We start from the raw sequence: 72,089 nt of genomic DNA, 5'->3' as shown, positions 1-72,089 counted from the left end.
ATTTAAATTTAGAATATAAACAAATCAAAAATATAAATATTCTTGCACGTAATAAAAGTCTCATATGCCTTTAGTCTTTTCTTTTTCTTTTTAGGAAGTTAAGTCCTCTTTTGTAATAAAACAAAATTCTTATATCTAATGATACATATTCAAATATATGTTTAGAAGTGGAGACAATTGTTAGAAGTCAATTGTAAATATTTAAGTTAACTTCAATTACAATTTGAATATGGTATTAAAGTAAATTGTTTTGAAGGTGTATAAAATGGACTACATCACATAATTAAGATTCATATTTATTTCATCACGAGTGAATCGAAGCTAATATATATAAAGTTTTCAAAAATTTAAGACGACTATTAGATCACATGCTATCAGGTTTTTGTTATCGAAATACTAATCATTTATATCCACCAACAAATTCAATAGCATCGAGCGTGAGAGTGTATATTAAAAATCTCACATCGAATAATTTGTAACATAAATATATGAAGACATGTCTATTGTATAGAGTTGAGTTAGACTCAACTACAATTCTAAAATGCACCAATCAAATTGGAAAAGACAATTTTTCTTTTTAATTAACATTTCTTTCCTTGTTCGCGAATGTTATACTATAATTTTTGGATAGATCAGGTGAAACTCTTGCACCTTTTTAAATTGGATTAAAAATCTTATTATTTGTATTAACTAATAATAGATCGAGATTTCTGACAGATCATGAATGTTTGAGTTTCTTTATTTTTTTTAGAAAATTTCTTTAGCCACATCCCTATGGGGTCACCCCCAGCGAAAATCCCAAAATACCCCTGCTTCGGAAGTTCATTTCCGAAAGCGTCTTTTTTTTTTTGAAAAAATTGACTTATTTCGGAAGTTCATTTCCGAAAACATTATTTCGGAAGTTCACTTCTGAAATACTGCGATTTCTGCAGATTTATCAAAACACTCCCCCTCCCCCAATCATTTACCCTAAATCAAAACAAAAAGTGGCAAAGGCGAAAATTTGTGCAAACAGAATTCCAAAGCTGCATCAAGGCTCCAATCACACTGCTAAACAACATTCAAAAGCCCTCAATCCTAACACTTTGTAAGTTTTGAAATTTTTAGATTTATTAATCAAATGCATGTTATTTAGGTTTTCAATTGCATAAATGATATATGGGTAGGTTGATAGTAGTATTTAGGTTGTTTAGAAGCATTTTGAATTGGTTTTATGTCTGGTTTTGGGGTCTGCCATGGAAGTTGCAGAAAACTCCATCGCAGGGATGTTTCGGAAGTTCATTTCCGAAAACACCTCCATCCCAGTTTTCGGAAATGAACTTCCGAAATGTATCAGAAGTTCAAATTTTTTTGTTTTTTATTTTGTCTCGCATATTAATCGATTTCAATTGTTTACAGGAACATGTCAGACAATCAACCAGCACGCAGGACTGCGTCTTCTAGAGAGGGTAGGGAGTGTCCGTTTTAATTTGCAAGTACTTTATTTTTAACGCCTTTGTTTATTGTGCCTGTTTCTTTGAAGTTTGTGTCCCTTTCTTCTTTTATAAAAGGAGGTCTCATGGACCTTTCTTTCTTCATTTTTACGCAGGAATGGGTGGCGCTAAGGGAAGAAAGGGTTCTTCAAAGAAGGAGGTGAAGGAGGTGAAGGAGGTGAAGGAGAAGAAGAAGGTTTTGACTGGTTCTGCTTCTCGTCCCCTGGGGGTCCATGGCTCGGACGTGCAGACTCAGTCTTCAGGCGTGATCAACGCTGATGGTTCTGATACTGAGTGGGATGAGGATTGGTATAATTATCTTCATTCGGAGGAGTTCGCTCGTCGGGAAGAATAACGTGTTTTTATTTTGTTTGATGTGTATTTTGTAACGCTCGTCGGGCAGAATAACGTGTTTTTGTTTTGTTTGACGTGTTTTGTTTTGTTTTGTTCTGATTTCGGATTGTATCGCACAGTGTTTTTGTATTGGATTTATCATCTTAGTTTTTGGATTGTTCTGATTTCAATATGTAGATTCTTGGATTTCATCGCCGCGAACACTATCCATCTTCTGGATTATAAACATAGAACTTTGACTTTCCCAGCGCACCCCTTTGTTTGATTTTTTTGTAATGACGTCCCCTGATCAGGTAAGAAATGTGGACACATGTGCCTACGTAAGCCTTCTAAGACGGTTACCTTCTAAGAAATGTGGTAACACTTTCCTACTTAAAAGCCTACGTAACAAAAATTGGGAAGCTCCACAGCCACGCCCTATTTAAAAGAATAAAAAACCTTTTGAAATTTCGAAGTTCCCTTTTCCTTCTCCCCACCACTCTCAGACGGTTAACTTCTAAAACACTTTCCTATTTAAAAGCTTCTCACCCATTTTTCTTTCAAAATATCCCAAATCATTTTCGATCCTAAGTCTTCTTCTTTGCTTTAACGTTTTCTATCTCTTGTTACTGCTTTCATCACAATGTCTCGCCGCGGTGGAGGAAATCATCCCGAAAATCGCCGGAGTCAACCATCTCCTGCACATTCTCAACAATCATCCATCAATGCTGCAGGATCAGGCCGTGGTGGTGGTGGTCGTGGCTCTCGCGGTGGACGTACCTTCAATCCTTCTTCCTCCGGACATCCACCTCCTCCGTCATATGCTCCGGCCCCGGTTACCTCTCCTCCGTCTGTTGTTGCAGCTCCGGTTGTTCGTCCATCTGTTTCAGCGCCGTTTGTTCCATCTGTCGCAGCGCCGGTTGCTTCCTTGAGTTCGGCTCTGATCTCCATCGAGAGCCTGACTGCCGAAGTTAAACAGAAGGCTACTCTAGAGTCGGCTCCGTCGTCTCAGAAGGAAAATTGGGAAGGAAAATTCAAGTTCGTGCTAATCATTTTCAGTTGCGAGTGGCTGATAAGGATCTACACCACTATGATGTAAGTATAGTTTGCTCATAAGTTTTTTGTTGTTGTTTATTATGTTGGTAAGTTACAATGTGGTATGGATTTCTAGAGGATCAGGACTTTCTAACCTGTTGCAGCGTCTCCTCCATCGTCTTCATCCGATTAAATAAAGCGAATCGTTCTTGTTTGTTATTTTTCTTCTGTCCAGACCTTTTTTCGGAAGTGCATTTCCGAATTCCTCCAAGGGGGGTGAGTTCGGAGATGAACTTCCGAAACACCACATTTTCTGAAAATGTAACTTTATTTCGGAGATGCATCTCCGAAATCAATATTTTATATTAAAAAAAACACGTTTTCGGAAGTTCATTTCCGAAAACACCTTTTTTTCAAAAAAAAATACTTTTTCGGAAATGAACTTCCGAAACAAGGGGTAGTGTTGTAAATTCATCAGGGGTGAGCAAGAAGGTTAGGAGGTGGGTGAAGAAATAATCTTTTTTTATGGTTTTTGATCCGGTGTTGGTAGAATAGGTGTTGGTAGAATAGCGGACTTGAGCTATAATTTGTTCCATTTTTTATGGGCAGAATTCTATAGAGCATCTCTCTTGAAGTTTCTTTGTGTAGTTTGTTTGTTTTGTAGCTTTCCCATTTTATTTTTATTTGTTGTTTTCTCTATTATAGCTCAATACTTTATGTACCAATTGATTCTATTTATATTTTTTTAGTCTCTTTTCCCTTTATTATTAATGTTATTTTGCCACTAAAAAATGCTATACTATGTGCTAAAAGTTACATTTATATAATTATATAGTCAAAAACTTAGATCAAGGACGAGGCAAGCAAACCAAGTACTTGTCTTGTTTTCCACCAAACCATAGGTAGAATATTTTCATGTTTTTCTAGTGGGACAACGTAGGAGAGAAAAAGGATTTGTGCTTCACCAACTTCAATCTTCAGAGCTTATCCAAATCCACATTTTAATTCCATAGGGTGCATCCTCATCACATATTGAAGAGGAATCATTGTCCAAAAAAAGAAAGAGAATCATTGATTTACTTTACTTCAATTATTTTCTTTGCAATGTGTCCCCACTCATGTAAATAAAAGATAACTATATAACTTAAACTTAATCTCCAAAACTCTTTCTGACCAACTTAAGCTTTATTCCATCATCAACTTGTGTTGTGTTGTAGAGATATGAAAGTTCATTTATATAATAATCAAATTATTAAAAAAAATAGATTAATTAGCTTGGAATAATGGTTGTTCCTCTCATATATATCTTCGTTGTCATAGCTCACCTACCATTGTTAAATCTATAAATTTTGTCTTTTGTTTACTAAGCCGTGAAAGTTGGATCATATGTGTTTTGCTTTAGTTAATTTTGCCAACTTGTCCACTATTTTACTTGGTTTGTTAAGTGTTGTAAATAATATACTCCAATTATATATTTTTATATTGTAGTATGTGATCAGTTATACAGTTTATTAGATTTAAAATTTATCATATTGATATAAATTAGATATTTTAGTGTATTATAATATTAAAATATATTAACAATATTTTCCTAAATTGTATATTTGATTTAGGGATGATAATGGGTAGGGTTTGAGCAGGATAACATAGTACCTGTACTCAAATCTGCAGTTAAAAAAAAAATCGTACCCGAACTCATACTCGCGTGGACACCAATGTTCATACTGGTATTCATTCCCTACACGTATCTCAATACATGTTCACGTGTCCGTTTACCCGCGTTTGTGGTAAAATTAAATCGATTAATTATAAAATATCATATAATTTTAATTTTTTAACAATATTAAAAAAATTATGCATATTATTGAGTTCAGAAATAAATAAATATTTTAATCAAAATATGTAATAGTTTAATAACAATATTTTTTAAAATTGATAAACATATATTTTTATATAATAATATAAATGATATTATATAAATATGTAGTGCGGGTATGGGACAGGGTGGGTAGTAAGTTACCCGTGCTCATATTCATACCCGCTTATTTTAATGGGTAATTATTCGTGTCTGTATTCATTTATTTTGCGGATTTTTACCTATAAAATATAGGCCAAATTATCATCCCTAATTCGGTTTTTGGGGTTTCACTTTGGCATAAACTTATTTAATAATTTTTCTTTTCTTCTTTATTAGTTTTTTTCCTTTAGTTTATGCAATTTTTTGTTGATTTTTTTTGTTTATAGGGAATCTTTGTGTTGTTACCGTTATAGGTGGTAACATACTAGGCTGAGCTAGATTTTATCAAGTTTTAAATTTGTTTTGCTAAAGAATTTAAAGTTTAAGTTTGACTTGTAGTCTGACATTTTCAAAGATCTGATTTGTCTACTAGCCTACTTAGCTTACTTCATTTTAACATTTGTAAATAAGAAATTCAATTAATGTTAAATAGACTAACGAATTAAAATATCAATGAGATTAAATGTTTTATTTTTATTGACTCATTCGAACTTAACTATTAACGTAAGTTTTGTAATAATATTTGTTTGAAATAACTTATGAAAATAACTCAAACATTGTTCCTAATTTCTTTTTCAACTTATAAAGTTCTTCAAGATAACTAAACTTTAATTTTATATTTTAATTTAAAGTATAAAATACAATATAATAATAATAAATTTATTTGTTTTTATTTAAATAGTACCGTCCTGATAGGCTTAAAAGACTTTTTCATAGCTTGTGGCCTAACCTTTTTAGCTAAATAGGCTTATAAAAAAACTTAGGTCTTTTCTATTTAAAAAAAAGTCTGGTCTGACATGAGCTTGTGTATGCTAGGTCGTAGGCTCTTGTTAATTGGTTTGACCTATTTTCACCCTTAATTATCGTACACATGACCCCACTTGCTATTGTTTTTGCATATTATTAAACAACGTGTGAGGGTGAGAAAAATACACAAGAAGGGGGATTGAATTGTGTATCTGATAATTATTGCCTCTTCAAAACGATAGCTTCTATATCTGACCAAGTTCAGATTTTAAGCTACACTATGCAGCAGCAGAATAATTTAGAGTGCAGAAGCAATAAGTAAATCACACACAACAATTATCATGGTTCCTCTATAACAAGAGTAATACAGTCATTTTACCATGTGTAGCGGTGAAAATTTGAGATCAAAGCCATTAAATTGACTTGACTTATTATTTTAGTAAAAAAGTTGCCACCGTGCTTTATTGTTTCCAAAGGAAATGAGAAAAGAGCAAAATAAAAATCAAACAAGTCTTTAAATCAAAACTAATAAAACAAAGCAGAGGTCTTAGGTAGGGGTTACAAAACGGGCCCGGACCGTTAGGTGTAACACCCTTCTAAATCCCCGCGGCAATTATAATAATAATCAGAGTAAATATGAAACAAGGGCGCCACAATTAAGAAAATAATGAAAAAACATAAGTCGTTTGTCATGCTTTATTAGGAACGATCTACAAAATACCAAAATACATGATCAACACAGCGGAATATCATTCAACGGTATCGTAAGACATCACCAAAACATAAACCAAACGATACATAATCCAAAACAGCAAAAATAGAGTATCATAAGTAACTCTAAGTCTATCGTTCCCCAGTGTTACAAATTAGAGCATGACTCGACACGAACTACGGACTAGCCTATCAGCTATCCTCACCAATTCAAGATGCCGCTATTCCTTAATATGAAAAATATCAACATGTAAGGGTGAGTCTCATTCACATTTAACAAGTGTTATTAGATCATAAACAATAATATATCATCAGTTTATCATTCACCCAATTGCATGTATTCAGATTTTCAAGAAAACATTCATCAACAATAACGCAATTACATCACTGAATACAACACTGGAAACCATCCAATCATGTCATAATAATAATGCATATGTAATGTACTAATACTATGCATGTGGTACCAAACGTGAGATTAACCCACCCGACCGATCCACACGTCACCAAGATACGGCCCTACCGGCACAAATTCCACATAATGGGAATTATGCCCTCAGTGATCCAACACATCTTTCGGATTCAGCCACCATATGATTTATGAATGAATGCACACACATCACATACTTACAACATCACCGATTCGATGTGCCACATCGTCTCATTTTAACTCACCATTATCATCAATAACAAGTATGTACATGTCTCAGCATCATTGAATAATTAATCATATATCAAACTCAACAATCATCACAATTACAATATAGTCACGTCACAATCACATTGATCACATTGTTACATAAGGCCACGTATGACGACAATGCATAACATCAACAAATAATTTAATCGAGGTTTTAAAATAAGTTCGGCTACGATCCCGAAATATTATTTAATTAGATAGAATTTTTAATTATGGATACAATGCTCGAAACGACACTTAAAACCGACGTACGGTTCAAAAGATATGAGTTTTACAAAATTAGATTTTTTTGAAAAGTGTCAGGTGTAACCAGTTACAGCAGGGCTGTTACCCGGTTATACATCACCGTCATTGTATTCCCTATTTGTTATGTTCAGCTGTAACCGGTTACAGCTAGGCTGCTACCCGGTTACAGTACCCTAGAATGTCCAATTTGCCTATTTTACAACGCTGTAACCGGTTACAGCAGGACTGCTACCCGATTACGGCGTAACCAGAACCAAAAATCATAGTTTTGACAACATATGAGTTCCTCCATCATCCCCATTCACATAGATACGAATTTCACACCAATTCTCACCAAATTCAGTCATTTAGCATAGTCCTAACATCACACAAATTCAGTTGACATCCATAATCATTCATACACATTCTATTGCACCAAAACATACAATTGAACCTAAAATCTCAAAATTCTAAAACCTAACATACATCACAATTAACACAAACAACATCCCCAATTCAATATTACCATCTACAACCCAATAATAAATGATAATTGGAAGAGTCTCCCCTTACCTGAATTCAAAACTTGCTTGAGTCTTGTCTTCCTCTTCTTCTCCCTCTTTCACGTACTTTGTCTTCTCTCTACCTGGATTCTTCTCTTCTTTTTGGCTTTCTCTTTCTTTTCCACAAAAATCTTCTATTTTATGAAAAATAAGGAAATTCACTTAGTAAGGGTCTATCACTTAGCACCCCTCTTTTACTAAACACAACACCAAGCCCAATAACCTTCTCTTTATAATTCTCCAATGCTTCAATTAAAATACCACACAATTCCAATTATTTAATTTAAATCGCAATTAAATTAAAATGGGAAAATATGGAGTGTTACATTGGGCATGCCCGTTTTTCCCGCACCCTTTACTGTGAGCACCCCGCCCCGTTTTTTATACGGGTTTTTACGGGCATGAAGATTAACATAAAATTTTGCATTTTTAGGCTTAATAGGTGTAGTGTTTGCGGGCTTAGCCCGCCCGCCCTCACTTTTTTACTGGACGGACCAAGGTTTTAGGCCCGCATCCTTAACTATGCCCGCCCACCCCATTTTTTTCGGGCATTTGTGGAGCATGCCTAAACGGGGCGGGCATGCCCGTTTTCCAACCCTAGGTACGAGGTTGATTATGCAAGGGGAAAGTGTTAACACCCCTCACATCTGTGGTACTATACATGAACCTTTTTGAAAAATCTGTGTAAAAAGAATTGTGTGCAAAAGATGAAAAGAGTTTTTGGTTTTTTTTTAACTATGCTCGGTGAGACATCGCATCTGTGCCAACATACCTCCTTTGTGCAATGGAGAAGTCGAGCATTTGTAGTTCTACTAAAAAACAAAGGTTTGTTTTTAAAAAGAAGAGACACTTTGTCATCTCAGAGAAGAAAACTCAGCAAACGATAATTGAACATGAGAACAAGTGGATTCTTTGCATCACAAGTGAAAGAAGGGCTCCAACTTGGATAGAAATCAACAAGTATGTAACTCTTTTAAAGTGGAAAAAGAATCAACTATATCAATCAATATCAAGGGGATAGGGGATTACTTCTCTACCATGTGATTACTCATGCCTAATCCTTATAAATCCACTATTAGTAGTATCAATTTGAAGCTAAACAACCTCCAGTTTACAACTTCTCACTTAATTCCTACCCAATGAAACTTCTACCTAGAAACCTCCTAGATATAAGAAATATCTCTCACTTCCAATCACCGCAGTGATGTCTTACAATAACAATCTCAGTTATTGATGTTGGTGATCCTTTACCTCAATCTTCAATTACAAGCGATACTAGATTAAGAATTTCTTTATCAAGAATAATACTTAATCTTACTTAAAAGCTTTGATCAATAACAATAGCTTGATATTCAGGCAACACACACTTAGTACCATGTATCAATGATACCTAAGTGACATACAAACATTCAATACTTAAAAGCTTGTGAATGAATGACAAAACTTACAACTAAAAAAACAGTCATACTCTTTTATCAAGAATGATATTAAAGAGGCTCACAATTAACCCACAAATCCTAACATATTACTCCGTAAGTTCTACTCTTCAATTAAGTTTATTGTCTTCTATTTAAAGCACACATCTAGTCTGGATTTAGGCTTCAAACACAACAAGGAGACTGCTAAAAATCTGCTAAAGCTTTTCCACAAAAATAGGTCTTCAATTATTAGTTTCCTAAATAATCTCCTTATTTAGAAACTATGAATACATCTTGAAAAACAGTTAAAATATTTTATCCTTAAATTAAGCGTCATATTAGATTTCATAATATTCCAAAATATTCTGCACCTGTCACTAAATACCAGTCTAAAACGATCCAACTGTCCATATCAATCACGATGTCAAATGATTTTGCATAGGACATCTTACTCAACATGTCACTTCAGTTGAAGTGGACAGAACATCTTGTTCAACATATATTTTCTGCAAGTTAAAACATCTTATTTAACATGTTGCTGCCTAATTTGTTTTACTAAAATTAATGCCAATCACAAAATTAGATAATTAACCTTTTCAATCTCATACTTTGTTGACTGCATCTTCTTCACGCTCACCGCACTAATTTGTTGTGAAAACGATGTCAAAATGACAGTATAATCGATTTCTTTATCGGCAAGAAACCCACAAGGATAGAAAAGAGGGAAGCAAAAAAAATTAATGAATTGGTTATAAATTGTTATTCTTTACTGTCTCTTTGAAACAAGATTACAAGTGTTACAGAATAACAAATAACTTCTCTCACCCTAATTAGGATTTGCATTATGCAATGATGAGAGACTAGTATGTTATTTATAAGAAAACTAACACGTTAAACTAATAGAATTTTTCACATAGGCTCATTACACAAGCTAACCTACAGAACAAGCTAACTTAAACAAATATGCATAATAAACAGGCGCAGTTCGACATGCTAACAATCTTAGCATACGTCGACTTCAACTACAACATGTGAACAGACTTCGACGACATGCTAAGATCCCATCGAATTGTTGAACCAAGAAGTTACCCTCGACCATACTAAAGTTTGATACAATATCTCACAAATTTTAATAGGACAATAATTAGTTGCTTATTTATATGACTTGTTTGAGTTCAACAAACTTGTTATTTTCTTTTAACAAGCTAAAATTGATTGAATTTTTAAAGTTTTATCCACAAGAAATTTATCAAACTAGTTTGGTGATGTTTGATAATCATCTTGATACTTATATCATTAATATGTGTAAGAATATTGAATTTTCATATTAGAAAGGTATTGGAGATATTTCCAAAAAATTGGGTGAAAGTAGAGAGTGTGTTAACATTGCTTATCCATTAGTCTATTAACTTTTGAAAAGTTAGCGATATTTTTTTCTTTTTAGTTTTCGCAAAAACCTCTAAACAATTTTTGTTGTTGTTAAGATTGTGAAAACTAAACTACACAATCGAATAAAAAACAAAGGTTTTTTCTTTACCCACCTCCATATGGGGGTTACCCACAGTGAAAACTCCACTTTACCCCTTCTTTAGAAATGCATTTTCGAATTTTTTTTTTTAATTTTTCCAGACTTCGGAAGTGCATTTCCAAAAAAATCCCAAAAATTAGGATTTTGATTAATTCGGAGAAGCATCTCCGAAAAAACAAAAAAAAAAATCTAAAAATCCCAAAAATTAATTTTAAGATATTAATTAATTCATATATCATAAATTTGATATAATTTATGAGTAATGAATAATAATAATTATATATTTTGATATAATTTATGAGTTATGAATAATAATTATTATATATTTCTATTCTGATTCATATTTTAAAATTTAAAATAATCTTAACTAAAATAATTAAAATAATTTCACTTACAAAATGAGTTATAATTTTATATTGGCTTAATTGCAATTTTGGTCCCCCTATTATTTATTTTTTTGGATTTTGGTCCCCCTATTTTAAAATCCGGAATTTTGGTCCCTTTGTTTTAGTTTTTTGAAGATTTTGGTCCCTCCTCAAATTCGAAGGCAATTTTTAATAAAATGGAACTCATATTAATGACATGTTCAACATAAATCTTAAATAAAAATAACTTTTTGGAAAAAATCACTGCTAAACTAGCACTGACACATCATTAATAAGAGCGTCATTTCATTTAAAATTGCCTTTAAATTTGTATGGGGACCAAAATCCTCAAAAAACTAAAATATAGGGACTAAAATTCTAGATTTTAAAATAGAGGGACCAAAACTCAAAAAAATGAATAATAGAGGGATCAAAATTGCCATTAAGCCTTGTATATATATATATATATATATATATATATATATATATATATATATATATATATATATATATATATATATATATATATATATATATATATATATATATATATATATATAATTTTTAAAAAAATGAGTGTTTTAATTTATATATTTATATAGTAAATATAATTATTATTATATATTTATAAAAATTATTATATATTTATATATTTATATAATAATTATTATATATTAATTATAAATATATTTATATATTTATATAATAATTATAAAAATGAGTGTTTTAATTTATAATAATTATTATATATTTATATAATAATTATTATATACTTATATATTATATATTTATATATTTCACTTACAAAATTAATAATTATTATTATATATTTATATATTTCTATTCTATTCTGATTCATAATTAAAACTGAGTTATAATTTTTTATTTAGTTTAAAAAAATTAAAAAAGATTTTGTCTTAATTTTATTTAATGAATAAATTTTATATTTAATTCTATATAATTCAGAATTTACTTATGAAATTAAAATGTTTTTGATTTATATAAGTTAGTAAAATAATTTTTAACTTTAAAATTGTTTAGAAATTTTGATTCACCTTTATTTTATTGATTCACCTTGATTTTATACCTATTAATTGTATTGATTCACCTTGATTTTAATTTTTTAATAATTATTGAATTTTTTCGGAAGTGTATATCCAAAACATTCCAAGACCAATTTGGTCTTCGAGTATTTCGGATATGCATCTCCGAAGACACCCCTCTCCCAAAAAGGGTGTTTTCGGAAATGCATCTCCAAAAACCCAAAAAAGGGGTGTTTTCGGAAATGCATCTCCGAAAACACATTTTTTCCGTGTTTTTGGAAGTGCATTTTCGAAATAAGACAAATTTTGAAAAGAAAAAAAAAGTTTCGAAAATGTATTTTCGAAGTAAGGGTATTTTGGATTTTTCACCAGAGATGACCAAAAAAATAGGGAGGTGGATAAAGAAATTCTCAAAACAAATGAATGAAGGTTTGTCTTAAAATCCCGTGTTAAAGGACATTCATAATAAACATATTATTCAACATTTTAAAACATTAATATTTGTAAATAAAAATTATAAAAACATGCAGTTTTTTACTAAGTTATAAATTGAAAAAAATTATTATTTAAGTAGTTTTTTTTATAAATATAATTATATAAATATAAATATTTATCAATATTCAATATTTTCCACAACTAAATTAGAATCTACATCCATCGAAGCGCAAGTGGTTGGTGCATAGTGCGTAAGTATTGTAAATTCTTGAAGTTCAATTTTTACTCATAAAAAGTTGTACATAATTATTATTTTTTATTGATTTTTCTCTTATCATGAATTTGATAATGTTAAATTTGATATTTTAGACATTTCTTTAGAATTTTAAATATTTTTATCGATAAATTTTACCCCTATTTGATAAAAAATAATTTTATTAATTTCAAATATATTTATTGTATATTCTTTAATAAGAATTTAATTAAAATACACTCATCGTGTAAAAAAATTTTACACATCAGTTAATGATAATTGTCATATCATAAATTTTGTTTGACTTTTATTTTATATATATTTGAAATAATGATTATAAATGGTTGTAATAAATTGATTGTGTAAAACTTTTTACACTAAAAGTGCATAAGAATTCATCTCCTTCCATAATAGTACTCTCTCCGTTTTTTATTATAAGTCGTTTTAGACTTTTCACACAGATTAAGAAAAATAATAATTGTTGTATGAAAATGAGAAATTATGAAGGTTTTTACAAAATTAACCTTCATTAATGACACGTGGAAGATAATTTTATATAATTGAAAGGAGAGAGAATAATAAATATTTAAGGATATAATAGGAAAATAACATTAATTATTCATTGGAATTGTAAAACGACATATATTTAAATACAATTTTTTTTTCCAAAACGACTTATAATAAAAAACAGAGGGAGTAGTTGGTTATCGAATGTATTAATATTTTTTTTAATTGAAATAATTAAAATTTTCTTAAATTTTTTTTCATATATATCTAAAAATATTTTTTTATTAATAAATATTTTAATCTAAAAAGATTTTAATTTGTTTGTAATAATAAATTAATATATTTTTAAGTAAACCTCTAATAAGAAATTTTTTGAATGAAGACGAATTATAGTTATTGATAAAAATTGTAAGTATTTAAAAATTTTAAGTTTTATTTATTATAGATAAACTTTATAAATAATTTATATGGAGTAATATATAATTCTCACATTATAAGTTAAGTAAAATTTTAATTATATCTCAGAATCACCAATCTATTGATAAGTTTCTGTTCACTTTTGATATTTGCGAACAACAAATCGAGATACTTTATTTTTTTTTTATTCTTACACTTTGTTTTATTGTGAAAAGAAAGAAAAAAAATATAAGAAAAACAAACTAAAAAAAGAATTTCATTATAAAGTGATTCTTAGTGAAAAGATAAACTAAAAATGGTAAGTGATATGAGTAATCAATAAATTATAAATATAAACTGAAAAAAAGTATAAACTCAAAACCTTATCTTTGATATCTGCTCAAAGGAAGACAAAAGACTAGTAGGGAAATTTGCGGTTATGTTAGATGTTATTTGGAAAAACAGAAATGACTTTGTTTGGAATAATGAACAAGAAGAAGGAGCTAAATTAGGCTTACGTGCGGCTCACCATTGGAATGATTGGTTTCAAGTGCAAGAAGGTTCAGAAAGTATTATTCGACCCCAGTATGCGTTGGAGTGGAGTCCACCTTCCGTGGGCCGGTTGAAATGTAATGTGGACGCGGCATTTAATAAAAACAACGGCACTACTAACAGGGGGTGGTGTGTGCGCAACCATCTTGGCCACTTTATTTATGCAGGTGCTGCTTGGGATCCGGGAACTCTTCCCGTCTTTGAAGCTGAAGCCATGGCGCTTAAAGAGGCTATTCTTGGAGCTGTATCTTTGCACTTGGAGCTTGTGACTTTTGAAAGTGATTCCCAAATAGTGACACAAGCTATCCAATCCAATAGAAAGGGAGATTCCGAGTTTAGTCTTATTATTGAGTCCATTAGTAGTTTATTGCATTCCTTCCCAAACTTTGAGGTGAAGTTTGTTAGGCGTCAAGCGAATATGGTTGCTCACTCTCTTGCGAGGGCGGCCAATTCTTGGGCTCGACGTAGTGTGTTATTGTCGCCTCCTCATTGTATTGAACATCTTTTGATAAATGAATTACATTGATTTTGTTGTGATCAAAAAAAAAAAAAAAAACAAAGTTCTTTTGTTATATTTTTTGTAAATTTTAATCGATTTATAATTTTTTTTGTGTTGGTAATTTTTTTTCTGGTGTTTGTGTAATTAGACTTTGAGAACCCTTAATTCTCTTATTAATATATCTTACTTAAAAAAAAGTTAGGATATTAGTGATATGAAAATTGTAAATATTATATATTATTTTTTATTTAGTTATTGACATAGTGATCAATAAATGCTCAAAAAAATATTTGTATAGAGGAAGATATACAGTGATAGGAGTTTGAACGTAATGTACCAATTAAGGCTTTATTATTTTATCATTTATAAATTTTATAATGGTTTAGTGGCGAATATATATTCAATTTATGATTTAATGAAAATACATTGATAATGTAAAATAATTTTATACTGTCAGTAAAATTATAATCGTTAATTTTTATAGAAATTTGATTTTTTTAAATCACATATAAAGTATTTCTTTTAAAACATTGTAATTCACTGATTGTTTAAAATATTTTATACTAAGACTGCATTATCTTTAAACTCTTCGATTTAACTTTTATAAATGGAGAATGTAATGAACCAACTGAACGAAATATTCTATATAAATATTTTCACAACAAACCCACTTCAATGTAATAACAAGGACAATATTATTTTATAATTTTAAAAAATAAATTTAAAAATATTTTATGAATATATAGTATGCTATGAGTAGTAATTGTATTATAACATGTAATATATAAAAAACCACTTAATCTATTATTAATTAACTTTTATTTAATGGATCCTATGCTTTCTATGTCTTTCATCTATTTTTTTTTTGTTTTCTTCTCAAATTGAGAGGGTTAATTTTTATAAGGAGGACATATTTTAGTCTTTCAAAAAAATGTAAGAAGAATAAAAATAATTTTACTTGGTTCGTCATATTCTTTTACTTGGTTCGTCATAGTGGATTTTATAACAACACTATTTTTTGTCAACAAGATGCTATTGGAGTTGTACAATATGGCGGACCGTGAAAAAAAAAAATTTAATTAATCATGTTTAATAAAAAAATTATCAAAAAAACTATATTTTTGGGGTATTTACCAAACTGTCTAGGCCAGAGAAGTGGATGCGCCAAACCAAATGGCGTATAAGTGTTAAAAGTGGGTGTATGCGCCAAACCATTTGGCTAACCCTAAAAAAGGGATTGTTTGCGCCAAATGGAATGGCGCATTAGGCTTCTTTTTGCCCTAATAGCCATTTCATTTGGCGCCAAAGGCTTATTTTTTTTTTTTTTTTTTTTTTTTTAGTTAAGATTTTGTTAATATATATATTTTCAAAATTCCATTTTTATTTAATTAGTTAAGATATATATATAAATAAATTTTCAAAATAATTTTTTAGTCTTAAAAATGAAGTACACAAAACGTAAATTGACATTTGTTAACCGAAAATATAACATTGGTGCATTATATTAAAGGAACGAAACATCGATCAGTGTGTCTGTCTTTTATAATCAATTCGGAATCTTGTGCCAGACCTAGATCAGTGTGTCTGTCTTTTATAATCAATTCGGAATCTTGTGCCAGACCTAGATCAGTGTGTCTGTCTTTTATAATCAATTTGGAATCCTTTGGCAGACCTAGATCAGTGTGTCTGTCTCTTGTGTTGTCAACGCCGGATCATTGAATTAAATTAAATGTGGTTGTTGTGTTAGTTGTTGTCGTCTGAACATCAATTACCCCAACGGATATGTGGATTAATTAAAATACATAATTATTAATTACATACATAACTGAATTTATATATACAGTAAAATATAATTATTAATTCAAATATATATAATTATTATTTAATATATATATATATATATATATATATATATATATATATATATATAATTATTAAAATATGTTTATATATATATATATATATATATATATACAGACCTAGATCAGTGTGTCTGTCTTTTTTAATCAATTCAGAATCTTGTGCCAGACCTAGATCAGTGTGTCTGTCTTTTATAATCAATTTGGAATCCTTTGGCAGACCTAGATCAGTGTGTTTGTCTCTTGTGTTGTCAACGCCGGATCATTGAATTAAATTAAATGTGGTTGTTGTGTTAGTTGTTGTCGTCTGAACATCAATTACCCCAACGGATATGTGGATTAATTAAAATACATAATTATTAATTACATACATAACTGAATTTATATATACAGTAAAATATAATTATTAATTTAAATATATATAATTATTATTTTATATATATATATATATATATATATATATATAATTATTAAAATATGTTTATATATATATATATATATATATATACAGACCTAGATCAGTGTGTCTGTCTTTTATAATCAATTCGGAATCTTGTGCCAGACCTAAATCAGTGTGTCTCTCTTTTATAATCAATTTGGAATCCTTTGGCAGACCTAGATCAGTGTGTCTGTCTCTTGTGTTGTCAACGCCGGATCATAGAATTAAATTAAATGTGGTTGTTGTGTTAGTTGTTGTCGTGTGAACATCAATTACCCCAACGGATATGTGGATTAATTAAAATACATAATTATTAATTACATACATAACTGAATTTATATATACAGTAAAATATAATTATTAATTCAAATATATATAATTATTATTTAATATATATATATATAATTATTAAAATATGTTTATATATATATACAGACCTAGATCAGTGTGTCTGTCTTTTATAATCAATTCGGAATCTTGTGCCAGACCTAGATCAGTGTGTCTGTCTTTTATAATCAATTTGGAATCCTTTGGCAGACCTAGATCAGTGTGTCTGTCTCTTGTGTTGTCAACGCCAGATCATTGAATTTAATTCAAATATATATAATTATTATTTAATATATGTATATATATATATATATATATATATATATATGTATAAAATTATTGAAGAACCACCATATATATATTACACCCTATGTTTTCTAAAGATTACAACTCACACTAGCAATTTTGCCTAATCTGACTTCATCTTAAAACACCCACACACTTCCCCGTCGAAATGGCTTCATCTACACAGTACCTTGTGCATGCCCATCTAAACGGTGAGACTTACTCTCATGAAATAGTCGGTTTTGTGATGAGAAACACTCAGGTTGTTCCATTTTTGCTAAGCAAAAGAGCAAACTTTTCGTACTTCATTCAGCGACTATACGCTAAGATTGCAATGGGTCCTATCGCAAACGTTTTTTTACCAATGCCCCTCTTTCAATGACGACAACACCGTCAAGTTTTATGAGATGGAGATTGCCACTGATGAAGACCTGCAAGATATGTTTACAACCCACGAATACTCTGGCTTGGATTCCATCGAGTTGTACGTTACTCTACAGGTTGGAACACAAGAAACTCAGATTGTCCAGTCACAAGTTATAGACCCACCAGTCAACGAGCAAGAAGAAGTTGATGTCATAGACGAGGAAGAAGAAGATCTGGAAACTGAATTTGACGACATGGTCAACGAGGAATCCGACGACGAGCAACAAACTTTGGTGCCTCCAGCTCACGTGTACGCACCTCCAACACATATGAGTAACCTGAACCTAGAAGGTGACGAACCATCATCCGACATCTTCTTCACACTGTACATCCAAACTGACGATGAATTAAAGGAAGGAGACAAGTTTCCCTCTAAGGAGGCTTGTCTTAGAACAATAAAAAATGGCACATGGCGCACAACGTTGATTTTGAAGTAGATCGTTCTAACCTGGAACGGTATGTAATCACTTGTAAGAATCCAGAGTGTGGCTTCAGACTGTTGGCTTCTTATAGGAAGAGAAGTAATGCATGGAAAATAGGATCGATTACGCAGCAACACACGTGTGTCAACCCTAACACTTCCCAGGATCATACGAAACTCAGTGCCGATCTCATTTGTCAGGAGATCTTGCCTCTAATAAGTTCTGATCCGTCTCTAAAGGTCAAAAATATTATCTCGCATATCGTTACAACCTTCAACTACACTCCATCTTACAGAAAGGCGTGGGTTGCAAAAACAAAGGCAATTGAGACAGTTTACGGCAACTGGGAGGAGTCATACAAAATTCTTCTCCGATACCTCAATGCGCTACACAGTTACGCACCTGGCACTGTTACTATTCTTGAGACGCTGCCCGCGCATGCCCCGGATGGAAACCCTGTCCAAGGAAATGGAATATTCCATCGGCTTTTTTGGGCGTTCAAACCTTGCGTACGGGGATTTGCACATTGTAAACCCATACTTCAAATTGATGGAACATGGTTATACGGCAAATACAAAGGAACCATGCTCATGGCAGTTGCACAAGACGGGAACAGCAACATATTTCCAGTGGCGTTTGCAATCGTCGAAGGTGAAACTGCGGCGGGTTGGAGTTTCTTTCTAAGGAACCTCCGAGAACATGTTGCTCCTCAGCCTGACATATGTTTAATCTCTGATAGGCACGCTTCCATAGAGAGTGCTTATAATAATCCAGCAAACGGATGGCATGACCCCCCCTTCAAAACACGTCTATTGTATTCGCCACATCGCCCAGAACTTCATGCGGGAGATCAAGGACAGACATCTAAGAAAGGCCTTGGTCAATGCTGGTTATGCATTGACCCAACCCACATTCCAGCATTATCGGAGTGAGATTGTAATGACAAATCCAGAGGCAGGTAGTTGGGTAGATAACCTTTCTAGGGAGAAATGGACAAGGGCTTACGACAAGGGCGTGCGATGGGGCCATATGACGACAAATCTCGTGGAATCCATGAATGGCGTTTTCAAAGGCATTCGTAATCTTCCAATCACAGCACTAGTGGAGGCTACATACTTTAGGATGACTGCACTCTTCTCAACGAGAGGGAGGAGATGGGGTGATGTTAGGCAATCTAGTCAACTATTAAGTGATAGTTGCATGAAATGTATGCAACAGCAATCGGCAAAAGCGAACACTCATCAAGTAACTTCTTTTGACCGTTTCAATCGCACGTTCAGTGTGCGGGAGACAATTGACCACAATGAGGGATTGCCAAGACAACAATATAGGGTTCTTCTGGACGAGGATTGGTGCGACTGTGGAAGGTTTCAAGCTTTTCGTATGCCTTGCTCACACGTCATAGCTGCATGTGCGAATGCGCACCGCGACGCTAAATCACTACTGTCTCCGATTTACAAGACTCAGACATTGCTCAGAGTTTACAGCGTTGCGTTCCCTGTGGTGGCCAAGGAGGATTACTGGCCTGAGTATGATGGAGAGGTAGTTTGGCACAACGACGCAATGCGGCGAAAGAAAAAAGGGCGTCCCAATAGTACACGGATTAGAACCGAAATGGACGTCCACGACAAAATGGAACGAAAATGCAGCATTTGTCGTCAGGTGGGGCACAATAGAAAAAGATGCCCTAATCGTGGCGCAACCTCGTCGCAAGTTTAATATAATCTGTATTTTTTTTTCCGACAATGTATCAGTTTCCCTTACCAACTCTTGTAACCGTTCGTCGGTCTCTCATCAATAAATTGTGCTTTTGTGAAAATCTGATATCTATAACGCAAACGTTATTTAGGGTTAGTGATAATTTTACGAACTCCATTCTAAGATGTTTTTACGAAAATAAAAGACCGGAATAAAAAACGGTGCGCAGAAATACCCGAAACGGGTTAATTTTGAAAAAAAAAAAATGGCCCACACATAGGAGCCAATTGGTTTGGCGCCTATGTGTTAATGCATGGCCATATGTGCCATTTCAAATGGCTTACACATCTTTGCCCTAATTTTTGTTCTTTTGCGCCAAATGGTTTGGCGTGTGGACCATGCATGCGCCATTTCATTTGGCGCATTCTCTTCCAGTATGTCCCAAACCTAGACAGTTTGGTAAATACCCCGAAAAGTTGGTTTTTTCAGTAAATTTTTTATTAAACCTGGTTATTTTAATTTTTTTTCGCGGACCGTTGCATCACAATTGTAACGTTGCTTTGAGTATAATAATAATAAACACAAAATATAATTGGTTTTTATAGGTTTTCTTTCATTTTCTTTTTATTTTTTATGTTGTTTTAATAATTCTTTTGCTTTTAAATTATGATATTTAAATTTTTTACATTCTAATATTTAAATTTAATTTATTTAAGTTTAAAAAAATATATGAATAAAATATTAATATAAAATAAAATTGTATGATTAATATGAGTTCTTTAAAATGATATTGTTGAGGTGAAAATTGGATGAGTTGCTTCAAAATGATTTGGTTTAATGAATCCCAAAAAAACTCAAAAATGTGTAACACCATTGAAGATGTTATTAGTTTTTAATACCTCTTTAACATTTTATTTGAAAGCATATATCCAAGTGAAAAAAAAGGAGAAGAAACGTTTTTAAAAAAATTTACTAGAAAAAATATAGGATGAGAAAAAAACCTATACAGTAGATATCCACAGATAAAATCCGTCACAAATATGAATTGAATGATTTAATAGGTATCCACCGGTAAAATAAATGGATATTTAATTACTCGTTTCCTTACCGCCACAGATACAGATTTGATAGTATCCGTATCCGCGAATATCCGTATTCGTTAATAATTAGTAAAATTAATTAAATATTAATTTATTTAATATAAATTATTATTATTATTATTAGAATTATTTAGTTGAATATTAATTATTAATTATTATTATTTTGTTGAATTTATTTATTTGATAAAAGAAGAAATAAAATGAATGATTCATTTTTGTTATTATTATCGATTAAATTTAAAAAAAAAAATTTGTCTTTAATAAAAATACAAAAATTAATTAACTATATTTAAAAAATATTTGAATAATAATATTCATGATATCCGTTTAATACCCAAAAATTATAACTATGAAATCAAGATTTTAAAAATTAAATAAGATTATATTTATAAGTATAAATTTGAGTTAAATTACTATAAAGTCAAATTTCGGTAAAATCAAAGATGAACTTTATTTTGTCCAATTTATCATATAGTGAATGAAATTCTTGACTTCCAACATAATTTAACATGATTTAATCTGTTTAATTTGAATTAAAAAAATTAATTATTATTTTTGGATTGTTTTCATTTTTAACTATTTATTATAGTAATTTAATATTTATATTTTATAATTAAATTAAAATGTTGAATTATATTTAAAATTAGGGTTAAATATACTAACCCCCCCTGTAATGTTAGCGAGATTAGGTTTTAGCCCCTGTAAAAAAAAATTTTTTGATCACCCCCTTAACATCTGTAGATTCCCTCCCCAGACCCCCCTAATTGCCACGGTTGCACTCAGATTCCCCTAAGATTCTATTTTGAATCACACGTGGAATTTTTTTCCTTCTTAATATCCACCAAGGCATTTCATCATCTTCTCAAATTACATTATTTCAGCAAACGAAGAAACTAGGGTTCCTGTTCCTCTCCTCGTAGCATTCCTCAGTCGCTGCTTCACCGCTAATCTCACAACATGGGTAGCAAATCTTCCTCTGTAGGGAACTCCGGTTGCAAATCTCCTTCTTTGCTTCATCGTTCCCAAGCTCCACCTCGCTGTAGTTGTAACATAACCATGAAGATGTGGGTATCAAACACCATTGATAACCCTAAACGCAAATTCTGGAAATGCAGAAATGTACTGGTAAGTTCATTCACATTTTTTTTATTTGGTCTGTTTGCTGTGCAATAAAGGTTGCTTGTTATTCTGCAGAATGGATGCGGTATGTTCATATGGGATGATGAGCTGGGTGAATTCAATGTCGAGGTGATTCAATGTAAATGCACTGAAATGACAAAAGATGCGTTGAAAGAGATTTTGAAGGACATTGTCACTGACAATTTGGGAACAGACACAAGTAATGAGAAGATTTTGAGGTTGAAGAAAAAAGTTGTAATGGAGAAGAAGAGGAACCATAACATGATTGTTGCACTTGTTATGTCTTGGATGTTTTTTGCAGCATTTTATATGTTTCTGTAATTTAGTTTAGGGAAGTGTATGATGTTTGTGATTGTATCACTTGTATCAATTGTATAACTTTTGTGGTTTGTAACAATTTGAGATTGAATGGAATGAATGAGCATATTATCATTTTTCTATAAAGATTTGCAAATAATATGAACATCATTCTGAACATCATTCTGAACAACCTCAGTAACTTTAGCTTTGACCTTTCTCTACATCACAGCCACAAACAAGCAGAACAAATTAATACATTGAGTGCAACAGAAATATTTATGAAGAACATGTAAAATGTGTTACCTTTCTTTTGAGTGCAACAGGGTCCTGTGTGGGGCTCTTACAGGTCAAAGCATTATGACCAAACTGGTCACATTTTGTACATTTGTATGCAACCCCTGTCCTTCTTTTCCTAGCACCCTCTTCACCACTTTCTCGAATCCTCACCTTTCTAGGTCTACCAGGCCCTTGTTTGTAAGCTGGTGGTAGCATGTCTTCAATCTCAATTTCTGGCCACATGTCTTGGCCATTTATAGGTGACACAGAGAATCCATAACACTTAGCATATTTCTCCCTTGTGTAGCATTCATCAACAAAATCCTCAGGTGTTTGTTTTCTATAACTCAAAGCAGATACAGCATGCCTACAAGGAATCCCAACCAATTCCCAAAAATTACAGCTACATGATTTGTTTGCTATGTCCACTATGAATTCTTGGTTGTTGAAACTGTGAGTCACTTGGAACTTCTCATCCACAGACCAAGTTGGTAGCCAATGACCACTATGAAAAACTTCATTGTCCAACCTTCTCCTAGGTATAGGCATAACTCTATGTTGCCATTTTTCAAGTTTCTGTACAGAGGTTGCTAATGGGAAGTATTGATCATTTGGATCCCTTCCAACTGCAATCAGAAGTTGACCACCATACTTGGTTTTTAGGTGACATCCATCAACCCCTATAAAGGGCCTACATCCATGGATAAACCCTTTCTTGCAGCCATCAAAAGAGAAGTAGAAACTTCCAAATCTAGGTTGGATAGTTGGGTTTGGTCTCTCAACATTAATTTTCACAGTATTGCCACTATTAACTCTTTTTAATTCAGATGCATACCTCCATAGAGCAGCATATTGCATATCAGCATCTCCCTCCACTATTTTTTTTGCCATCAACTTAGCCTTCCATGCCCGAGCAACAGTAATACCCACTGAAAAATTTTGCCTTACATCTTGCATTATGTCCCTGATTCTTACATTTTCACTTGATTGCATTTTCTTGACCACATGCTTAGCCACCCATCTTGAGTTTGCAGATCTATTATTTAAAACCCTAGCACAAGTGTGGGTGTCTACAAGTGTTTTTATAGCATAAGTATGCTTGTGGCCCACTTTGGAACATAAGACCAAAAAACCACATTTAGCCTTACACTCTACCCTTACTCTATAGCTTTCATTTTTCACAAAATTAATTTCCCTACCATTGAGAACTGACCACTCACGTATTGCCTCTTTGAAGTCAACAAGTGTATTAAATTCCATACCCCACTTAAACTTGAAGTCCTTATTTAGGTGCTCTTTCCTAAATTTCTCATACTTGGGCTTATCCTCATCACAAGACTCATCTGGATCTGATGAGTTGAGCTCATCACTAACATATGCATCTTCTTCACATTTCTTGTTGGGCCTAGTCAACAATCCAGCAACTACCCCTTCTTCCCTTAGTGGCAAAGTTACATCAATACCCTCAAATCCATCTAACAAGGCAGTGGCTCTGTCGTCCTCACTATCATCCAAACCCTCAACCACTTCATCTCTTAAGTCATCTAGTTCAGTGTCTCCATTAACACAAGCAGGTTCCCTCACATATTGTTCTATGTTTTCAGCATCATGTTCCAGATATAAGTCTCCCTCAGTACCATTTGCACAAAAATAAGAAGCAAAGTCATATGCATCATCATCCTTTCTAATCGGGATATAACCCTCATCTATTTCCAATATCTTCGCCCATACCCTATATCTCCCTTTCTGGTACCCCCACTTATTCACTAGGTTCTCGATAGTTGCCATGGTCCATGATTCTATGTGTAACCCAGAAATAGTAGAATCTACCCCCCCTCTATAGATTATCTCATCTTTGTTTACCCTAATAAACTCACCCCCGTGGTGGAAAGTAACATTGAAATGTTGCATATCCTGCGTTTAATCATTCAAATCGAAATAAAAACCCCAATAGAGAAGAAACACGAAATGGAGAAGAAGAATAACCATAACAACACTAACCTCTGACATTGCGCCGTCGTCCACCAAACCCTTATGCGCCGTCGTCCACCAAACCGTTATGCGCCGTCGCCGTCGTCACTGTTGTTGCTAACTTGGGGATGTCTGAAAACGTAACTAAACCTAATTTTTACAAGGGGGTAAAACCAAATGACTTTTTAACTATTTACAACAGCATGGCATGTAAATGTTACTGATATTGCCACGTATGTAACATGCTAAGGCCACATGGACTTTTTAATTTAATTTTAATAAATCTGATTTAACAAGTGGCATTGGGGGTGTTTTGGCGTGGAATCTTTGCAAGTTAAAGGGGTGATGAAAAAAAAAACTTTACCAGAGGCTAAAACCTAATCTCGCTAACATTACAGGGGGTTAGTATATTTAACCCTTAAAATTATTAATACTTGTGATATGTGAAAATCAATATCCTTTAATATTAATATATATGAATTAATTTCAATTTCAACTGAAAAAATAAAACCAACCCTAATTGTTGCGCAAAACATTCCCACTACATTGCACTTGGTGGGAAATGTTCTCACATTTCCACTCGCACGTTTGACCCTAAATTGAATTTAGGCAGAGTGCAAGTTCACCTTATGAGGCCATCATTACCCTTCTTTAGTTTGAATCTTGAATTTTCAATTAGGTTTACCAAAAAAATGTTAACTGTAAAATAAATAAATTTTGACTGAAAATCTTGAATTCTGACCATTACAAAATCTGAGTTTTATTTTTTTACCAATTATGTTGGTTACCTTACATAATTTTTTTTTACAACTTTTTTACCAATTATATGAAAAAATAAATTATTCACCGACAAAAATATAGTTTTATATCAATATCTGTTGTAAAAAATTAGATTCATATAAGAAAAACTTATTATCAAATTTTAATATAAAGAATTTGTTTGGTCACCATTTAAATATTTTTTTGCCCGGTAATAACTATCAAAACTAATAATCATGAGAAGGATCTAGATTCGAAATCACACTTGCCAAATAAAAATTACTATAATTAGAAAAAATTAACATTAATTTAGATATTAAAATATTTGTTTAATTATTTTGATTTCTATTTTATTTCATTTATGTAAGGAATCAGTTTCATATTCGATATTTTTCTTACATTTTGACGTGTCAGTTTCTTAATAGTGTTAACACGTAAAAATAAAAACTGGCTGCGTTGTTAACTTTCCTTGCATATATATGAAAGGACCAAACAGTATAGGATTAATCTAATGAATCAGTTAAAATTGAGGGATAAAATTGTAATTAGGACAAAGATATAATAAAACCATGGCTTGTAAAACGTGGGTCCATAATTTTTTTGCTAGTCTTGAAAAACAAATATAAAGAACAAGAATGCTTCTCACCTCACCTATCGCTTCCGTTTCATGCTTTTCAGTTTCTTTCTCACAGGCTCACGATATTCTCAGACCCTCTTTCCCATAACTCCGAGTTTTTACAATAACGATTACGAAGAATCTCAAATGAGAAAATATGAGAAGGCCATTGAAACAACCACACAAGAATGAAGAAAACCTCTTCGAAGAATTACCAGATGATGTCGTCGTCTTCATCCTCACGAAGCTCAGTTCAACTGCCTCTTCATCTTCCCATTTCCTCAACATTCTCTCAACGTAAGTTTCACCTTCATCATCCTCTCTCTTTCTCCTCAGAAATCATCGTTAAAAATCCATTCATTCATCTAACACCGTTAAATAAAATGAACACAGATGCAAGAGATTCAAACAGTTAGGTCTTCATCCTTTGGTTTTATCGAAAGCGGGGTCTAAAGTTCTTTTCGTTCACCCTAAAAAATGGTGTGATAACTCTCACCGTTTTCTTAAACGCTGTGTTGACGCCGGTAGCGTGGAGGCTTTTTATACTCTTGGAATGGTGAGTCACTTTTTTTGTATTCCTCTTCGTTTTGTTCAGAAACGAAAAATAAATAATAATATTTTTTTTATATTTTTCTTGTCATAGATCCGATTTTATTGTCTTCAAAATCGAAAGAGTGGACTATCCCTAATTGCGAAGGCAGCAATGAAGATGCACGCGCCGGCGCTTTACTCACTCGCTGTGATTCAGTTCAACGGAAGCGGTGGCTCTAAGCACGACAAAGATCTACGCGCTGGAGCGGCACTTTCTGCACGCGCGTCGTCACTCGGCCACATCGACGCGCTTCGTGAGTTTGGCCATTGTCTTCAAGACGGTTACGGAGTGAAACAGAACGTTACCGAAGGACGACGGTTGTTGGTGCAGGCTAATATTAGAGAACTGTTGCTAGTCTTACGCGCAGTTGTGGCGGAGTCGCCTTCACGCGCTGGTTTCTGTCAGGAAGCTTTGCGGAGTTTGAAAAACCTGGCTGTGCCTTTGATAAATACTAGCAATAACGATGAAAATGGTTACAACGTGACGGTGCCGGAGGTGCATCCGGTGAACTGGTTTTTGAGGCAGTGGTTTGAGTCTGGGAGAGGCACTTTGGAGGAAGGGTTGAGACTGTGTGCGCATATTGGATGTGGCCGTGTGGAGATGCGGCCGCATGAGTTTCGGCGGTGCTCCGTTTGTGGTACGGTGAATTACTGCTCCCGTGGTTGTCAGTCACTCGACTGGAAACTGCGGCATAAAATGGAGTGTTCGCCGTTAGAAGGGTGGTTGGACGAGAATAACGGCGGTGGTGATGATGGTCCTTTAGTCGGTGGCGGCGGCGGCGACGAGAATCATGGGAATGACGTGGCGGTCTAGAATGGAGCAGTTTATGATAAAAAAAAGTTTTAAAGAAAAAACTACAGCAGTGTAATTCATGTATTTTTTTTTTTTTGTTTTTTTCTTGTTTAAAAGATTACTTAAAATTAGCATAACTTGTTTGAAACAGGTAAAAGAGTAGACGTTCTTGATTCAAAATTTTATTAATTGCATTTTAAAGCTAGTCCTATTAAAATATTTGAAACCGAAATTTTGGTAGCGTTATAATGATGAAAAGAATAGGTGCATTCGGAATGAAAAAGAAAAGGGAAGGTAAATGAATAATGCGAAGAATTGGAAGTGAAAGGCATAAAGTGGGAAATCCAAAAGCATGTTGACGAATTGTGCTTGTTGTGTGACCCAATTTTATTCGTATCTATATATAGTGGAGAGTGAGTACATCCATTAACTATTTTTTGTTAAAGGTATGGTATCAAAAAGAAATCTATGCCAGGTTAGGGTAAAGTTAACCACGAATTAAGGTATATAATGAATATTTGAATACTCTAAATTGCTGCTGCTAAGTGCTAACTGCTAATGCATGTGGTGGATGAGTAGCATCCGTATAAGATATTAGCAGCCAACAACTAGGGTACGTGGGTACTTCACGTTCATGACACTTTTTGGAAACGGGCTTGGACGAATATCGATGTAGTTAAAAAGCCCAGGCCTTGGTGTGATATTTTCAAGAAGAGAGTGGAAAGGAACATCACAATTGCAGTGTAGTGCGCAGGCTACAGGTTAGTTACGTCACTGTTATTGTCGCTACGTTGCAGAAGGAGGCTTTCGTATTCATGCATGACCGAGTTAGATGGTAACTTACTAATGCCTTAGGTCCACATCAATTGCATTTCAAAACTACTCTCATTATTTATATATCTAATATTTATTAATTTGGATATTATTTTCACTTTATTTTAGATTGATCATCAAACAAAACATGATATTTTTTATTTATTTAAAAAATATGTCCAATTGAAGTATTTTTTTCAATTACTATATATTTGGTTCAATGCTTGTTTGAGTATTTAAAAAAATCGAAACCCCTTTCATGAAAACTACTTGTAACAAATTGGATTTCAAATGAAAAAAAAAAATTTAATTAATTTTTCAAAATCGCAACAAATCAAACTACATGTATAAATTTTAATATTTATTTAATTTTTAATAGTATGATATATTTCATGATATTTAATTTGGTTAATATTTTTTAATATTTTATTTGTTTTATTTTTCATTTTATAATTTTAATTTTTGATATATTATATGTTATATATTATTTTAAATCTATTATTTTATAATATTTTTATAATATTAATATTCATAAGAAAACTATAATTTATAATTTAGATATTTATCCAGATTATATTTATGAAATTGAATCAAATTAAATTTTTTAACTAATCATCTAAAACTCGACGATATTGCGAATTTCAAATCGAATCTCAATTCTCAACCACAGGTAATATATTATTTTCTTTATTGTGACTTGTACAATTATTTTAATTGAATGTTTGAAAATGTTGATTTTTTTATATCTATTATAATATAATATATTTTAAATACCTTGTCAATATTTTAAAAAAATATCAAATCCATTGAGATCAAATCAATTTGTCCTTTATCAGTTTGTTTGGTTCTTATTTTGAATGGATTTTCTTCAGATCAGAAACTTTGTTTCCACGTGAGCTTCTTCTTAATCAGTTCACGGAGAAATAGGAGTGTGTTCTTACATTGCATGCGAGGATCACGTTCTCTTCCTAGCCAGATTTGTTCAAATTTGGTATCTCTCATTTTTCAATTTGTTCGGTTACATTTGTGAGTCCAATTTACAATTTCTGTTAATATCTTCCGCATATCAATGATGTCAAATTATGAGAGATATTTGCAAATTATATAGAAATACTGCATTTGTTAAGAGAAATTCATTTATTTCATAATAAAATTTAAACTATTCAAGTGCTTGAGCATTTTATTCATCAACAATTATATTTTTCTTTCATTACTACGTCCAAACAATATTCGTATTTGAGTATTTTGAATTGTCATAAATATTACCTATTTAATATTGCTCTCTCTAGTCTTTTTGAACTTTTTACATATATTAAAAAAAAGAAAAATGCTTATCAATAAGAAAATAGAAAAACAATAAATGCAAGAATAAATCTCAACCATCCATTATCACCTCAACTCCCATGATCCCTATTAAAAAAAAGTTAAATATAAAATTAATTTAGAATTCCCCACTAAAATAGTGACACATATTCATTCTTGCACTTCTTCAAATTTCTTCGTACTAAATAGCACTACTCTTAAAAAAAAATCACTATATGAAAAAGAAAAATTATGAAGAATTTTACAATATTATCATTCACTAATTGCATGAGAAAGATAAAATTAAATAATTGAAATAATAGATGAAAATAATACTTAAGGGTATAATAGAAAAAATAACATTGATGATTATTTGGTATTGTAAAACGACTTATATTTTAATACAAATTTTTTCTCCAAAACGATTTATAAAAAACGAAAGGAGTATTTGACTTGGCTCAATCATATGGAGAAGCATGGAGGGGCACCATCATTGTCATTATTACCTAGCCTGCTAAACTATCTTAGGTCATGATGACACATTTATTAGCCGCCACGTGTCATTATTCTTCTAACGTTTCACCTTTCCAAAGCCACATTACTCATTTTAGGGTACAGAGCCAATTAAAACGTTTAGCCTTTTGAGACTCGACTTAGCAGCTCTCCGTCACCTCGATGACTAAACTCCTCGTGGATCCCTGCGAGCTTATTCCCGAAAAACAAGACGGATCACAGATCCAACTTCCCGACATGACTGCAAGGACGTCTTTTTCACCTTTCTAGATCTTTCATCAAGTCGCACAGTTAGGGGTGGCAAAACGGGTCGTGGTCTGTAAGGCCGACCCGCGCACCCGCCAAAAATTGGCAGGTTGGGTTGGGATTTTGGGTCCGTCGCCCACCAAAGCTTGCCTCGCTAAAACCCGCCGCCTGTCAAAACCCGCATTGCATATTCGTTCAGCCCATCTCGCCTTTAGTCCGCCTTTTTTTAGTTAATTCTAGTAATTTCAATTCTTGATTGTTTTATTTTATACATTTATTGATAAATATATGTAATATTTTTTAAGTAAAACTAGTCAAAGACCCGTGCTATCGCACGGGTGCATTATTTGTGGTGTAGTATTTTATGGACAATATGAAAAAAAGTGAAGTAAAGAAGTTTGACCAAATTGTATTTATAAAATGAAAATTAACCGTTTAATTTTTTTTTTTACTAATAAGATATTAGTAGTATAAAAATTAGGTTCTAAATTAAAATAATGATTCAGAAAAAAAAATTAGGTTCTAAGTTAAAATAATGATACATAAATTTTGTATTTATTAATAAAATATTAGTAGTATGAAAATTAGGTTCTAAGTTAAAATAATTTCACATGTGAACATTTCAGAAAGACATGAAAATCTACTTTGTTCATTCAGAAAAGAAATCATCTACTAGTGATAAAAAGATTTTATTCAATTGTGCACTATTTTCAACAGAGAAGATATCCGTACGTTCGCACGGGTGAATTTATTTTAATTTTGATGTAATAATTAATTTATATATATATATATATATATATATATATATGAAAATTTTATTTTTATTGCGAAAGTACAGTAAAAAATTATGAAATCAAAATATTACAACAAATAATATGATTATACAAATATAATGATAAACTTGACAAATGATGTATTTAGATACACATGTTAACTTAAATAGAATTACATAATTATAAAATAAACAATTACTATATAAACTCAATTGTATTAAATAATAATAAAAAACTTGTGACATGGAGAAAGAAAGAAAATTGACATTTGAAAATAAGAATTTTATTTTCAAGTAAAGGTAATAATTTTATAGTGACTCGTAAGATAAAAAGTTAGGTGTTTGAGTAGTATTATTCAATTTGATAAAATACATTTTTAATGATAGTAAATAAAAAATATGATAAAAAATATTAAATTATTATATTTTAAAATAGGGCCATGTTAACATGTGCCCTAAGGGCACATGTTAAGAGCTAAATGTATAAATTTTTACTTAGAAATTGTGCATTGTTTTCATAAAAATTTTATAATTAATGTGTTTATTACGTTTTCCAATACAAATTTACTATATTTAGGTTTCTTAACATGTGCCCTTAGGGCACATGTTAGCTTTATCCTTTAAAATAAAGTAAGAGAGAGAATGGGAAAGGGTGGGGATATAATGAAGTAAGAGAGAGAATAGAAAAAAGTGAAAATGGATGATAGAAGCTTTGGTTGTGCCAAGTGTCTAATACTGATTGGAAAATAGAAAAGTAGTAGGTGATTTTGTTAGTTACCATTTTGTCTAATTTGTAGTGCAAATTTTTTTTTAGGAAATGGCAATAATGAAAGTTTGATCAATTTTTTAGTAAAGGATAGATAGTAGAATAGTAGATAGTAGATTTGTTAAAAAGATGCTTTTATAAAAAATTATTTTAAAAAATAAGTGAAGGTTTTAATTAAAAGATAAAAAAGCCTAAAAATTTATTTAAAAAATGAAGAAAAAAATATAAATAAAAAATAGGCGGGCAAGTCCGCTGTAACACTCCTTTTTACCCCAAAGAAATTATAAAGTATAATTACATAGTAAGATAGCATGCATACAACAAAGGGTGCCACATGTTGTTTCCAACACAATGAAAACCAACAAAACAGACATAATATAACTATGATCATTATCATAACACATATTCAAACTTCATGTTTCACTAGCTATGCATAACGCAACGGAATAATTCTTTCTCAAAATATTTTCAATGATTATATCTCATACTATATTCACCTACCAATTCATGTTAACAATCTCATATCTTCAATAAGTCATAATAATTCAAACATCGGGCACAAAGGCCACTCAACATATTATCTCCAAGTATAATACCAAATACGAGAATAAAACAATATCTCATAATAACAAACATGAATTCAAATACCCCCGTGTTACATGACCAGAGCATCGACTCACTACCTAATTAAACGGAATAACCAAATAGCTCCTTGGCTAATCCTCGTGTAAAACACCACTATTCTTCGGTACCTGAGTGATGTCGCATAGAATATCGTTCCAACTGAAGGGTAAGAATTCACATCATTATAAATATATATAACATAAACAATGAATATAACATACAAACATCCAACGAATTCATCGCGCTTCACAATCATAATGACTTCTACGATTTTCGCACATATCACAATTATCAACAATATCACATCAAGATAATAATTACCATTTATCACATATCACACATCCAAATTAATCATCATATAACAACAAGTGTGACTCCAATGCAATTTAATGTGACTCATGCATGTGGTACCAACGTGAATCTCAAGCTCACCTCGCTTTCGATTCATTTCTAGAATCAGAGCCACGCTCCTAATCCGGACTAGGATCCAAGTCATAATATGAACATATAGTCCACCGCTTCTGTTTCTACACTAGGATCAAAGCCACAACCGGAGTACAATCTCCCCCATGAATGCATGTGCAACAAAACCAATAATATATGCAATTAAGATTATCACACAACCTTAATCATTCAAGCATATGACAGTAATTCGAACTCATCGAATTATCCACCAAATTTTGCACAACATACATACATTTTTAACCACAAAAACTCGTTTTTAACCACAAAAACACATCCAAACAACCATTAATCATACATAGATAGGTTCCTAATCATGGTTCTATCACGGTTTATCAACACAACAACAAAAACATGATTCTTCATTCAATTCCATTGATTCCTACATAAACCCTAACATACAAAGTTATGAAAATTTGAGATTAAGAACACCTAACATGTATTCTACCCATTGTATATCATATACACCCATAATAACATAGATTCTCAACCTTACATTAGGTTGAATCTTCTAGTTCTTCCTCTTCCTTCACTTTCTCTCTTTCTGCTCTTCTCCCGTGTTCTTTCTCTTCTCTTTCACAAAAATGAGATACTAACCTAATCCCTTCTCTTACTATCTCTATTTAGTTAACGGGCTTAGTTACTCTCACCTCCTTATTACTTCTATTTCTAATTATTAGGCCCAATAGTTTATTCTATCGTTAACTCACCTAATAACTCAAATAGCATAATTAACATATAATCACACAATTAAATTAATCATCACACCACATAATAGTTAAATAAATGAACAACTAATAAAATAACTATCTAAATAAAAATCGGGATGTTACTCTCGCCGCCCTCCAACCCGCCATCTTGGGGGGCGGGCATGATAATTATGCCCATTTCACTTGGCGGGCTTAAGACGGGGCGGGCGCAGGGAGGGCAGCCCTTTTTGCCACCCTTATGCACAGTCATGACCCACCTTGGATGAGAGCACAACTAAAACATGTCTCCACGATAGCGACCTCGGAGTCTCCTCGATCCTTCGCGACGACCAAGATGAATCAAAGCCATTACTTCTAACATAAACAATAACTTGGAGAGATCCTATTATGGTCTGGTATGAACAAGCCCAATAGACAAGCAAGCCCAATTCAGGGTTCAAGCCTAATTGGATGCACATCTTTTGATGACCATTGAAGCGTTAAACCCACGTGCCTCACGAAGAGCACGCGGTCAACCTGTTAGCTGAAAACTGATCTTTGACCTCCGAACCATATGGTCAGTTCACCCAGGACGTGAGCCACTTGCTGACTCTGCCCTATCACGTAGGGCAGTTTCCTATTTCTGTGCTTCCAATAATCCATCCCAAAATAGGGAATCTTGCCCTAACGCTTGGGGCTATAAATACCCTTTTTTATTAGAGGGTCAGGTATTCATTCATTCTTGCTATACACCTTTGTAATTACACTCTGATTGCTCTCTCTTCTCACTTTGGCATCAGAGTACCTTGCAGGCACCTCCCATTCTCTGAAGATCACCCTGTTATTGACCAGGACGATCCATTCTGATTAGGTACGATTAGAAGTTACATGATCTTTAGGTACGATCCATCCTCTCATTTTTTTTAGATCAGAAGGTGGACTGAGCCCACCACAAAATATATTAAAGAAAAAAAGAGGTTACATAGAAAGAAAATTAGGGGGGACCAAACTAAAAACCCCTTAATGAGTAACTCTATAATAAGGAAGACCAATAGAGTTTTTAGCAAACTCCATTAAAATCTCCCCATGAACAACTTCCCACCAAGTAAAATCCTGTACATGTAATCCTATGTTAGCGAGCCTATCCGCGCAATGATTTCCTTCCCTGAATAAATGAGTGACCAAAAAGTTGATAGATCTAGCATGATGAAGAGCGTTCTCCCATCTGTTCCGGAGAGCCCAAGGGACAATGCGAGGCTTGGAGAAAGCTAAAACCACCAAGTTTGAATTAGTTTCAAACCACAAATTAATCCATATTTTCTGATTCGCAATTTTGTAGCAAAGATGGCACCAGATAACTCAGCCATAAAAGCATTACCTGGTCCAAGAAATTTGGAAAAACTACCAAGATGCTTTCCCGTATGATTTCTGTAGATACCACCGCAAGCCGCACGTTGAGGTACCCATGACGACGTGCGTCTGTATTACATTTTATTCAATGGAGAAATGGAGGGTGCCACAAGAGTTCCTTGACTATAAAAGCTTTGGGATGATTAACTTTAACATTGAAACTCTTGAGTATTTCGAAATCCAACACTGAATTCGAACAGGCTTTCGGAGTAGCATTGCCCGTACAAGCAACCTCGACGTTGACCGCATTAAGAAAAAATGCCCAAATGATGTTCTTATCATGAAACCGGCTTAAATTACGAGCTTTCCAAATCGCATTAACTATGCTAATAACCGCAGCCAGCAACACCAACTTACCCTGAGCTGAAGAAACCTTGTTGTAGGCAGTCCAAAAATCCGCAATAGATAAAAAATTATGCGACATAATTGAAGATAAAAAATTCCAAAACCTGGATGCAAAAGAACAGGAGAAGAACAAATGCTCCCAAGTTTCGCTATTAGTGCCACAGAGATTACAAATGGATGGAAGGTGAATCTCCCTAATAGCCAAATTAACGTCCGTCGGAACTTTATTATGGAGAAGCCTCCAGAAAAGTAAAGAGCAAGAGGCTGGAATATGTGTTCCAAATAAGCTTCCCCCAATAAAAAGAGTTGTTGTAATTACGAGATTTGAAATCGTAAGCCGTATTCAAAGAGAGGATGCCATCTGCCACAGGTTTCCAAACAAAGAGATCCTTTTTTTCCAAAACTGAGAGATGAACATTAGAAAGGAGATTAACAAGAGTTGGAAAATTGTCTTGAATTTCCCTAGGGAGACTCCACTGACGATTCTGAATATAGGCATCAGCTTTGTCTTTGAGGAAAGGGTGACTATCATTAGTTGTGTTAAGAGCTTCAATTACATCCGAACCGTTCCAACTGTCGAACTAGAAATTAATTTTGTCCCCATTACCAATAAGCCAGCTTGAATTACTCTTAACATCCTCCAAAGAAGCTTTCATACTACTCCACAGAGACGAGAAAATATAGTACGAAGTCTGTCAGTTATCACGTAAAACTCTAGCTCTAAGTAAACAAGCCCACTGATCATTAGAGTTGAATAAATCCCAACACTGTTTCAAATTGGCAGCCTCGTTTAAAGTAACCAAAGATCTAATCCCCAGTCCTTCCTCCTCGTAAGGCCGACAACATTTATCCCAAGCAACCGTAACAATCTTTCGAGTGTCAATCTCACCACTCCAAATAAAATTCCTAGCCCATCTATGAATATTCTTCAAAACCGAAATAGGCCAGGAGTAAATCAACATAGTGTGAATAACCATGCTTTGGATCGCCGAATTAACTAGAACCAGTCTACCCGCAATAGACAATAAGCTAGCTTTCCAAGCATATTATTTTGTTCGAATTCTATCCGCTATACCTTGAAAGTGCAGAGGTTTAGGCCTTCCCCAAAAAATAGGAGTGCCCAAGTAAGTGAAGCAGGGCCGGCCCAATCAGACAGAAGGCCCCGTTCTAATTTAAAAAATAGGCCCAATTTTAAAAAAAAAATACAATTATAATAAATAAAAATGGCACATATAAAATATAATTATGTATTAATAAAACAAATTTAATTATATTTATTTAGACTTTGATCAATTTCATTTTTTGATTGTATTGAATTTTTATTGTAATATTTTTTTGATTTAATGAATTTTTTATATCAAATTATGTATTTATTAATATTAATGTAAAAAAATTGGAGTTTTAAAAAATCGGGGGCCCTCTAAAGTTTGGGGCCCTGTGCTGTAGAGCCTCTTGCCCCCACGAGCCGGACCTGAAGTGAAAGGGATCTGACCCGTGTTGAATCCAACACAAGAAGCAATATGATTGTGCCTTTGACTCGAAGTCGACCCTGCATAAATAATAGATTTCGATGGATTCACATGTAGACCTGACGCACAAGCATACCTTCGAAAAAGAGTTGTGAGAGCCTCAATGGAACCCTTGTCTCCTTTACAAAAAACTATAATGTCGTCGGCGTAAAGAACATGCGAAGGCACATAAGAATTCCGGGAAGCCTTAATCAACTTCACATGCTTGTTCTCTACAAGTTTAGTAAGCCCTCTACTTAAAATATCTTCTGCCAAACAAAAATAAAAGGGGCGATAACGGATTGCCTTGACACACTCCACTCTTCCAAGTGAAAAAACCAGTCTGCGTCCCATTGACCGAAACTTCAATATTATTAAAAATCAATATATTTTTTATTTTATTATTTATTAGATCTATAAAATAGACTAGGTATATTATATATATATATATATTATATATATATATATATATATATATATATATATATATATATATATATATATATATATATATATGTTATACAATGAATTAAAATACAATACTTGTAGTAGTGAACAAAGAATGCATATATCAAGACTATTTCTCAACCCACCCCATGGTTATCTTACACACTATGCAAAATTTTAATTTTGCTCCCAACTTCCATAGATGCACATCTGGAAGCACCCCATATTTTGAAAAAATTTGATTCCTTCCGTGGATGCATCTACGGAAGCGTATAAAACACAACTATATTCAGTTATATTCACCTTATATTCAATTTGGAATACTTCCGTAGATGCATCTACAGAAGCACCCAATATTTTTGGAACAATGGTACTTCCGTAGATCCATCTACGGAACAATCTACTATTTTTTTTTTGAATTTTTTGAATGTATTGTAGATCACCAAATGTTTTCTTGATGCTTTATTGTTCATAAATATACACCGCTAAATTCTAATAAAAGACAACAATAGGTAGACCAATAAAAATACAATATATAAATAATGAAAGTCAAAGTGTCGAGTACATAATCAAATACATAAAAAAATAAAATATAAATACATCATCAAATATAACTACTGAGTATGTCGGGTGTCATCCTGCGTACCATCCACTCCGAGTCCACCAAGGGCTCTCCTGGCTCTACCCCTAGCATCAAGTGTCCCACTGGTCCTGGCACGATGTCAACGGTACAAAAATGCACTCTTTGCCAGCCTTATAATATCATCCATCACACGTCAAGAACCAGTCCCCTTAGAGAATAAACCCTCTACAATGGCTCTGATGCCCATGTCAGCTATTTGAAGACACAGAGGTAGAAGATCCTGAGTATGGTCCAACTAAGCATGATGCGCACGAAGAATCTCCTCGTGGGATGGTCTGGGCGGACCTCCCTCTACAGCTGTAAGCATGTATGAGTGTGTGACTCTGTAGTACCAAGTGATGTACCCCTCGGAACAACTCCAATCGTGCTCTGCTCTCGTCGCCCGTGCCTCCTCAGGGACCAAGTGATGCTCCCAGTCTACAAAGACCTCCTCTAACTTCCTGCAGGTCATGGCGATAGGAGCTGAGACAGTAGGATCGCGGGGTATCGTCTGCTCATATCCAAACTGACGCATGACGCGCTCCGGAAGATAGCGTACAAAAATGGTCGAGCTGACGGCCAACCATCCAGAATATAGAGCTATCTCGTCAAACGGAACCGTCTCCCGATGCTCATCATAGCATCAATATCTGATGTCCTCCGCGGTCATGCGGTCAAGACCGCGCCTGTAGGGATCCGACACCTGGTTCCCTCTAACGAGGGTGAAAGCACTGGCACACGGCATGACCTCTGTGTACTCCGCTACCTCTCCCCAGCCAATAATGTCTGGGAAGTGCTGTAGTATCCAACCCTGAAAAAACACGGTTATTTTAAAGTACTATAAAAAAAATATAAAAAAGTAGAAGAGTATAAGATTGTTACCACCAATAGAGTACAACTGCCCGCAACTGTCCTTGCCTTCCACAACCATCCCTCTCCAAGTCTGTGGTAACTGTACGCCAGTACAGCCGCTCCCCAGTTGTACTCATGGATACGTGTTGTATCCGGTAAGTACGTTATGTAGACGACGTCTGTGTACGTCGAGCTCGTGTCCACAAAGAGCTGAGTGCCTATCAAATATAGGAAGTAGAATCTCAGCGCCCGCTCTCTGTGTGTAGCCTGCTCAAACTCGTCTCCCTCAGCCTGGTGTGCTGCAGTGAGCTCCGCATCATACTATCTCTGCAGGAAGCTAAACCGAACGTGGACCCCTCAATTGGGACAGATGTAGAATGCCCGACTGTAGCGGGTGTATCAGGTGGAACAGGAGCTCCATCAGTCACCTGAGAAATAACACGCGTCCGTTTGCGACGCACAGATGCGTGCTGACAGTCCTCCCATGTATATCTCTATATGGCCCGTGAGTCATAATGTATGCACAGGTAACTGTACATGAACAATGAAATATAAATAAACAAGAAATTAAAAATAAAAATACTCTTTCCGTAGATGCACCTATGGAAGTATGTTAGTTTCTAAAACCTCGGGTGCTTCCGTAGATGGACCTACAGAAGCATGTTAGTTGTCAAATACATTGGGTGCTTTCGTAGATGGATCTACGGAAAGCCCCAACGTCCATCTCTTCCGTAGATGGATCTATAGAAGCAACTGAAGCTGAGAAACGCAACAATGGCGTCTGAGTTAGTCCCGCCACTACAAACTCTATTTTTGGTGGCTTGATCGTCCGTTTAAAACGTCAAACAAACCCTACATTGTCTTTAAACACTATTGCTAAACCTATCAATTCATTTCTACTCCTAAATATCACATTCTAATTCAATTTTAAAACTACTCTAAATTAACTAAAAATTCAAAAAAACTTACCGATTAAAATATCGCTTTGAACTTGAAAGAGATTTGAAGTTGATGTTGACAACGTAGTCGAACTTGATATCGCTTTTGAGGTAGGGAAAATATAGTTTGGGATTGAGAGAGTATGAGGAGAGTTTGAATTTGAGTTTGAAATGAAGAGAATGAGAGAGGGGAAAGGTCCGACGCGAGTTATAACACTAAATTTTTTCGTAGATCCACCTAAGGAAGACTTTCGGAGATGCAATGTTAAACAAAAAAAATACTTCCGAAAATGCATCTACGAAAGTACGATAATAAAATGGTCAATTGCGTAAAAAGGATATGGGATTCGTTGAGAAATTCTATCAAAACTTAGGATGGTTAGTATCTAGTAAAAATCCATGATATCTATCTCGTATATTAATTAATAATTAATAGATTTTGTGTCACACACAATTTTTAATTTTTGTGAGGATTTGGATATTTACTCTTTACTTATTGTCCCTTTCATTCGGAACTGTACAGTAACTAAACCCTCCACCCTGAGTGTGAAACACAAACGCCGTGTACGGCCGACGAATATGTCAAACTCCGGCGATGCAAATACAACGTCACAAGAGCAAGAGCAAGAATGGGCAACAATGGCGCAAGCGTGGCTTTGTTCTTTCCCTGAAGCCAAAGAAGTAAGCATGACGGAGGTCGAATCTTGGATCGACGCTAACCTCTCTTCTCTCCCAGAGGGAATCCAATCCATGCCTCGCTCTGATCTATGCCTTAGACTCATCTCAATTCAAAATTCCATGAGACTCCCAAATCAGGTTTCAATTTCATTCTAATTCTAATTGTTTTGTTTATTCTATACAACAGCGCTTTACACGGTTTGATTTTTCTAATGTTGTAGGAGAATGAAGCGAATAATGTTGATGTTCCTCATGCTAGGTTTCAACGGACTGATCAGTGGCTTCCGGTTTATGCGTGGTTAGAAACTTTGAATAAGGATGAAGTGGTTAAGTCTAAGGAAATTGCTGACTGGTTAGAGCAGAACCCTAAGATTCAAGAACAGTTATGCTCGAGGCATTCGAGATATCATTTGATGCATTATGTTAAAAAATGCCATTTCAAAATATTGAAAAGAAGGCAAAAGGGGAAGGTATATCAATTCCTTTCTCACCTTTGTTCTGTTTCTTATGTTCAATAGATAGTGATGATGATCTTGAACTGAAATAGTTTAGTTTAGTTGCTTTCGGCACCTTATTTCAGCTTACATTAACACTTGCAAGACTTTTGAGAGAGCTTATGAAATTGAGAATCACTTATGAGGGGTCAATAAGTTGTTATTTAGCTTATTCTGCATGAGCTCTACATGATAGTTTATGAGAATAATTTGACTTAATTTATCTTTTGTTTATCGAAATAGCTTATACATTAGCACTCACTCTTTCAAGAATGATTCATAAGCAAAAGTAAACTAAATCTCACATATGTTATGATAATTAATCATATTACCCAAGTTATCCTTCAAGATATTCATAAATTTATTCATTGGAAACTAAAGTTAAATTAAATGAGGAATTTCGGAGATAGTAACATTGATTAGGCTACAAGTTTTAACTTTTGCTTATACTTGATTTCAAGATAAATTAGCTATATACTATATGTTTATAAATAATTTTGGAGTGAGTATTTGGTAAGGTCCAGAATAAACACACACAGAAATACAACATGAAAGATAGTTTGAATATGTCAACTTATGCGTATAAACCCGTGTTTTTTACTTTACATCATATGTATTGACAATTTTGGTACTCTACCTATACAGGGTTTAGTAGAACAGCCTGGAAAAGACATGTCATTAAAGGTTCAGAAAGATGTGGTGATGAAACACCCAGCCCCATTTCCAAGTATGATTTTTCTATCTTACCTTATAAATTTTCTATGGTTACTATACAGAAGAATGTTTGTTTCACTTTCACTTCTCCAAAGTTGCACATTTATGCGAATTAGCTGGTATGTAGGAGGACATTATTGGAAACTATTTTATGGGAATTGGAACGGATGATAAAGGGATTAAATTTAATTATTAGAAGTTTTTGAATAATACAATTGTAAATTTGCATGTGTACCAGTCAATCTAATTTTGTTCCTGTACTAACAATTTAATACTGTTTCAAATATGTTGTGGTTTGACCTGCTCTGTATCTACAAGTACAATTTCTATAATTTTGTTACTCTCCTGTGGCCTTTCCAGCCTTCTGTTTATATCTATGAAGTGCCGTCGGATACGGATACTTTTGTTACTCTCATGTGGCCTTTCCAGCCTTCTGATTATACCTGCACTAAACATGCATTGAAAGTGAAATTGAGAATATCACATATTTCCAATTTCACTTTCCCAGGAATATAGCATTAGTAATTGTTATTTCTATTATATCAATATGCCAAGTGCGTGATTTGTAGCACTCAAATGCTAAACTCTAGAAAATTCTTATAAATTTTATTTACTTATATTCAATTGTTCAAGCTCAGGAAATTTCTTAGCCATTTTAATTTACCCTCTCTTAAATTTCGAATTCACTTTGGGTCATTCTACCAATGTTTTAAATCGCTTATCTCTAGTTCTATAAATGTTAGCTTTTCAAAGAAATTGTGTGTGTGTTTCAGTCGCACGGCACATAGGAGTTAAGTTAATGCTGTTATTAGCACTTTATGATTATAGGTTTAGGTTACTGCTGTTATTACTATTACATAATTATAGGTTATGTTCTTGTAAAATTTTCAGATAGTTCTGTAAACAATCTTCCCAAAGATAGTGATTTGTACTTGGCCAAAAGAAATGAAGCCTGTCAAAAATATGAGATGTAAGTGAATTCACATATTATTTATGTGCTGCTCCTTATTAGGTACTAGAAGTTCATTAGTGTACATATTTAAGTATTCTGTACATTGATTTGGTTTCAGTTTACTTGAGTTGGAGAAGCTGTTTTCCCCAGTATTCTCAAAACCTCCTATCGTAAACCAGTGATGCGGTATTGGAAACATCAACTACTGTGTCAGTCTGTGGAGTGCCGATTGGTATGTGCAGTGACGGAGAATTTCCTGATTTGGCTCCACTCCAAAGTTAACCTGGTGTTTTAATTGACCTTCTCACAATTCCTGTTCAATGAAGCAATGCTGCCTCTCTTCAGTGTTCACCTTACAGGTTAATTGTTGTCATTAGGGTATAATATAATAGATCTTGTGTATTTTTTTTAATTATCTAGAAAGTAGTGTAGCTTATTTATATTAATGATCATATAACTTTGCTAATCCTTTGTAATTAAAGTATTAGAACTAGAAGTAAGATTGAATGTACTGTGTGTAAGCCTTGGTTAGAGGATAAGCACCAGCAGTTTTGCTAAACGCCTTGAAAATCAACATCGAAATTGTTGTTCAACAAAAGATGTGCAAGATAACTGAATTTCATTTTTGTCTACGCTCTGATAATGTTAACCTTCCTCAATCCTTGTCCATGCACATAAAATGGATTTCATAAAACTTTAAGAGTGTAAAACAATTTTACACATATAATCAATCAAAATTTTTACATTTGTCATTTCATTTAAGTATTTTAAAAATTAAAATGAAATTTATTATTATACAGGACTCTCAATAGTTAACAGTGTAAAAATATTTTACATTTTCAATGCATTTCCTTTTTTCTCAAACTTTAAATTGCTAGACTAAAATATCTATTTGTTAAATGTCACATGAAATATTATGTGGGTGCAAAATGGAAGATTAATATAATATTTCCTTATTAAAATTTCTTTCTTCCCTCTCTTGAACCAAACCAAACGTTCCACTTTTAATTGCCAATGAAATTTTATGTTAAAGAAAGATGATCAGTTTAACCTTATATTGTTACATAACTTTTACTACATATCATCTATAAAGCAAGAAGTCAGAATGATCAAATTCATATAATCTTCAACCAAATCCTCCCAGCAACATGCTGCAATTTCTACTCTGCCCACCCCTCCAAAAGCATAGATATTGGTGAATTAGAAGCATTCGAACAAATTATTAATCTAGACAATTTCTTTATATACCTCCATACGTTCTTAGTAACCGGCGGTAAAATTCTCTAAATGTCTCTATATTTTGGAAGTGCATCTCCGGATGCATCTTTTTCTGAAAAAAATGTGTATTCGGAAGTGCATCTCTGAAATCACTTTATTTTTTATAAAAAAAATGTGATTTCGAAGATGCACTTCCGAAGACACCATTTTTTAAAGAAATTAAGAGACTTCGGAAGTGCATATCTGAAATCACCCCTTAGGATATTTCAGAGATGCACTTCCGAAATATTGTCTGATGTAGAAAACAAAAAACAAACCAACAAAACTTCGATTTATCATAAATAATCGAGATTACAAAGATAGATCAACATGAAATTAAAGTTATATATTGTTAACATGGGTAGTTAAGGATGAGTCAACATTTTGATAACGTCGGCTCCCGATCTTTGAAGTTTCGCATCCAACTCAATCGGACCCTTCGAAGAAAACCGGTCAAAAGTTGTCCACATAACCGCTAACTCTTCATCGTTCTTGACCTCAAATGGGGTGAATTGGACGTCTTCCTTGTCGTCAAGTGAATGCGAGCGGTACTCAAGCTTAACAACCTTCCGATTTTTCGGGTATTGCAAGAGAGAGCTAAGCGTCGATATCAATTCTGCGATTGACGTGTCGCGCGAGAACCTAAATTGGATCGGCATCGGGTAACCACTGCTGAAGTATACAAAAGCAAGGTGGGGGTAGGTTTGTGTCATTGTTGTTTGTGGCTTGATGTTGATGAAAATGTATAGGTGCATTATTTATAGACTTCTTGGAGTAATAATGACCCAACAAACCTTATCTTGCTATCAGTGGATGTTTCGGAAATGCATTTCCGAAATAAGCCCTGAAGCAGTCAATTTTCAGAAGTGCACTTTCGAATTTTAAGAAACAGAAGCAGAACAAAAGCATTATATATTGTGCAGTCTATTTTATATGTATTAACATAAACATTTAAATGACAACACATTAAATGTGAATGACATAAACATTGACAACATTAAATATAGGTATATTATATATGTATTGAATCAATTTGGTTTTACATTCTAGACGACAATACATACAAAAAATGACAATAAACCGGTCATTACATACAAAAAAGATCCGGTCTAACCCCGAACGATCCGTTGACGCTTAAATCTAAAACCGGTAAATTCTTCCACTTCTCTCTATTTTCCTCCCTCTCTTGCTTCATATTTTTTCGAACTCCGCCATTCTTTCAAAAAAAGGATTCGGCCAAGTGTCCGCCTCTTTTGTATGATGTGTCGTCCACTGACAAGACGTAGCCGGAATAGGACACCCCGAGGTTTTTTGGAAGAAAATGAATGAAATAGTGAAGGAGGGAAAATGTATATGAAGGGCTTTTTCAGAGATGCATCTCCGAAAAAACACCTGACATTTTAAATCCAATGTTTAAGTTGGAAAATAAGTGCTTTCGGATATGCATATCCGAAATAATAGAAAATGTGAAAATGAGTGATTTCGGAGATGCATCTCCAAAATCAAGGGGTATTATTGGGTTTTCAGCAGGGGTTCTCATCCCAGGGGGGTCTATAAAGAAATTGTCTTAATCTATTAGTTTAATTCGTAGTTGAATCCTTTCACTTTAGCCTTTAGCAATTTCAAAGCCAAATATCCACAGATTTGTTTATTTATCTAAAAATCTTCTCATTACACCCTCTCACTAATCCAAATATGTGAGGGAAAAATCTTCTTAGAGTGAGTACTAGTATTTTCAATATCCGTCACATCATATTTTTTGGAATTATAAAAAACTCATACGGTTTTTTTCCATCAAATTCGAGGCTATGAGTGTTTATACATGAGTTGGTTTGAGCTAGTTTTTAACGTAACATGCAACCTATCAAGGTGTGAACTTCGAGTTGGATTTGAAGATGTATTAAAGGTATGATATGATGAATTAGACCATATGAGCGATATGTATAAAATGACATATTTAGAGTAATAAATCCATACAACACAACGAAATTGAAAAAAGTTAAAATAAAATACAACCGAAGATAAATCCAAGTACAAATACTATAAAATATTGCATATGACGGACTCGGCCTCAGGACCCTATGTTCCTACGCTGTCTTATGTACTTTAGGGCCTCCCGTGCCTCCATCATCATGGCATCAACAATGTCCCTCACCCTCAAAGCCATCCGAAAAGAGTCCTTTGTCAATATTCGCCTGCCGAATCTCCATGATACGACGACATCTAGGCAACACATCAACAACGTGATCTATCCGAACCTGCTCCTACTCTAGTATCTCCGAATGAGTTGATCTCGGTGGAACTCTTGGAGCATCCTATACCATATAAGGAAGGATGTGTTTACGGTGATTTCCGGTAAACAACCGCTAGTTGTTAAGTGCCAAAATGTAGTTATTTTGTGTTTGTAAATAGTGGCACTTATCGATACTTTTTGTTAATACCGTTTGAATAATTCCCCGTTTTTGTGTATATTTGTATCGTTTGTGTTTTGTTACATTTTCGTGTAAATGTATATCGTTTGATAGTTTTGTTGTCTTTTTGTAGGTATTTATGTGTGTTCGAAGCTTTGAGGAATAAAGTGTCGAAGACACGGCGGCGAACACGCGATTTTACCAATTCATCGGCGGGCAAGGCTCAAAATAAGGATGATCAAATTCATCAATTTGGTTGCAATTTGTTCATTGTTAGATAGAGCATGGAATAAGCTTTCCAACGTTTCGAACCGGGCGCAAATCGGAGTTACGGTTCTCAAGATATGACCAAAATAAGATTTCCATTTTCTGTTGAGCGGGCTAAGCGGGCTTGACCGTGCTAAGCGCGGTCTGGGAGCATTTTTGACCCGTTTGGCAGAAAGTTGGGCGCTTAGCGCGGGTTTTTGGCGCTAAGCGCGGTCTGGAGGTTTCAGAACAATAAAAAACAGCCCGCTTAGCGCGCTGGGCGCGCTTAGCGCGGTCTGCGACTTCAGTTTTGGTATATATGTTGTAAAATCACATTTTTAGGGTTTTTTATCATCCATTTCCCCCATGGAGTGGCTCTGGTCCAATTTTGATAGTTTAGAGGCTTAGGAAACACCATTGGGTGCGACGTCATGTGGATTGATCATGGATCTGTCTCGATTTCATTGTACCGGTGAGATCTTTCCGGTTCATCTTCTCTCTTCCCTTTGTTTCATTCCAATGGTGGGTGTTGTATGTATGTTTCTACTCTTATTGTATGTATATTTGTGGATCTTGGGATCGTTTATATATTCGCTTTACAAATCATCATTGTTGTTGTTCTTGATCTTTTTGCTTAAATGCTCTGGATTTGTGTTGTTGCAGACATGGACACCATAGATCTTGATTAGGAATGATAACTGTTAGTTTCTGGGTTGCAGACATGGATTTAGGACTAACAATCGTAGTGGGTATCGAGTCTAATGCCTCCGTGTTGTTTGTGTCGGTGGAGAAATCGCTGATGTGAATAGTACGGTTGAGCTTTCGTCGGTGTTGCAGACATGGACACCGATGTGGCATCTCGAGTGATGCCCGGTGATGTTGATGCGTATTGTGAGTGTCGAGCGATAGATCTTCAGATCTAAGTATTCGACGGGTAGAACGAAATGCAATTCCATAACTATTTCTCTTAGACTATTGAGATTGTTTATCTGCTTTTATTTACTTTTCCCACATTTACCTTTCCGCAACCAATCATGAAACTTAGAACGCGAGATAGTCGAACGACAGTTCTTCTCAACCAATCTTTGTGGACTACGATAATTCCCGGATAAATATTTCCAAATCTTTTTTTTGCTTGCCGCTTTACTGCTTCAACAAAATGGCGCCGTTGCCGGGGATTGGTTTTGAGATTAATCGCATTGCGATGGTTTCACGTTTTAAGTTTCGTAAATATGTTCATATGGTATATTTTGTGCATATTCTCATACTTGTGTGTTTTTGTATAGTTATACATGTTTATGTTTTCATACTTGTACATGTTTGTGTGTTTGATTTTGTTCCTCTTTACTTTTGCTATTTAGCAAGGTGAAGTTGGCTAAACAAATTGAACTCGGATAGTTCGTAAATTCTAAATCTTCACTTTTCAATTTGTTTAGCCAATTAAGGATTTTGTAAATTTTGCGTTTTATGTAAATTTGTGTTTTTACACATACTTGTATATACTTTTGCTTTTGATTCGCTTGTTAAGTGTTTGGGCAGGACGTTTTCTTTAGGTGGCGTTTGAGGCGAAAGCATTGGCGTACCGCGAGGAAGTTACTTACCATTCGCGAAACAATAAAAGGCGTCGAGCTAACGACGTAAAACGAGCGCTTGTTGGGAGGCACCCCAACGGTTTTATTTTTTCAGTTTTTCTGTAAATGAGATGTATAGGTGTTAAGTGGAGGCACACTGGAATTTCTGTTTTGTTGCACTGGTTTTTTTCTTTCTGGTGTAGCGCGCTTAGCGCGCTAGACCGCGCTTAGCGCGGTCTGTAGCTTTTGGCTAATGAATTCTTTTTAATGATTCATTTGCCTCACCTTTTTCCCACTTACACCAAGGCTTTATAGTATGTATTTTATAGTTATAATTTTAATTCTTTTGTTGTTGTTTAGACTCAAATTTTGGCTCGATTACTTGAAGTCGCATTTGGTAATTCTCCAATTTTGATTGATTCAACATGCCAATTGTGCGGTAATGATTGTTCGAATTTGTACATAGCAAGGTACTCGTTTATCGCTTTCTATAGCTTAACATGTTTAGGAGACTTTTCATTTGTACATTTTTCATATTATTCATTCTTTTTGCATAACTTGTTCATGACTTGAATCACATTAGTTTCCCCTTTTTACCATAAATGTGAGGTGGCTTTCCATTGTATACATATGCGAGTGACCGTCATTTCTTGTTTTAACTGGATATTATTATGTTTAATCTGTCGTTTGTATTGATTTTGTGAATGCACGAAAGTGATCAAGGCACTTATTTGATTTTGAGCACAACTACCTTAGCCAAGTATCAATTCACCTTGTGAGTGTGTGACCATTCGTAACCCCTTTGCACCTTTTCGTCATTGTCCATTTTGTTTTTGAACTTGAGGCATAGTTCACATTTTTGATGGATTTTGATTATCGTTTTTCTTGAACCTTTAACTATGATGTTTAGTTGTATTTTTACCTTACCTTAGAAAGTAGGGAGTATTCACTTTATATTGTGGTTGAATTCAAGTTGGGGAGAGGATGTTTGCTTGTTTATGTTGTGATTGATGTGAGGTTGAGGAAAGAAAAGAAAAAAATGTGAAAAAGAAAGAAAAGAAAAAGAAAGAAAAAAGAGAAAAGAGAAAAAAAATTGAAATAGAAAATAACAAAAAGAGTTGGGAATAAGATTGTGCTAATAAGTATTGGGTTTGGTGTGAAACATGTGATGAAAAAGAAAGTTTGATTGAAATTCCTTTGTTTGGAACTTTGTGGAAGTAACTACTCCCTTAGGTTTAGGCAAGTTTTTGTTTCGATTAGCTTTAGGACTTATCGCTTGTTTGTTAACCGAGCCACATTACAACCTTTAAATCCCTTGTGATTCGTGCCGTTGCATTTTTGATACTATTTTTGGATGAATGCATAATTTTGTCTATTGTTTGCAAGATTGTCGGGTGTGTGTCAAAGTCCTCGCCTTTCGATGTTTTCCATCTACCGATGAATTTTTGCTAGGCGTGATTCATTATTGAGCTTGTTTTTGTTTAGAATGTTTTGTATGATTATTGTACTTACGTTCATGCGTCGTTGTAGGATTGTGGTAAGTTTTTACTTTGTTTGTACGTTTTTGGTTTGAACTGTGCAATTGTTTCGTTTTCTAAACTGTGTTGATTCTTGATTCTTTGGATTTTTACTTTTGATTCTTTGAGTGTTTAGCCTTGTTTGAGGACAAACAAATTCAAGTTGGGGAGAGTTGTTAAGTGTCAAAATGTAGTTATTTTGTGTTTGTAAATAGTGGCACTTATCGATACTTTTTGTTAATACCGTTTGAATAATTCCCCGTTTTTGTGTATATTTGTATCGTTTGTGTTTTGTTACGTTTTCGTGTAAATGTATATCGTTTGATAGTTTTGTTGTCTTTTTGTAGGTATTTATGTGTGTTCGAAGCTTTGAGGAATAAAGTGTCGAAGACACGGCGGCGAACACGCGATTTTACCAATTCATCGGCGGGCAAGGCTCAAAATAAGGATGATCAAATTCATCAATTTGGTTGCAATTTGTTCATTGTTAGATAGAGCATGGAATAAGCTTTCCAACGCTTCGAACCGGGCGCAAATCGGAGTTACGGTTCTCAAGATATGACCAAAATAAGATTTCCATTTTCTGTTGAGCGGGCTAAGCGGGCTTGACCGCGCTAAGCGCGGTCTGGGAGCATTTTTGACCCGTTTGGCAGAAAGTTGGGCGCTTAGCGCGGGTTTTTGGCGCTAAGCGCGGTCTGGAGGTTTCAGAACAATAAAAAACAGCCCGCTTAGCGCGCTGGGCGCGCTTAGCGCGGTCTGCGACTTCAGTTTTGGTATATATGTTGTAAAATCACATTTTTAGGGTTTTTTATCATCCATTTCCCCCATGGAGTGGCTCTGGTCCAATTTTGATAGTTTAGAGGCTTAGGAAACACCATTGGGTGCGACGTCATGTGGATTGATCATGGATCTGTCTCGATTTCATTGTACCGGTGAGATCTTTCCGGTTCATCTTCTCTCTTCCCTTTGTTTCATTCCAATGGTGGGTGTTGTATGTATGTTTCTACTCTTATTGTATGTATATTTGTGGATCTTGGGATCGTTTATATATTCGCTTTACAAATCATCATTGTTGTTGTTCTTGATCTTTTTGCTTAAATGCTCTGGATTTGTGTTGTTGCAGACATGGACACCATAGATCTTGATTAGGAATGATAACTGTTAGTTTCTGGGTTGCAGACATGGATTTAGGACTAACAATCGTAGTGGGTATCGAGTCTAATGCCTCCGTGTTGTTTGTGTCGGTGGAGAAATCGCTGATGTGAATAGTACGGTTGAGCTTTCGTCGGTGTTGCAGACATGGACACCGATGTGGCATCTCGAGTGATGCCCGGTGATGTTGATGCGTATTGTGAGTGTCGAGCGATAGATCTTCAGATCTAAGTATTCGACGGGTAGAACGAAATGCAATTCCATAACTATTTCTCTTAGACTATTGAGATTGTTTATCTGCTTTTATTTACTTTTCCCACATTTACCTTTCCGCAACCAATCATGAAACTTAGAACGCGAGATAGTCGAACGGCAGTTCTTCTCAACCAATCTTTGTGGACTACGATAATTCCCGGATAAATATTTCCAAATCTTTTTTGCTTGCCGCTTTACTGCTTCAACACTAGTCTTCCAAACTATAATAAATATGATTTGGTTACTCGCAGGATCGACTAGATTGATCCTAGGACATAGTCAAGAAGATTGTTATTGATGGTCATTCGAACCATATCTATGATTCATCTTGTCAATAAGAATTACTTCGAACGAAACAAACAAAATTAGCAATCACTTCGTTATACACGTGAGTATAACTTCAGCGAAAGGTAAGTCAAAATAAAATATGAGACGAAACTGTAAAAGTGCAAAAATCTTAAACTGCAGAAATGTTAAATACTTCAAAGATAAATGACATGAAAATAATGAGTACAAAAACGTAAATGGCAAGAAGTAAACGAAATGCAATAATATTGAAAGATACTTGAAAATAAAGGGAAAATACACATGTATTAAAATGGTGGTGTCATACGTACATTTCTCAGCGAACTCTTTCTCTTTAACACTTGATACTTGAGTAATATGTGAGTGATTTGTACAAAATGAACACACGGAATCCTAATATTAAGACCCTTATTTATACTAGTTTCAGCCTTAACGGTCCTACGCTAATCTAATGCCATGTTTCTTATAAGAACCTCATGAACGCCATCTGTCTTTAGACAGTTACGAAACCGTCTTCGAATTTCAAATCCTTCCGCCTAAGTCCTTCTTCGACGCGTGGCAGTGTATTTAACATTAAAACACTACAAAAGCACGCTAAGTGTCAATACTTAACATATTTCACGAAATCTGTCTAAGTCTTCGAAGACATATACTCCTACTAGCTTCAGCATTCACTATCTTCGTTATAACTTAGAAATCTTCATTCTCGAAGCATGGCCATCAGGAGCCATTTTTATCTTCAAAGATGGTCATCAGTAACCATCCTTCCTTCGAGTTTTTATCCTTCGAAGGACCATGTTTGCAAAACGAAATCTTCAGCTAACAAATTGCCCCCAATAAATGTTTGTTTCGAAAAACAAGAGAAATAGGCGTTTCTTGTCGTCATAAGATTTCGTCCCTTACTTATCTTTGAAAGTTCCAAGATTGCTGACTGACGTCATAATCATTGATGACCCTGTTTCCAAAAACGTCTTGTCATTTTCAAAGATGTCTTCTCATAACTTACATTCCCACGTTTTTGACCTTACTTCTTGATCATTACTCCTACATACTAGGAGTAAAGCTAATTTATTCGACCGCCGTTGGATTAAATCAATGCCTGCCGCGTGTCCCTTGGTTTTTACCCAAAATATTTAAAAGGGTTTCCGTTAAACCTTTAAATACTTGACCTTGCACTTTTATACACCTTTCACTCCTATTTCTTCGAACCTGCTTTTTATTCTACACCAGATTTTCACCAATGGTGGACGGGTTATTACACCACACAAATCTTTGATGCCGATAGTCTTACTCAAGAACTAACTACAACTTTTACTGATGTGCAGGAGAATTTTCACAAAGGTACTTCGACTCATATTAAAGAAATCCAAGCCTTTCAAAAATTCTTTGAAACTATCTACAGGCCTGATGATCTTAGTCGGACCGTTCGTGAAGCTGCAGTCATTTTACGCGAAAAGTTTTCCGCTAAACTGGATAAGTTGAAATTGCCCCCGTCTGTTCGACCAGAACTACGTTATGAAGTGGCTTTCAAACTTAATCCTCCAAGATTCCCTCCATTGCCAAGTGCTGATTTTGGTGTGGCCCTAAGCCCTCCTTTTCCAGACTGGTTTGTGTGTGGAAACGCTTTCAAAATTCTTCAAGAAAGTACTAAAAAACGCGCCGAACGAGTGGTTCCGACTAAGCATACCCTGGATACTTTCAAAGGGCATCTTCATATAGATCTTGTACATGTTCGTGTCTTGACTCCAATACCTGAAGGTTTAGGCTCAGGCAATCTTTCGACTAACTTTTTCTTTTCTTTGCTGATATACTGATCCCAGTTTCAACTACAGCCGTCGCTCGAAAGAGAAAGATCAAAGAAGCTTCTGCACAGAAGGATTCTGAAGCGTCTAAGAGTAACAAGCCGAATGAGAGTGATTCTGTCACCACTGATAAGAGGCCCACGGTACATACCCACTTTATATTCTAATCTTGTACAATCTATGAGTAGTACTTACTTTGCTCAATTCATATTTTCCAGAGCTCGAAACCCCCGGCAGGTTCGAAGCGGAAAGTCTCTTCATCGGTTGTCTCAGATGATGAAGACAAATCTCCTCCCCGTACTAGGCAAGGACATAGAAAGAGACAAAAAGCTGTTACCCCTTTGGGAAAAGAGAAAGGGTCAGGTTCCTCTAAATTCGTTTCCTCTAGCGACAAGGCGTCTTCTGAAGAATCGCCTTTAAAAACTGCCAGCAATGCTTTTGTTGTCGAAAGCCACAATTCGAGTCCAGACAACATTCCACCCAAGGTATTTGGGTTTCAACCCGAAATCATCTTATAAATTTTAACTAAACGATCAAATTAACATCTTACCTTGTTATTGCAGGATGATACTGGCACTGCTACTTCGAATCTTAAGGCTTCCGACCTTACCATTAATGTCGACAAACTCCAAGGTAATCATAACCTCTTCATTTTCATCAATAAACTCCTCAGAACTTTGTCACTATGATTAATTCTGGTTTGTTTAACGCAGATGTTTCTCAAAACAAATCTCATGTTCTCTCACCAGTTCTTGAAGATGCTAGGCCTCTTGCCACCATATTTCCTAATGCGCCAGTCGGAGAAAGCCATTCCACTGATGAATCCCCACCTACCCACCAAGGTAAAAACCTAGGAGAAGATCATCCATGCTCAGGTAGTGATAATGCGAATCAGCGACCAAATGGTAGTGAAGATACTGTGTCTGAACAAGATGCCATGGAGGAAATTTCTAAACCGGATAAAAACAATCCTCAAGAAACTTCAACCTTTGACACAAAAGTTGCTCCTGGGGCAACTTCGACGCCTATCTCTGCGCAACTTACTCCTTCAGAACTGGAACAGCTTAAGCAAACTGACCCCCTAAGTTTCCTGAAGGCCATGATGAATGTGAACACTACTTCGTCTTCTGAACTTGATGTCTCTCCAGCTGTTCCTGTAGAATCTGGTGACAAGGAGGACATCCATGGTCTCCTTCGTCAGATAAAAGAGAAATTCTTTGAGACCAACCTTGCGGATGTTCTTAGTCAGAATCCTACTAAGAGTCATAGCTTGAATCAACTTTTGAAGAAAATGGACTTGTTTCAAGTCTCAAAAGAAGTTTCAGAGGTAATTGTCTTGCTAGGTTCTCTAGTCGAACAACTCCAGGCCAATATTCTTCGAAAACAAAATGTCGACGATCAGTTAAGCGAAAAAATGGCCTCTCACAACTCTTCATGGAACTCTGATATGGATGCAACCAAACAAGGTGAGGCCCTCAAGCTTAAACATTCAGAGAATCAGAAAGTATATGACGACTGTGAGAAGAATATCAACTCCTGGAAACAAGAGATAAAAGTACTCGAAGAGAAAATAAAGGAAGCTGAAACTCGTCAGGCAACCATTCAAAAGGCCAACCAACAAGATTTGCTCGAAGTGGCGCAATTGGGGATTAAACATTTCGAAACTGCTCAAAAGTTAGTGCCAGAGATTGAAGGACTGAAGAAACAACGGGCATTACTCGAGCTTCGTATGTCTTCATGGGAAACTCAATATTCGAAGATCAAAAATAGTCTCCCTGAGGACTTTAACTAGTTACCTCAAACTCTGTATTTTGTTATAATGCTGCACCTTCGTTTTGTAACCAAACCCTTCATGGAAATATATATGTATGCTTGACTTTTATTTTTCACTTTGTCCATGTTTCCAATATTCGCAAGCACTATTTTTCAGCAAATCTTTCAGATTCTGCCAAAATATATTTTCAGATTTTCCACAGTGATTTCAATTAATGCAACACATATGATCTGACTATCCTTCGCAGCATCCTTACTCTTAGACTTGACGTTTCTACTCCCTTAGTCGTAATCATCATTAAATGGTGACGTCACTTTCTTCAAAACGTTTCTTTGAGACGTGCGTGCATCAGTTTTCATGATTACTTCTCAACTTCCCAAGGCGGGAAACGGCGGAAGCCATAACTTCTCTTTTTGGAATACCAAACGCAGTCCAATAAATCATTAAGATTTAAACCGCCCCTTACTGCCCCAGGTCTATATAAGGTCTTAACATCACATTTATCTCTTCATTCTTGTTTTATCAACTTCCGTCTACAATTTCATTTTTCTTGCATTTCCTTAAACACAAACAACAGAAAAAGTATCCTTTTTTCCTCTAAGCTCTCTTTTCTGAAATGGCTGTACCTCTTTCTTATAACAACATCAGATCTTGTATCAAAAAGGAGTTCAAAATTTCTGAGGAAGAACTTGAGGACAACTTCATCAGCCTCAATACTCTCTTTGCTAACCAAGAGCTGGATTTCTACTATGGCGAAATCCTGGAGGGTTCTGTTTACCCTAACATGCTAGCGGATTTCTGGATGTTTGCGTCTCTACGCATAGATCCCGAAGGTAGAACCACGATAGTCTATGAGGTTCGACATGCTCATCTTAGCAACACTCCTACCACCATTGCTAACTTGATGAGATGTAACAATTCTGGGGAGACTTTTGATGATAACTGCTTCAACATGACCACTCATCTTTTGTTGAGGACTCTCATGGACAATGATCCTTTCAGTGCCAAGGTTATAAGGATTTGGCATCAAATGCTTGTGGGTAACTTCCATCCTTGGAAGCATGACGAAAATAGCATCATGGTCGAGGACTTAGAGTTCATTCTCTGTGGCCTTCGAGGGAAGAAAATCAACTTTCCCTTGATGATTTTCAAAGGGCTCGTTGAAGCCGTTTCTATGGCTGCTGCCCGTCAAGGGAATGTGACGTGTCTTCCATATGGGAGACTCCTCTCTTACATATTCCTCAAAAAGGGTATAGTGAGGAGGATGCGCACCTCTGGATCTATAGATATGTTCGAGGCAGAAAGCTTGCCTGTGCTGTCCTTAGAAGGACTAGATCAAAGGATCAATTAGCAAGTGTTTGCCCTAGGTTTTCATGTTTTCTTTTTTGTAATCTCAAATGTTCTTGGGTCACGTTCTTAGATCTCTTTTGTAATGCATGCACTTTTGCCTTTTAAATGACAAATATTTTGGTGTTTCTCTGTCTCTTTACTTTACCTATCATATATTTTGATTATAAAGCCATTTTGGTAATGGTTTGACCATTTTGGCTTTCGTAGTACCTTGAATATCTACGTTTTTGCAATCTTTACTTCGTACATGCTTGGTTTATATCTCTTCAGATATTTCCCGTTTACTCTTAAGATCCTACGATCTTCTGCTAACTCTTCAATTTCGTAAGCATTATTCGAAAATACCTTTAAGATTCGAAAGGGTCCTTCCCAGTGTGGGGACCATTTACCAAGTGCCTGATTCTTTCGATCTATAGGTAAAATAACTTTCCAAACTAGGTCATTATTAATAAACGTTTTACCTTTCACCTTTTTGTTGTATGCTCTGGATACTCTTTCCTTTTGTCTTTTTATCATCTCCAACGCTCGAAGTCTGTCTTCGTCCAGATCTACTAACTCATTCATCATTAACTCCCAGTATACGTTGGGAGGAATATCTGCCTGTCTTTGTATCCTTACTAACTGCAGATATATCTCGATTGGGAGTACTGCGTCATGACCAAACGTCAGTTGGAAAGGCGTTGTATTTGTAGCTTCTTTTGGAGACGTTCGACAAGCCCAAAGTGCTTGGTCCAAAGTTTTATGCCAACTCTTGGGTTTCTTCCCCACATGTTTTTTGATAAGGCCAATTATTATCTTGTTTGCTGCTTCAACTTGTCCATTTGCTTGAGCATAGTAAGGTGTAGAAGTAAATAATTTGAAACCTATTTCTTTGGCGAAGTCTTGCATTTTCCGCCCAGTAAAGACCGATCCTTGATCAGTAGTTATACTTTCTGGGATTCCAAATCTGTATATAATATGTTTCTGAATAAACTCAATCACGGCCTCTTGATCCACATTCGCCAGTGGTATTGCTTCGACCCATTTTGTGAAGTAGTCTATTCCTACTAATATGTATCTTTGACCTTTAGACGACTTGGGGTGAATTTCTCCAATCAAATCTAGTGCCCATCCCCTAAAAGGCCAAGGTTTCACTATTGTACTTAATTCGTTTGCTGGGGCGTGTTGGATACCTGCATGTTCTTGACACCCTTTCGCAAACTCTATGCAGTCTTTTAACATGGAAGGCCAATACATTCCATAACGAAACAGAAGCCATTTCATTTTGTGTCCTGCTTGATGTGCACCACATGCTCCACTGTGTACATTCGAAAGAGCTAAATATGCTTCTGCTTCACCCAAGCATTTCAACAATACACCTTCAGGAGTTTTCTTAAACAATTCTTTTCCCATAAGGAAATATGACAGGGCTCTATACTTTACCTTCCTGTCTGTATCTGTCGAAGGATGTTTTAGATAGTTTATTATTGGACTCCTCCAATCTGTATCTGCCAATGAGTCTATGTTTAGTATTTCGAACTCTTCTTTGTTGGCGTAACCTAATTGTGAATTCTCCAGATCACTTGGGGAAAGTTTAGTAGACATTGCTCTCCCTCTTACTTCAATCAATTCTTCTAACTTCTCTTTTGATACCTTGTATCCTGAAGCTAGCTGTGCCAAGTCATTTGCTTCTTGGTTGTTGGTCCTTGAGACGTGTTTTAATTCCACATATTCGAATTTCTTGAGCAACCTATTTGCTATGACAAAGTACATGATCAAATTTTCTTTGATGCATTTGTATTCCTTTGTCAGTTGTTTAATGACCAATTCATAGTCTCCTTTAATTTCGACTCTGGTTGCCCCCAATTCTAACAAAGCTTCAAGTCCAGCGATTAATGCTTCGTATTCAGCTTCGTTGTTGGAGCATAAAGGGCCTTCGATTTTATACTTAAGCTTTGTTGGAATTCCATCAGGAGAAATTATTAGTATTCCAACTCCGGTTCCCTCTCTATGAGTCGAACCATCGAAATATAACTTCCAAGGCTTTAGATCCACATACTGTTGATGACTCTCAACTACTGCATGGTCGACAATGAAATCTGACACGATTTGACCTTTCATCGCCTTGAGAGGCTGAAATATCAGTGAATATTCAGTAAGGGCTAAAGCCCATTTACCAATTCGACTATGCAATATTGGCTTAGATAACATATGTTTAATAACATCACAATGAGACGAAACATAAACATCAACTGGCTTTATATAATACTTAAGTTTGATACAAGAGAAATACAAGCAAAGGCAGAGTTTTTCTATCGCGGTATATCTAGTCTCTGCATCATTGAGTACTCTACTTAAGTAATAAATGGCTCTTTCGATGCCATTTTCATCTTCTTGTGCCAACATGCTGCCTATTGTTTTATCTGAAGCTGAAATGTATAGGCGCATGTGTTTCTTCCCATTTGGGGGAGATAGAATTGGTGGATGAATCAAGTATTGCTTGATTTTATCAAAAGCTTCTTGATGTTCAGCGCGCCATTCAAATTTTCCCTGCTTAAGCCGTAGTAGAGGTGAGAAAGCTTGCGCGCGTCCACTCAAATTAGAGATAAATCTTCTTAAGAAGTTTATCTTTCCCAATAAAGATTGCAGTTCTTTCTTCGTGGATGGAGACTTGGTTTCCATTATAGCTTTCGTCTTATTTTGGTTGATTTCTATCCCTTTCTTGTGGACTACGAAACCCAAGAAATCACCTGCCTGCACAAAGAAAGCACATTTGAGGGGATTCATCTTCAGGCCATGTTTCCTCATTCTTTCGAATGATTGGCCCAGATGATCGAGATGACTGATATCTGAGGTAAACTTTACTACAATGTCATCTATATATACTTGCATGAATGTTTCTATAAAGTCATGGAATATAGAATTCATTGCTCTTTGATAGGTTGCCCCGGCATTTTTTAAACCAAAAGGCATTACAACCCATTCGTAAGTACCTATTGCCCCTGGACAACGAAATGCCGTTTTGGATACATCATCTTCTGCAATAAAGATCTAATTGTATCCAAAATATCCATCCAACATGCTCAAATACTCGAAGCCTGCGGCTGAGTCTACTAGCATTTCTGCCACAGGCATGGGATATTCATCTTTAGGAGTGGCTGCATTGAGATCACGAAAATCTATGCATACTCTTAATGAACCATTCTTTTTAATTACAGGTACTATATTAGCAATCCATTCAACATACCTTGTAGTTTGGATGAACTTGCAACATAGAAGCCTTTCGACCTCTGCTTTAATCTTTGAATGAATATCCGGCGCGAACCTCCTGGGAGTCTACTTTATAGGTTTCTTCCCTTCTTTTATTGGTAATTTTAGTTCGACCAAATCTCTTCCTAGCCCAGGCATCTCATCGTAATCCCAAGCAAAACAATCTTTGTTTTCTTTTAACATTTTGATGACCGTCGCTTTTAGTGCTGGTTTTAGTTTCGCGTTGATGTACGTTATCCTCTTTTGACCTTCGTCTCCAAGATTTACTTCTTCGAGTGGATCTTGGGCTAACATCTTTATGTTTGATGCCATTGGGTCCTTTTCGAATCCCAGAGGCTCTTCATCGTAAATTGCGTCTAACCTCTGACTCGATTCCTCTCCTATGATCTCTTCGACTTGAATCGGATCTCCAAGGGATTTAGAACTCGTATGTATCTCTGGATCTGTCACTTCTTTTTTGGTTAGAACTGTGTTAATCATTACATTTGATAATTCGGCTTCGAGAGCCGCCTTTCTTTTGTTCTCGGCTACGTAAGCCGAAATCTTTTCGAAGAAGGAGGACTCAGACATTATTAATGTCATCGTCCCATCCTGTTGGCCGTATTGGTGGATAATTCTCCAATGGTGCTGTATCTGTTGGGCCATCCATGATCTCTCTGTCCCACTGGAATCCATTTAGGTGTAGAGTTAAATAGTACAACGCATTCTTATTTGGGGTATACATCTCCTCTGCAGCATGACAAGGACCTATGTTTGCCAAGTTTCTATTGAAGTTAGTTTTATTAACTTGGTTAACTTCAGCAATATAGTAACTCTGATCCCCTTCGATATTCTCTACTATACCATCTTCTCTCCAAATGGTTACCCTCTGATGCATTGTTGAAGGCACAGCTGCAACTCCATGGATCCACTCTCTCCCAAGCAAAAGGTTGTAGTTTGCTTTTGCTGGTATAACCATAAACATAGTTGGCCTCGTGACTGATCCCACGGTTAAATTCACCTGAACAACTCCTAGTGTTTGTCCTATCTTGCCTTCGTAGTTAGATAAAACCATGTTGTGTGGCCTTATATCAGTATCGAACATACCAATTCTTTTCAGCATGTATTGGGGCATTAGGTTCACTGCTGCCCCCCCATCGACTAGGACTTTATTAATGCCAACATTTTCAATTTTAGCCCTTATATAGAGTGGTTTCAAGTGATTTCGCATACCTTCATCGGGCCTCTCGAAAAAAGCGTTCTGTTCTTCAACTGCACCATTATTCAGCACATAGTAACACACAGGTCTGTGTTTCGCAATTTCTTTGATATCAGCCTCTTCGCAGTCTTCAACTTCAGTTTCCTGATTAAACTCATGAGGGAGCACAGACACAACGTTGCAGTTGAGGTTTATAAATGACACCCCATCAGAATCGAAATCATTTGTCATTCTATCTTCTTCTTTCCAAGAACTGGAATGCATCTTTTCTTCTTCATCCAAGATCTTTTCAGCTTCGAATAGTCTGCGTTCCACCGGAGGTTTGCTTGACTTTGCCCCCTGATGTGGGACTTGGTTGCTACTAGACTCTCCAGCTTCTCTTGGCCTATATTCCCTTTGAGCTTTTTTCATTCTCTGGTGCCTTCTCCACTGGGATCGGGACATAGGATTTTTTCCTTTGTAATTCTCCAATCGATACATCTCTCGATTTGGTTTTTGGAATTGCTTCCTATATGCCATTGCAGTCCTTCCTCCTTGGTCCCAACTTCGCCATTTGTTGGTTCTTGCACCAGCTTGCACCCATCTGTCCCTGGGTACATCCGCAGGAACTTTGAATGTTACCCTTCGAGCTCTAGGATGTGGGCTATCAGGTCTTTTCGTTGGGGTCCATATGTCGAAACCGTATAGGTTAGGACGCAATCCCTGATTTTCTCGACCCATGTAGCAGTACACACGTTCGAATGATCGTGCCAGCATTTCGTCATAGACTGCCCCACATCTGGGACAGAGTGCAACTTCAGTGTTTTCCCTGTGACATTTGACCAAAAATCCCACTAAGCTTTCCTCCATCTTTGGGTACACTTGTAGCACAGGGTTTGGTTCTCTCCCAGGGTGTTCCCATCTTTCGCGTCGAGCCTTTTCGAAGTTAGATTCGACCCTTCGATTCAGCATGATCGAACATCTTGGACACATCCATTGTTTTCCGCCATTCCTTTCATGGCAATTCCAGAGGTAGTCCTTGAGGCTTTCTCCTCTTGGAGGAATTTCAATGCCCCCCTTTTGCCTTGTCAACCATGTCTCTAATTCGCCAAATTCAGACACTGGACGTCTGGTGCTGACCATGTTAACAACTGCTGGAGGAACTTCAGAGATCTGGATTTTCTGGAGCTTCACCCTGAGGTCTTCAGTGGCCTCGCTGTTCTCTCCCCTCGAACCTTCAGTTATCTCTGTCTTGGAAGATTCTTCAACATCAGTATTGAAGATTGCATCATCATTTAGGCTTTCAGTAGCCTGCTCTCCATTGAACACCGTTTTAGTTTCCGTAACTTCGACTTCAGATGCCTCTACCATGTTGATATCCAATGGCTCACAGAGGCTAGCGTCAGCAATGTTCAGAGGATTTGTGTCGACCCTCATGTGGCTCTTGGTCTTGTCAGCAAATTTCAACCTCCAATCTTTGATAGCATTTTGAATTAAATCCCTGAAAAGAAAACATTGTGAGGTTTTATGGCCCAAAAAACCATGATATTTACAAAAACCTCTCTTCTTCCGTTGTTCTAACGGAGGAATTTTGGAATTTGGAGGCAGTATCATTTGGCCATCTTTTACTAGTAAATCAAATATTTCATCACACTTGGTGACGTCGAATGTGTAAGTTTTCTTAGGGAATCTATCGTTCTTATCGCTTTCTACTGGGTTTTTTCCATTTGCAGGGTTGAGTAGTTTGCAGGCATAAGGTGGCGCTTCCTTCAGTTCAGCCAAATCTATTTCGACTTCTTCAGGGTTGTATGAGTCGTTAAAAGACTCATCATCAGCGTCCTCCGCTTCGATGTACGCTACCCTTTCCTTTTTATAGTTTTTATTTGCCTTAGCCTTTTCTGCCTTCAAGCGTTCGACTTGTCGAACCCTATCTGCCAACTGGGCCATATCCCTAAGGTATTGCGTATCTAGTTTTTTCCTAATTGAATAATCTAGACCACCTGCAGCCATTTCGACTAGTTCATGCTCTGGGACTGTTGTGAAACTTCCCTTAATCTAGACGGAACCTATTTAAGTAATCATCAATTGGTTCTGTAAACTTCCTCTTAATACTGGCCAATTCTTTCAGACTTATCTTGGTTTGACCCATGTAGAATTGTTCATGGAACAACCTTTCTAAGTGTGCCCAAGCATCTATCGAATTTGGTGGCAAAGTAGTGAACCAAATGAAAGCATTCTTTGTTAGCGAACTAGGGAAATATTTGATCCTTAAATCCTCGTTCCCTGCTAAGTCTCCTGCCTCTGTCAAGTATCTGGCGATATGTTCCACAGTTGACTCGCTAGTTTCGCCTGAAAACTTTGTGAACTTGGGTACTTTAGTGCCTCTAGGCAACTCTGTTTGCATGATATAATCTGATATGGGGGATGTATAATTTGGACGTCGAAGTCCAGTACTAAGGCCGTTATTGGCCATAACCCTTTCTATCATGGCAGTTAGGTTATTTTCTGTAGCCAGATTTTCTCTTCTGACTCTCTGGACGATTTCATCTGGATGTTCGTTCCTACCCACAATCCTTAATCTGGGTCGATCTTCTTCCGTTTCCTGTCGAACGGGGACAGTTCTTTGATTCGAAGCCTCTAAGTTTATTACTTGAGTCCCTTCGATCGTTTCTGTTTTCTGTGGGGCACCTACATTTTTAGTGGCTGTCCTAGACAGGGGAACCACATCTTGTATACGTTCCAAAATGGGCCTCTCTTCTTGATTCAAAGGCTGCTTGTCTTTTCGTCTAGGTGGTGGAACTCCCATGAAATCTGCCATTCGATTCATTTGAGATGATATCTTTTGGAAAATCTCCATGTTTTCCCGATTCGTACTAGTGATATTTGTTGCTAGTGGATTCAAAATTGAGGCCAATTCTTTGGCCAATACCCCTAACATATCATGGTTGCTTGCATCCATTTCTTGCCGGAATGCTGCTTGATTATTTGTGGTAAAATTGGGTATTTGGGCAGAAAAGCCAGTATTGTGTGCACTTCGACCCACTGAACCAACATTTGGCGAAAACGTCGCATTGTTAGTTGTAGCATATGTAGGTCCTGCCCCTCGTACGCCTGTTCCAAATGGGTATGGCATTCCGTATGGGTAATTTGGCCTCCATTCGAAAGCAAAGTTCGACCCCTGGTTAAATAAGTTATTTGCAGCATTTGTCGAGGAAAGTGGCATCTCCTCCGCGCTCGTGGATGAAGGTGCGGTGGTCGACACTGAAACTGGAATAGTCCCTGATGGTCCTGTATTATTCTCAGGCATAGCCTGGGAATTATCTGCAGGTCTCGATCCATTTGGACCCGGTATATCCCGTGCTCCTTGAGTAGAAGTCGAATTTGCCACTCCTGATCCTGAGCCTTGTGGGGGATCTTGATCTCCCCCTGCACTGGTCGTAACGGCCATTTTCTTGTTGTACCTTCGTTTGGGAATCGGTTGTGCACTGTTCGTTAACTTACCGTTCCTAAGGTTCATACAAGGTCTTGATAATGTCTAGACAAAAATAAAACAATTAAAAAACAATCTGCTTGACACTGTCCCACTGGGCGTGCCAATTTGTTTACGGTGATTTCCGGTAAACAACCGCTAGTCTTCCAAACTATAATAAATATGATTTGGTTACTCGCAGGATCGACTAGATTGATCCTAGGACATAGTCAAGAAGATTGTTATTGATGGTCATTCGAACCATATCTATGATTCATCTTGTCAATAAGAAATACTTCGAACGAAACAAACAAAATTAGCAATCACTTCGTTATACACGTGAGTATAACTTCAGCGAAAGGTAAGTCAAAATAAAATATGAGACGAAACTGTAAAAGTGCAAAAATCTTAAAGTGCAGAAATGTTAAATACTTCAAAGATAAATGACATGAAAATAATGAGTACAAAAACGTAAACGGCAAGAAGTAAACGAAATGCAATAATATTGAAAGATACTTGAAAATAAAGGGAAAATACACATGTATTAAAATGGTGGTGTCATACGTACATTTCTCAGCGAACTCTTTCTCTTTAACACTTGATACTTGAGTAATATGTGAGTGATTTGTACAAAATGAACACACGGAATCCTAATATTAAGACCCTTATTTATACTAGTTTCGACCTTAACGGTCCTACGCTAATCTAATGCCACGTTTCTCATAAGAACCTCAGGAACGCCATCTGTCTTTAGACAGTTACGAAACCGTCTTCGAATTTCAAATCCTCCCGCCTAAGTCCTTCTTCGACGCGTGGCAGTGTATTTAACATTAAAACACTACAAAAGCACGCTAAGTGTCAATACTTAACATATTTCACGAAATCTGTCTAAGTCTTCGAAGACATATACTCCTACTAGCTTCAGCATGCACTATCTTCGTTATAACTTAGAAATCTTCATTCTCAAAGCATGGCCATCAGGAGCCATTTTTATCTTCAAAGATGGTCATCAGTAACCATCCTTCCTTCGAGTTTTTATCCTTCGAAGGACCATGTTTGCAAAACGAAATCTTCAGCTAACAGGATGTGACACCCTGAAGAACCACCAGATGTAACAGTTGATGTAGCTCCAATCGCTCTTATCTATGGTACTGTACCTCCTCCGATACCAGATGATTAAGATCATCATCAAACATAACATCCATATCTCTATGTGTCATAATGGGAGGAGCATACACAAAATGGTCTATGGGAATGTACTGCATGTAGCCGAACTAATGCATGACATGCTTAGGCAGATGGGGAGACGTCAAACAAAACTGCAAGCCAACGATCCATAGTATAAGGTTATGTTGAAAAATGAACGTCTCTCACGATGATCGACGTAAGAATGGAAGTGTATATCCTCTTTTACTAAGCGGTCAAGATACATTCTAAACAGCTCTGTCGCCTAGTTCCGTCTGAGTAGGGCGAATGCAAAAGCACGTGGCATATCCTTAGTATAGGTTTGATACACATGAGTATTCTTTGATGTGTGAGAATTGTTGGAGGATCCAATCCTGAAAATTATCGGAACACATGAATCATTAGTAATGGCATTGCAAAAATGTTATGAAAATGACACACAAACACTAAAAGACCAAGAAATTTTATTGTCAATAGTATGATGTTGCATGTCACCTGTTTTGTCTTCCACAAAAATCCTTGGGATAACTTAGAGTACAAGTAGACCAAACAAGCTCCCCCCAGTTGTACTCATAGATCCACTCAAAATCATCAAAGTATCGTAGGTACGTGATATCCACATAAGTGGAACTCTTGTCCACAAAAATGGTAGTGCCAACCAAATACAACAAGTATGCTCTCATAGCATACACTTTATACTACACAACCTGCTCAGCATCACCAGCACCATGTTGTGCTTTAAGTAGCTCATTTGTATACACCTTCTATAGGAAACAAAACATAGCATGAGACCACCGAGTGGCTTCAAATACCATCATCACATCCTTTGAGTCAACTCCAAAATAATATACCATCAACTCCAGTGCCTCATCTTTGTTACTTTTCTCATGATCTAAAAGTTTCGCCTAATCAAAAGATGCAATAGACACGTGACATTGTCCAGTGTGATAGACATCTTACCATTTGGTAGATGAAATGATGGCGTCTTCGTGTCCCATCTCACTACAAACGCGTTAAGCATACCATGTTTAACCGTAACACAACATGTCTCGCACAAGTGTTGCATCCCATATAGCTGCAAAACATCCTGAAACCACTGCTCATTAAGCTACTGTTGGTCAGTAATCTTCACCTCGTAGTTGATAAATTTTAGCGGATCACGGTCGTACAAAAAAATAAATCATCGTCATAAAATTTTAATATTATAACAAATATAATTTAAAAAGAATGAATCCAACTAATTTACCTTTCCATCCCATACATGTCAGGCAGTATGATCCAGGTAAAAAAGGCAGCAGTGACAAGTGTGATGAGCCTCTTCCAAACCCTTGCAGTGCCTCCTGAACCCAAGTACCTCAAGTACCCCTGTTGTCTCATTCTAAGGAACTTCTGGTGAATCGTGTACCTCTACTACCTTGGGTGCCTCAATATGTGAAACATGTCGCCTACGGGAAGATGGAGGCAGGGATGCATGAGGAGATTACACTTGTCTTCTACAGAAAGAAGTAGGCGGATATACATGAACCCTAGAAGCTGATGCCTCAACATCAACTGGGATGGAGGTAACAAGAGCCTGCGATGGTTGACTTTTTCCCCTATGAAGAAATGCATGTTGTGCAATCCTATCGTGCCTCAATCGATCTGACCTATCAGCCATAATGCGTGTAAGTAAACCACACAATAAGTACAAGCAAGAAAATGCATACTGAAAAAATATAGAGATGCATCTCCGGTTTATGGGATCGAAACATTGAAAAATTATGGAGATGTATCTTTGGAATTTTCTGCAACTCTCATCAGCATCAATGGCGATAATGTTGACCCCCAAAACAGCAAAAATAGTGCATTAATCAATAAAACTACTTATCAAACACATTTCTCTTTATGTACAAAATATCAAACATGTATACGTCCAAACAAAAATACCAAGCAAACAAGAAAAATATGTGATATAAGAGTTTACCATAGATCCACTGAAGAAGTCCAAAATCTCCTTCTATGTCATAAATTTCACCTATGTCGATTTCACAAGAACACAAATATATATATGCAAATGTGAATTTCATAGTTTCTTCCATATCTTCTAATGCCACACCTAACCTTATTTTTCCTTGGATTAGTCTCATGGAAACAATACCTAACGCCTCAAATCCATTTCATCTGGTTACCTTCCAATCCCATAGAGGTCGTGGTGGGCGTGGTTACAATGGTTGTAGTGGCTTAACTCATTGTCAGATATGCATGAAGTATGGATATGATGCGTCTATTTAGTATGATGGATTCATATGGAAGTGTATTTCCAAATTAGTTTAGAGTTCAATTTGAACAGTTTTTTTTGAATATTTTCTGTTATTATTTGCCTTAGATATAGTGCATCCTGATGTTGTCTCCAAACCTATTGTGTCTACGAATGTCAAACACGTTGATGTCAAGGTAGATGTTGGCAACTAATTTACAAATAAACAAGAGTTTCTTGTTCGTGATTGAATTAGTTAGTTGGCCAAATCATTTTATGGATAAGATGGAAGAATTCACCAAATTGAGTAAGATTGAAAGAGAATCAAATAAACAAAGGTCAAAGGTGAAACCACCCATAGATATAAATTTAGACGATGACACATGTTTTGATTCATTTTAGTTTTTCTCCAACATTGTATTTAGATGGTTAGACATGTTTTTGTATGTAATGTTGGATTAATATTAACGATATTAAATGCATACATTTTCATAGATTTTAGTATATCTTTCAGTTTTCCAAAATTTTCAACATTGTAGTGTGTTATAATCGATTTTGTTTCTAAAACAAGTTTTGTGTAAATAGTAATGGGAGAATCCAAAAATACATTTTCGGACACACCTTAATTTATAAAAAATGATAATACAAGTTTATTCAGAAATGTTCATCTTGACTCACCCGTATTGTTAAAAAAGATAGTAGGAGTTTATTCGAAAATGCATTTCTGAACTCACCCTAACTACACTAAACGAAGTAAAGTGTATCCAGAGGTACATCTTCGGAATATTCCCTGAGACATAATTGAGTTTTTAAGATCCATATTGATCTAAAACTTGTATAAATATGAGTGTCCATAAACTTGTAAACAATAACACTCAAAGATAATACAAAATGTCTCAGTATGCATATCTCGCTTTTATCTACTTTAACGGCGAGAAATCCCCTCTTCAATTTAGGTTCTCAGAGATCACTCACCTTGTCGATTTAAAATCAAAACTAGAGAATCTGTACCCAGACAATCGAAGAGTTGTGAAGCTCTATTATCGTTCACACTCAATTGGCAGCGATGAGAAGATACATTCAACGAGTTTGAGCGGGCGAAGAACGGAGATTTAACTGTTATGTGGAGTATATTTCATTGTTACGAAACAAAATGTTTGATAGAGATAAATGCGAAGATCGTGAGATCGACCAGAGATATTCTAAAGATGTTGAAACGTCCTACTTGATGATGAAATGTATGATTTTTACGTTAATGATTATCTACGTAAAATTTTATTTTTTATGTATATCATAACAATTAATCATCAATGTTAATTTTGTTTTTTTTTTCTGTATACGTTTTTTTTTTTGGTAAACTTTTTGTGTATGTTTTTTATTCAATAGTTTCTTAATCAAATTTTATCATGAATTATGGTTTGACTCACCTATTAGATTGTGATTGAGTTAAGTGCATTTGAAAATATACTTTTGAATTCCAAATAGTTTTAATTTTTTACTCGCCTAAGGAATATATCCTTAGTGTCGGAAAGCAATTTCCAAATCTAAAAGTGGACAAGTAACTAATTTACATTTTTTTTTGGCGGTTAGAAAAAAATTACTTTTTCTTTTGGGACGGAACAATTAATTTTAAATTGGCAAAAAGTGAAAATCAAGCCTTTCACAACCATTTTTAAATTGCAATTTCAAAGTACATTAATAATAATATCAAGAATTTTTAGCAGATATCGTTGAAAATAAACAATGTCTTAAATCAATTTTTTAGGGGGAATCACTTTTGCCTATGCCATAAAGGTGGCGTAGGAATAACGGAAATTTCTCACACGGGCAATAAGCGCTCAAGAAAAAACGCGGTTTAGCGCAGGAAAGAATATAACCATTGAGCGCAGGAGCGAAGAAACGCCTAATTGAAATCGAAATTGAAATTGAAGTTGAATTCTAGATTCGATGGAGGCTCAAGCTCACAATCAGAGAGATCGCAGAATAGACGGTCTTGGAGATTTCCGAGTTCTTCCCGATGAAATCCTCTGCTCAATTTTGGAGCGACTCACTCCTCGAGATGCCGCACGCGTCGCTTGCGTTAGCAGGTAATTCTATCATCTTTCATCTTTGCGACATTGGTAATTGATGATTGATTAATAAACATTTCTTCTTTTATTCATTTATTGGCAGTGTGATGTATATACTTTCCAACGAAGAACCATTGTGGATGAATCTATGCCTAAAAGGAGCATCTGGTTTTCTTGAATACAAAGGCACATGGAAGAAAACTGCCCTGCATAAGTATGTCTTTCACTCTCTCATTTGGTTTAGTTTGGATAAATTACTTATTTGCAGCTTATAGCACATAAGCGCCTATGTATAAGCAATTTCTATAGATAAAGATAAAAAAAAAGTAAATTGTTTTGGCATGAGCGATAAATATAAACTGTTTTCATAAACTATTTCGAAGAACTTATGAAAATAAGCTGCAAATAGCTTATGAACAATGTAAGTCCTCCCAAATAGATAAACTCAAATAAGACAATCCAAATAGCTTCAAAGTAGCAATTGTCGGCTTTCTTTATTTTAGTTTATATTTAATTGTAACATATTTGGAATTGGATTTTTGAATGCAGTGAGAATCTGCTGGACAAGTACAAAGAGGGCCATAGACAGCCTTTACATTTTGATGGTAACAGTTCTGATATCATAAATATCATATCTGTTTTCTATGTTTTTAGCAAACTTTAGGCTGCATGCTCTTAAATTATTTTAAGATTTTTGTATATACCACTGATATTTACCTTCCTGCAGGGTTCAACTCTTTATTTTTGTATCGGAGATTATACCGGTGTAATACCACATTGGATACATTTTATACAGAAGGTGGAAATGTGGAAAGAATAAATGACATCTCATTGAAGGACTTCTATAACGAGTATGACATGAAGAAACCGGTACAATGATTAAAGAATTTTAACAGTAAAGCTGTGTTAAAATTTTCCCTTTATGTTGGTTCTGTTTCAGTGTCAATCATTAATGTTGAGCTCTCTTCCTGATGAAAAGAAAATATCCTGAGCTCTATTTTCCGTAGTTTGGTTTGCTTGATTTCTTTTTGAAAGAAATGAATGCACTGTCTTGGTGGCAATACACTCTTTTACACACATTCTTCAATGTTATATATTATTGCTCTCTTTTTTAAAATCGAATACACTTAAAAAATGATCAGTTTACAAGGCAATTGTGTTGACCTTTTAAAACATGGACCGATAATGAAATTTGTGTTCAAAGGAGTGTGGTGCTAGTATTTTTCTATTGGAAAAAGTGGGAACATTATTTTCTGTCATGATATATGTCTGGTTGTTGGTCGGTAAAAGAATCAACACAAAAATAAAATAAGCGCACGCGGAGATGAGAATGTTATGTTGGATGTGTGGAAAGACTAGACAAGATCGGATTATAAATGACAACATTAGAGAGAGGGAGTCGAGATAGCACCTATTGCAGAAAAGATGGGGAAAACTCAGTATAGGTGGTTTAACTATGTAGAGAAAAGACAAGTATATTTTGTAGTAAGGAGAGTAGATCAGATGGATGGTAGTTAAATCACAAGAGGTAGAGGAAGACCTAAAAAAAACCAAAAGAGAAACTATTAAGAAAGACCTAGAGATTAATGAGTTCGATAGAGGTATGATATATAATAAAGCATTATGGCATTGCTTGATCTATGTACCGACTTCACTTAATTGTGTATATGTTTGCTATTAATCTCTGAAGCATATGGGTATCTCTATTAATTTTTCCCACTGTTTCTTTTAAAGATGGAAAATGAGAGATGAGAATGATTTGTCTTTATAACTTCAAGGGTCCTATGTGTATTTGGGTTATAGTTTATGTTGTGTTTTAGATATACTGAAGTTTATCAATTTTGAACCATCAATTGTTAGTGATTTTCTCTTGTATTTATATTGAAATGTAATTTTGATGATGAATTGCACCTCTCAGGTCATGCTTAATGGACTGGCGGATACATGGCCTGCCAGGCATAAATGGACAATTGATCAGTTGTTACTAAACTATGGAGACGTGGCGTTTAAAATTTCTCAAAGGAGTTCCAAAAAGATCTCCATGAAGTTCAAGGATTATGTCTCATACATGAAAGTTCAACATGATGAAGATCCATTGTATATTTTTGACGAAAA

The 72,089-nt window shown here is 35.2% G+C and overlaps 3 protein-coding genes and 1 long non-coding RNA gene across 5 annotated transcripts in view; all 4 read left to right on the top strand.

The window, feature by feature from the left end:
• Positions 1-923: 923 nt before the first annotated feature.
• On the top strand, positions 924-2,306 carry LOC131655399 (uncharacterized). Its single transcript, XR_009299750.1, has 3 exons — positions 924-1,087; positions 1,399-1,448; positions 1,589-2,306. It is a non-coding gene; the product is annotated as an uncharacterized LOC131655399 (long non-coding RNA).
• A 24,091-nt stretch (positions 2,307-26,397) lies between these two features.
• Positions 26,398-28,684, top strand: LOC131660988 (F-box protein At5g50450-like). The gene is made up of 3 exons (XM_058930373.1): positions 26,398-26,714; positions 26,811-26,973; positions 27,061-28,684. Exons 1-3 carry the CDS (start codon positions 26,575-26,577, stop codon positions 27,820-27,822), a joined length of 1,065 nt encoding a protein of 354 aa, XP_058786356.1. The 5' UTR covers positions 26,398-26,574; the 3' UTR covers positions 27,823-28,684.
• An 11,881-nt stretch (positions 28,685-40,565) lies between these two features.
• LOC131655398 (uncharacterized) lies at positions 40,566-43,546 on the top strand. Its single transcript, XM_058925281.1, has 5 exons — positions 40,566-40,926; positions 41,010-41,258; positions 41,928-42,009; positions 42,888-42,966; positions 43,067-43,546. The coding sequence occupies exons 1-5, from the start codon at positions 40,690-40,692 to the stop codon at positions 43,128-43,130; spliced, it is 711 nt and encodes a 236-aa protein (XP_058781264.1). The 5' UTR covers positions 40,566-40,689; the 3' UTR covers positions 43,131-43,546.
• A 26,094-nt stretch (positions 43,547-69,640) lies between these two features.
• Positions 69,641-72,089, top strand: part of LOC131660987 (lysine-specific demethylase JMJ21-like) — a 10,027-nt gene continuing 7,578 nt past the window's right edge. Inside the window, exons 1-5 of one of the 2 annotated variants that reach the window (XM_058930371.1) lie at positions 69,641-69,992; positions 70,078-70,188; positions 70,524-70,579; positions 70,702-70,844; positions 71,893-72,089. The exon at positions 71,893-72,089 is cut by the window's right edge and continues 1 nt beyond it. In XM_058930371.1, the coding sequence (XP_058786354.1) occupies positions 69,853-69,992; positions 70,078-70,188; positions 70,524-70,579; positions 70,702-70,844; positions 71,893-72,089 (647 nt within the window). In that variant the 5' untranslated portion in view covers positions 69,641-69,852. Of the gene's footprint in view, positions 69,993-70,077; positions 70,189-70,523; positions 70,580-70,701; positions 70,845-71,892 lie in introns of those variants that run through there. The other variant, XM_058930372.1, reaches the window with a different exon arrangement.

Source organism: Vicia villosa, linkage group LG3 (genome assembly GCF_029867415.1).
Source record: "Vicia villosa cultivar HV-30 ecotype Madison, WI linkage group LG3, Vvil1.0, whole genome shotgun sequence".
Lineage (NCBI taxonomy): Eukaryota > Viridiplantae > Streptophyta > Magnoliopsida > Fabales > Fabaceae > Vicia > Vicia villosa.
This window is presented reverse-complemented; position numbering and strand designations above follow the sequence as displayed.

What these genes read in the sequence shown, in the direction of transcription:
- LOC131660988 (XM_058930373.1), top strand. Translation starts at nt 26,575, where the DNA reads ATGAGAAGGCCATTGAAACAACCACACAAGAATGAAGAAAACCTCTTC. An exon ending in TTCCTCAACATTCTCTCAAC is followed by an intron (nt 26,715 to 26,810) that starts GTAAGTTTCACC and finishes AAATGAACACAG; the next exon opens with ATGCAAGAGATTCAAACAGT. An exon ending in CTTTTTATACTCTTGGAATG is followed by an intron (nt 26,974 to 27,060) that starts GTGAGTCACTTT and finishes TTCTTGTCATAG; the next exon opens with ATCCGATTTTATTGTCTTCA.
- LOC131655398 (XM_058925281.1), top strand. Translation starts at nt 40,690, where the DNA reads ATGTCAAACTCCGGCGATGCAAATACAACGTCACAAGAGCAAGAGCAA. An exon ending in AAAGAAGGCAAAAGGGGAAG is followed by an intron (nt 41,259 to 41,927) that starts GTATATCAATTC and finishes CTACCTATACAG; the next exon opens with GGTTTAGTAGAACAGCCTGG. An exon ending in ACACCCAGCCCCATTTCCAA is followed by an intron (nt 42,010 to 42,887) that starts GTATGATTTTTC and finishes TAAAATTTTCAG; the next exon opens with ATAGTTCTGTAAACAATCTT.